At 34.5% G+C, this 60948-nt stretch overlaps 2 protein-coding genes and 1 long non-coding RNA gene across 4 annotated transcripts; 2 read left to right on the forward strand and 1 right to left on the reverse strand.

The window, feature by feature from the left end:
- The first annotated feature begins 23833 nt into the window (after positions 1–23833).
- LOC144564619 (uncharacterized) lies at positions 23834–26187 on the forward strand. 2 transcript variants are annotated; one of them, XR_013514671.1, is made up of 8 exons: positions 23834–24176; positions 24586–24627; positions 24718–24786; positions 24880–24950; positions 25030–25083; positions 25180–25257; positions 25579–25648; positions 25841–26187. It is a non-coding gene; the product is annotated as an uncharacterized LOC144564619 (long non-coding RNA). The 2 variants fall into 2 exon arrangements; XR_013514672.1 differs by lacking the exon at positions 25579–25648.
- A 1862-nt stretch (positions 26188–28049) lies between these two features.
- Positions 28050–38548, forward strand: LOC144564508 (putative LRR receptor-like protein kinase At1g51890). Its single transcript, XM_078314104.1, has 13 exons — positions 28050–28204; positions 32369–32912; positions 33283–33725; positions 34030–34168; positions 34255–34326; positions 34564–34635; positions 34715–34798; positions 35323–35462; positions 35937–36400; positions 36579–36705; positions 36809–36868; positions 37213–37402; positions 37973–38548. Exons 1-13 carry the CDS (start codon positions 28108–28110, stop codon positions 38442–38444), a joined length of 2904 nt encoding a protein of 967 aa, XP_078170230.1. The 5' UTR covers positions 28050–28107; the 3' UTR covers positions 38445–38548.
- A 960-nt stretch (positions 38549–39508) lies between these two features.
- Positions 39509–51159, reverse strand: LOC144564509 (uncharacterized). Its single transcript, XM_078314105.1, has 4 exons — positions 50498–51159; positions 50104–50116; positions 39772–40022; positions 39509–39680 (listed from the first exon to the last, which is right to left on the reverse strand). The coding sequence occupies exons 1-4, from the start codon at positions 51157–51159 to the stop codon at positions 39509–39511; spliced, it is 1098 nt and encodes a 365-aa protein (XP_078170231.1).
- Positions 51160–60948: the final 9789 nt, after the last annotated feature.

Consider the following 60948-nt stretch of genomic DNA (forward strand, 5'->3'; position numbering starts at 1 on the left):
GTTTCACAGTAAATAATTCGGACTGTCATGAATATTAAAGTACGAATTTAAAGCTGCCTCATAGAGATATATACTGCATGGTATATATATTTCCAAATTAAATTAATTGGCCCGTTTTTTAACAACTTAAATATTGATTTACCTCATAAGCTAACTACCGAACCTAGATCATTGATACAGGCTATGTCAATGATCGACCGAACCTATATATCTTATGAGGTATCCAAATTGTAGTATTTACGTACGGTGAAAGATCGTTTTCACAGTACGTAAATACTAAAATTTAGATTTTTATAAGGACTAAATTGTAGGTGAGGAATTTGGAAGAGAAGGGATATAACAATCCAAATCACATTTAAAAAAAAAGTAAAAAAACAAACAACATTTAAAACGATACATATTTTTTATATAAAATATCAAATGACATTTAGAATTGTATATATACAAAATGTATACACAATCCAATTAAGTACAGGAGTGATCACTTTGATTCTAGCTAAAGCTTTTGAGTAAAGCGATTATATATATATGATAGTTTTCCTGACCAAATTTTTTTATTTATAGAAATTATTTAAAAATAATATTGGATAATATATGAATTGGTTTGAGATTCTGATCTCATAGAAGTTGGTCATACGATCGCGATGAACCTTAATGGAACCGAATCAATATTTTTTTTCCTTCTATTGAATCATAATTTCTATGCAATTCATCCATTATCCTATATATGTTCTGAGTCCAGCGAAGAAGATGATGTAGACTTAATGAGTTTGTCAAGTTTGAAATTACGTTTGTAGTTGGCATGACATATTTAGTTCTTAATGAGTTTCACTAAGCTCACACAATTAGACTATAGCGGTCCATCATGGCATGCACCATATATATGCTCCTATCAAAGAATTAGAAAGGAGATCGAATTTATAAAAAAAATAAGCGTACTCGTGTTAGAGCTATTTCTAATTTTTCAGGATTTAATTAGATCTTTTATTTGATATATAGTCACTTGCATATAGAAATAAATTGGCAAGTTTTATTTGCCACAACAATCAACTATTATCATCATTTTTTGTTGTTGTTTTTTTCTTGTTTAATTATGTGAAGGTTTTCTTTTTCTTTTTATTTGCTGATGTCGCCTTAATATCTGCTTTCTTTGTATGTGATATTAGCAAGCATATGTTTTATGTAATAACTTACTCTACAAACTTGGTTCCCAACTCCTTGACCGGCTGTATGTACTAGTGATTATCTGTTAAGAATTCAGGGCCTGGAGCAACATGGCCATCCTAATGAGAGTAAGATGCTGTGAGCTAGCTATGTATGAGATGTACGATAAAACCAGATTCAACTGCTACCTATCTGTGGGAAAAAAAATTCAACTGAGATGACAAAACAAAAGAAAACATGAGATGGAACAGGCCACCTAAACCAAAAAAAAGACCAGGCCGTAATCTACTGGCAGTTGCGAAGAAAAGAAAAATAAGAGTTGACCACATTTTAATACGCCATATATCGATTGTAGTGTTGTCCATAATTGTTTTGTTGGTCATATTAATTTACATTTTCATTGTTCATAAATCAAATGGACATTTCTTTCAGATTTGTAACTGTCCTTTACAGTGATTTTCCTTATAAGAAAAACAAAACTTTTATTTCTTTTCAGTAACAATAAAGATCAAGACCTCATTGATTAATAAAAAATAGGTTACATGAGTGATGTATCAAATATAACAGAAAAAATAGCTTAAAATATTTGAGTCCTAGGTGCATAAACGAGTAAGTAATTAAAAGAAAAAAAATCTCTACCAAGTATTTCACAAAAAAAAAAAAAAAGGCGAAAGAAGTGAAATTAGGAAAAGAACGGTCAAACAAAATTAAAATAAGACGAAAATACGCAGAACGAAATTTCCCAATAGGATATGAGTATCAAAATTTAATAAATTGTTATAATTCATTTAAATAAAATAGAATAAAAATCCAACAAAAATTAACAAATATAAAATCAATATATTATATTATCCACAGTAGCATCAGCTGCTATCGACTTTGTTCTGCCGACTTTACAAAAATATTAATATATGAATATGACATAGGAATTTAATGAGACAAGGCCGCAAGGATGATTAATTTAATGTTGCATAAATTTAGTTCATTGATTTAATGCTATAGAAATTTAGAGCTGCAGAAATTTATTTGGAATTGAATGTGGCAGGGATTAGATGTGACAAATTATTAATGAGCGATCGAGTTGGAGCATGCTCATGCTCGCTCATTAAGTAAATGAGCGAGTTATGAACGACTCACGAGTTATGAGCAATTTACTCACCCCTATCTAGAATAGTCCAAACTTTCGGAGGCCCTATTCTTTTCTCAACCGCTGAAAATTTGGTCGATCTGAACATTTTTATTAATCTTCAGCTAAAGTGAATATATTTATTAATTTATATTTAATGTTGGATATTATAAAAAATCAGACAGTTTAGCTCCCACAAAATTTCTGCTCTTTCGTCCAGAAAAAGAAAAAAGAAAAGGTGATTCCAGCAACTCTAGCCGTCCCCCTTTCTCACCTCCTTTCCTCCTACCTCTTTTATCCTTTCTAGGTTTTTCGAGCAGAGTAGTTGATTAGAACCGAGAGCGCAGTATCATTAGAGCTCGGAGCATATATTCAGTAATCAAAGCATGACGGTGAGTCGACCGACCGTGAATAGTGCAGCAGTGAGTAGACCCCATCTCAATCGAAACACGATGAGGATAAGACAAAAGGTGATCCAATCATAGAGAGATGAAAAATGAGATATTAGAGTATTTAAGAATATAGATAAAGACAATAAAATGATTGGAGTTGTTTAGATAAATTGATGATAATAAAGTAATTTAAATCTAAAAATAGAAATGAAAGTTATTTGAGTCGTTGTAAATACATTTTTTAATTCGTAAAATGTTAGTAAACGATTAAAGTCATTAACGTTAAACAAAAAATTTCAGTAAAAATCGTCATAGAGACTAAATCCTTGCCGCATTGTTGGTAATTTGTTCACTGTATTTTCATTGCATCCTTATTTAATTGCTCCCACCAATACAGAAAACATTACTAACTACGATCAAAACACTAATCAAATTTTAATTTTGATAAAAAAAACAGTGTACAATTTACATTCTTTTTGCCAAATTTTTTTCCACCAAAACATATCATATACATTTTTTAAAGTAAAACTGTGCATACTTAGTTTTATATAATTTTTAAAGTAAAAGCACGTATAATTTAAAAAATAAAAAACTAATTGAAACCATAGAACTGAATTCAAATCAAATCTGCAATAGATTTAAATACCAAAAACATTAAATTAAATTTCAATAAACAATAAAGATAAACACAGGACATACCATACCAAAAATATTACATTTACCAATATAAACAACAATTACAATTACATCACATATTACATGGACAAAAAGATGAATTACATGAAATATTAACAAAAAATCTTAGATTTGAGCCTTTATACATTTACATTAATAATACCTAACAAAAAGTATGGTAACCAACAAAGATATTAAAAATTAGAATGAAAAAACTAAATCATAAACTTGAACTCAAGTTTTGAGGCTATTCCCTTTATATACTGCTCTCTCCCTTAAATATTCTAACGCTACCTCCAAATTAAGGACAAATTAAACTTCATAGTAGGAATAACGATCTCTTACTTGGCGGCCACTGCCAAAGGTTTAAAAAAAAAAAAAGGGAATTACGATCTTTTTTTTTTTTTTTTTTTGTGTACCCTTGTCCACCAAGAATTTACATCCAGTGCAATACCTGAGGTGCAATAAATAGATCTGGACCGTTCTTAATCCGGCACGAATCACAAAACGGACCCCTATGCATAGGCACCTGATTGAATACGGTCCAGCTGAGATTAATCTGAGCCGTTGATTTTCCATGCATTAGTAATAGGCAATAGAATTCAGTTTGACTAACACTTTGTATCAGGATTAGTAGAGTTGAACAAAGCTTGAAACTGCTGTGGAGCAACCAATGTATAGGCGTGATCAAATCGGTGATAGCAATCGAGTGCTTCGTGGCCCCATTTGAAACAGATTTGGCAAGTAGGCCTCTCTATTGTGTTCTGAGGTGAGAAATAGCCACCGGAGTTGCCACGGCCTCCCTCTATAGGAATTGCCACGCACTGGGCCTCCACGGCCCATGTAGGAATTTTGTGTTTACAACCAATGCACTATTTATAGAAAAACTAGTTACAATCATGCTACTAACAGAACATATGAATCTAACAAACTAATAGACTGTTTGTAATCCGAAAGGATGCCACTCTGCTGCTCTCCAAATAGGAGATTAGGACCCTGTTAGTTAAAATCTAACCATTGATTTTATTCGTGCACGAATCTCAACACAGATGAATGGTCGGATTTAGAATAACAGAGTCCTGCTCTCCTATTTGAAGAGCAGTGGAATTGGCTCCAATCCGAAATACTAATGCTGATACTAATACAAAGTGTTGACCTTCAATCAAACTGAATTCTATTACCTATTATAATTAGCCTTAGATAAGTGAGGGGATACAGACTACCAATGAGGGCAATGAGGAATTCACATCCCCTCAGGTTACCTGACTGAAAACAATTACAATTGAACGGTTCTTTTAGCTTGGCACGAATCTCAAAACGGACCCCTACAGTCTCCACAGGAACTGTATTGAGTCTGATCCGGTTGGAATTAATATGGACCATCAGTTTCAATTTACTTGAGTCAGGTACCTGGGAGGGTTCGGATCTGGCAATGAGGCCGTGCTCATTGGGCTTCTTATCTGATATATCAGCACTACTGCTCTATATAACTGTTGCGTGATCGGGCAATGAGTGAAGAGGTACAGTACCGACTCTGAATCAGCCACGAAATTAATCTGTTGTCTGCATAATTAGCGCTTAATAAAGAATTCGGCTAGTATGATATGAGTATATATAACAATAACTTAAAACCTATCGAATCCACTTAAAACGCTAATAAAGAGTTCGGCGAATAATTAGCGCTTAATAAATTCTGTTATTTCAATCTATATAGCACCAATTTAAAACTTATAGAATCAACTTCAAACGATCAATTCAAATTGTTCAAACTGATATATTGTAAGTGCATAATTAACACTTAATTGTTATAAAATAATAAAAGAGGAGGGTTCAAATGTCTCCATTTTTTGTGCCCCCATCATGTCTCCATTTTTAAAAGCTTAAATAACTCAAAGTTTAAAACTTAAATGTCAAAATAAAACCGTTAGATGTGATCTATGTTATTTTCTCTATGTGCCCATAAAAAATTATCACATTTTGAATTTTCTTTTATATGAATCAATAAGTTGAAATATGAACGTCTAGAAATTATCCACATTAGTATACATTTCTACAAGCTTAAGATGACAACCAAACAAAGTTGAAATATCATAATTTTTTACACGTGCATAGATAAAATGATATAGTTTATATCCAACGGTTTTATTTTGAATTTTAATATTTAAATTTTGAGTTATTAAAGTTTTTAAAAATAGAGGCATGATGGAGGCACAAAAAATAGAGACATTTGAACCCTCCTCGTAAGAAAATACCAACACATTATAAGTGCATAATTAGCACTTTTTTTTTTTTAGAAAAAAAAGGTTACTGATGCCCAAAGCTTTACCAGAAATAATTAGCGTTTAATTATTATACATCTTTTTTTCTTGGTTTCTTTTTATCTTATTTAACTAGAAATTAATGGATCTCTATTATTAGCAAACATAAACTATTTCGTAGTGCTTAACAAAATAATATAATATTCCAAGTTTTTCCTTTTTTTTTGCAACCTCTCTAGGTAATAAACAATACAACAAAGTGATGAGCATTGCTAATCAGTTGAATGTGCAATTAAAAACTTTATCTAAATGGCATAAACCTGCAGCTTATCCAAAAAAAAAACCAGCAGCACAGAAAATTCATCAAATAAATAATCATCAAGAACAATAAATGATAAAAATAATAATCACAAAAGGTACGAAATGGTTGACATTGAAAAATTCTTGAGAGAAACATTCTTGATAAATTAATGTACTCTCGTGTTGAAAAAAAAAAAGACAGGTTCAACTACAAGAATGGGATAGTATCCGCAAAAAATACTGTCGATATATATATACTCTTGTCGCTAATAGAAAAAATATTTTTATGTCGGTATACCAGAAAATTAATCACTTTTTACCCTCGCGGATACTATCCCATTCTTATAATTAATTCATGAAATTCAGACCCAATTTATCCTAACGTGAGTTTGCATCTATCTTAATAAAAATAAGAACAATGAAAATCAATAATGTTTCACATAATAAAATAAAATAAATCATGTGAGGATCAGTAACGTGAGTTTTCAAATCTCAAATGCTAATACTAATTTAATTTACCTATATATTTCAATATCAGCTAGTTAACAATGAAATTCAGTATATAATGAGGTTCAAATCTGTGTATTTCATAATAAATCCAAACGACCACATAAAATTAGAAGCAAAATTTGATATTGATAACAATAAACAATAAAATAAACTACAAACTAAGAACAACAACGTTGTTATTGCTATATATTAACGAAAATAATGTTATTATTATATATTATATATTGGTAAAAATATCACTATTTTTTTTATGAGCACATCACATCCTAAATTTGTTTTAATATTATTGTTATTATTGTTATTGTTATTGAAAAACTAAAAATATAAATAAATGACATTTTCATCACAAAAGAAATTAAAATGATGTTGACCATGTTTCTGAATTCCAAATTAATTCTCTGTTTTTTTTTTATATATTTCGTACCAACTTGTATTTATTTATTTTCTTCTGAAGTTTGACACCAAGCACCTGCGATCGATGCTAATATAATTTTATATCTATTTCGTATATTGCGTGCGGTGCTTGTGAACCGGTCGCATCCATGAACGAGATCGGTGTTTATTACACTTGTTTGTCGGAGTCGGCGATATTTATTACACCAGTTGAGTCTTGAGGGCCTGAGGGCTGAGTCAACATGGCCGGGGCGGCGTAACGAAAGAGAGAGAGAGGCTTTAGAGCCCTAAATAAGTAAATAGTCGTTTTGTACGTATCAGATTCGAAGGCTTTAATTCTATGGTTAAACATTTTAGGTGGAATATCATCTATATCCCTCAAGAATTTTGAAGTTATGTATTTTCTCCTTTATAATTCATAATATAATAGTTTTCCTTCAAAATTTAAAATACTCGCACATTGATCTATTTTATTGTCTTTTCTATTAAAATCATTTAAAATTAATAAAAGTACTATTAGCTTTCATTAAGAATAATAAAACAATATGTATCAGAAAAATATTAGTCTTCTAATTGATTAGTTTTTAGAGAAAATGAGTCATTTCTCTTGTTTTGACACACACAGTGACATTTAGGTAGAGTGTGCTATGCTCACAAAAGTGCCTGCTAAGTATAACTCCAAAATCTATCGAATTGGTTTCAAACAACAAATTCAAATCATTAAAACAGATATACCTATTTCTAACATACATAGCTACTGATACATATTACAAAAGCTATATAAAAGAAAGAAAAAAGAAGAAGAAGAAATCTTGTTTAGCTCCTGATTTTCTGGTTGATCTTCTTGTTAATCTTCATTTGGGCAAATCTATGTGCAAAAGAAAACTTTTGTTAGAATTTTAGTTAACAAAATTGCAACGTGAGCCAGTATTGTGTAAGGTTAGAACAAACAGTATTTTTCAACCTTAGAACAACCAGCATTTTCTGATATTTTTTTGTGTAGCTTCTGTTAGCTAGATTTGTACTTCTGGCTCTCCCAACATTTTTCTTTGTTCATTCTTCAACAAATTGAATAGCATGATCAATGAAAAACTAAATGTACCTTCAAAATTAAAGTACAAACTAGATCATCAGATCGATCAGCAATCGCCGCCTTATAATAATCAAATCAAGCACTTTCACAACAGTAGTCGGGGCATTGGCGGAGTCCATTCTCATTGCAATCGTTACAGATCCGAAACCGACCCCCTTTCTCGTAGTATCTGACAATGCAGAGGGAAGTGAGCCAGTACATAAATTTGTAAAGCGAAAGATAAAAAAGCAACGTGAGCCATGCAGTACTTATCAAGATTCTAATTGAAATCAATCAGTATAATGTGTTGGAGCTTAGACCAACAATCTAGAGTGAATATGAAACCATCTAAAGCGAGAATTGATCTCAAATAACAGAGATTTAAGTAAAAAATTAGAAAGAGAAACAAAAAAATGGAGACGAAAGGAACCTTCGCGATCAGGCTTGTGACAGCGCTTCATGAGGCATATGATCTCCTTTCGAACTCTCTCAGCGGATCTACCGCATCCATTGTCCTTGATGCCTTGGTGGAGTTGGAGAGATAAATTGAGGAAGACGGAGAAACGAGAAGTAATGAAGCGGGTTTAATTCAGGTTTGATCCAGCGATCTGTTAATCAAGCGTTCTGTTTAAAGAGAAGGGTAAACTTGGTATTTAGGAACAAAATATTCTCTCAGCTCTCAAAATCACAAAAATTGCTCTCAATATAGCACTCCCCTTTGAAAATACTTACCCCAGATTGGCTTAATACCTTTGCTCCGCCCACCATCAGTTCACATTTTTCTGGAACAACGAGATTTTCGCTGCTATTCATTACTGCCTGCAGACTTTCGCCCACAATACTCTCAGTTGGTTTTTTGTTAATGAATGCCCCTGCTTGCACTAAGGAATTGTATAGATTTGCAATCCATTCCTGAGCTGTTCTCGTCCAGTTTGAACCAGCACTGGAGAGAGCTCTTTCTTGTCCATTTGCTCTGTTTCCACCATGTCCTCTGTTTTGACAATTTTCCGGTGCACGTTTTTCCTGGTTTCTTGGTCCCCTTCCACCATGCCTTCCTCTACCCCTTCCTCTTCCTCCTCCATGGTGTGGAGGTGGACGATTATCACAGGTCACCCAACCATCCATTTCCACCCTAATATCCTTTTGATAGGGGTTAACACTAAGATTCAAATTGAAAGGTACTTGTCCAGCATCCTTAGTGGCCACCAAAATTGTCAGATATTCATAATTTCCATTTGAGAAATAAGGGGCAATTCTTAACGGATAACCAAAACCAGTTAGTAATTGATTGATATCAGCTCTGTTCCAATGCTGCAATGGATCTCCATAAACCCTTATGCGTGTTCTTGCATTCAAGGGATCAAATGCCATCTGCAATTGAGGAGAATAAGGATGAAGTTCAATGGTAATACCGTTACCTATGTTGAAGATAGCTCTGTCGATTGCTGCAGTTGCCATATCCTCGTTAGGGAAAATAAGGATAGCATCTCCAAAGTCTTCACTAATTGTAAAAACACGAAAATCTAATGGATCTGTATGAAACTGCCTTCCCATACAATTAGCCACTCTCTGTCTAAAATGAGGATCTGCCGCACCTGGTCCTGCAAAAATGAATGCTGATTGCAATAGAAACTGGTTTGCTGGGTTCAATTCTTCTCGCGAAGCGATATAGACATTCAGAACATTTGGCCTTCTTGCCCAAACATCCGCGGGTGCATTCATCGGCATTGTCAGCCAGTCCCTTGGTACTTCCATCTCACTGTTTTGGTTATTAGAGGTGGATTGTAGAACTTTTTGAACAGGAGAAGTTTTTTCAAGGGGAGGATTGTTAGCAGTTGTGATCTTCTTCTTTGCATCAGCTTGCCTTTTATAGGCATATCTTTTCTCTTGAGGACCTTTGAACTTCTCTGATAATAACTCTGGACAGTGTCGAATTATGTGTCCTTCTGTATTGCAATGAAGACACCTCCTTTGATTTTTGCAAACTATCTGTATATGACCTTTCATTAGACACCTGAAACACCTCCTTTGTTGCCTTAATTTTTCTGCATGTACTTGAAGAGGAGTCTGTTGATTTCTCCTAGATGGATTTGCTTGGGAAATCGCCCTTTTCTTTCTTCTAGTGACCAAAATTCACCCTTTAGAGTCTTCATTATTGCTTTGATTTCCAAGGTTTAGGCTTTTGAAATTTTCTTTTGAATTTCGAAGAGGCGCACTATTGACCTTCTCTCTTGCAATTGATTTGCTAAGGCGGTTGTTATCAAAAGGCACTTGATGTCCACCGGTTTTATTAATGCAAGAGATCTGAGAAGTTTGCTTATGACTCTGATTTTTATTCTTCTCTAGAACTTGTAGAACCGGGTGCTCTCCAATCAATAGCAGCCTGCTGTCTCTTACTCCTTCAATTTGTACGGTGGGTAGTAGGTATTCTCTTGATTGAAGATTGTCCTCTTCTAGCCCTTCCCGAGTCTTCTGTTCTTGCTTATTTTTGTTTTTCTCGTTTTCGCTACCTTGTTTTGGGTTTTCTACGGCTGATGTCATGGAGAGGTTCATTTGAGGTTTCTATAACCTTCGCAGTATGGATTGGGTGGAAGTGGATATTTTGTTTAAATGAGGGGTGGGGTTTTGGTTGTTTTCCGGTGGTGCTTTTCTTCTCTTTGCTGTGGTTCTCCCATATTTTGAGAAGTCTTCCCCAATGTCTCGTGGCGGTTCTTCCATTGCTTCATTGAAAACACTAGTACAAAAAACCCCTTCACCGACCCTTAATCACCGACTATTTTAAGCAAAGCATCAGTGTTGCTCACACTACACTGACTCTTTTATTAAATAACAGTCAGCGTTGTTGTTCAACACTGACGCTTTATAAACAGTCAGTGTTAAACACCAACACTGACTCTTTTGAAAAACAGTCAGTGTTGAGTACCAACACTGACTCTTTTGAAAAACAGTCAGTGTTGAGTACGAACACTGACTCTTTTGAAAAAGAGTCAGTGTTGGTACTCAACACTGACTCTTTTAAAAAACAGTCAGTGTTGGTACTCAACACTGACTCTTTTTCAAAAGAGTCAGTGTTCGTACTCAACACTGACTGTTTTTCAAAAGAGTCAGTGTTGGTACTCAACACTGACTCTTTTTAAAAACAGTCAGTGTTGAGTACCAACACTGACTCTTTGTAAAGCGTCAGTGTTGAGTAGCAATACTGACTCTTTAGAAACAGTCAGTGTTGGGTAGCAATATCAGCAGATGATGAAATTTATGATTTTTGTACAGCAAATAATATGAATAAATTCCAAAAAAAATATTTCCTACTTTTATACATAACTTGTGACCAAATAATGTTTGTAATTATCAATTTCATATAATTTCATCAATATTTGTTCAAACAAATTGAGCTAATAACTGTGGACCGTTCATTTTCTTATGAATAATCAACGGGTGATCTGCAATCAAATAATTCCTAATTTATTTTAAAATGATCATGTTAGTACCAGGAACCTTAAAAACAAAAAATAATTGGAGTTCCAACAATTGTAAGCTTCGATCCAATGTGTAATGTTTATAGCCTTACGATCTCGTTATATTCCGTCGCTTGGATGGATGTGTAAATGAACATCAAATTAGATAGCATTACATGCATGTTGCATATATGAATTTCGCATAAATTAAGGTGGGTTGTTCTAAATTCAATTTAATTCTAACTTCAAATTTTGCATAAAATTATTCTAATGTTGTGTATATATTTATTGCAGAAAAAATTGGATTCACCTCGAAGGGAAGCCAACAGTTGAAATTATGTTAAACACAAGCAAAACAGAGAGCATGCTAAAAGAATTACCATTCAAATTGGATTCACCCCAAATGTCGTCCGTGGGTCGATTGGAACCGTTTAAATTACTAGTACAATTGTTTAATTATTTAATTGTTTAAATTGTTTAAATTGATTAAGTAGTATGATCTTTCGTATAACATACTAAAAGAATTATATTAACATGAAATTTTGACTTTAATTATTAAGCTTTTTTATCGTATACAATATGGTTTTTATTTTACATAATAAATTTGTATTTATAAATCTGTCTAAATTTGTAAGATATTTAACAATTATGTATATTTTTCATATTTTTGTTTGTTTCATTTTCCATTCTAATTTACGTATAACATACTAAAGAAAATCACAGGTTATATGAAATGTGATTTCAACCGGGATTTTGTGTCCGTTGACAAATTTTAGAAGGGAATCTAATTAAGTAATTTGTGGATATTTTATAATACAATTAAGTCTTCCAAAATTTATAATATATTTTTAAACTTTGATTAGTTGTTAAGAAAGTTTGTACATAAATAAATAACATGATAATTTAATTTATGTTGAAGAAAATAAAAATATGTTAATTAGAAACTTAGAATTGTGTAACACATGCTCATGCAAACTTGGATCCGTTAACTAAGGGCTTAATACCCAACAACAAATATTCATGCATAAATAATAATGCAAACTAAGATCAAGAATTTTTTCAAATTTTTGTCTGGTGCGGAGGGAAATGAAATTTTGAGTTACAACTTCAGAAAATAAAATTCAGCAGCAAAAATCACCGACGGCTATAAAAAACAGTCAGTGTTGACATCTAACACTGACTGTTTTTTAAAAAACAGTCAGTAATAGCAGCCAACACTGACTATTTAAAAAAAAAAAGTCAGTGTTATATCTCAACACCGACTGTTTTGCATAGCCGTCGGTGATTTACATCCAACAGTGACTGTTTTGTATAGCCGTCGATGATTTACATCTGCTCTGAAAATTTCATTTCCCCGTCAATTTGCGCCATTTCCCTTCCTTTGTGTACAAAAATTTTCATTTCCCCCGCCCTCCTCTATCTCTCTTTTGCAAGCTTCTAAATAGCTAGCTATAGCGAAGCTATAGCGCCGCTATAGCGGTTTTGGACCCAGAAAGCTAAGCTACTGTAACATTCTCCTAAATTTCTTATAAAAATAAATATATATACTATGTTGTTTAATTATTTAGTTATATAATACAAATTATATTTAGAAGCTAATATGCATTAAAATGGATATAAAGGAATTTATGTAATAAAACATAAATATATATATATTACTAAAATTTTTTTATATATAATTAAAATGGTATATATATATTAGAATTAATTTTAGAAAGGATTGAGATGTATTAAAAATTTAATAAGAGGTTTCATGTGCAAAATAGCCATCCCTTGTAATTTCAACAAAATAGAGGGGCCTATTAGAAAAATTCCAAGTACATATCACCCAAACCTTTCTTCTTTCCTTGGGCATACCGAATTTCTGTGTGTGTGTTCGGTGGAGAGGTGTGTGTGGCCGAAACCATAGAGAAAGAGAGAAAGAGAGTGAAGTTTGAGCGATAGATCGAGCCGATCGTAGTTTCAAAATCAGAACGACGTTCTCTACTCGATTCTAATCTCTAAATTGGTATAAATTCTATCCTTTGATTTCTTGTAAACCCTTGAATTTCCTTTCTTTGAATTTTGGTTTGAAATTTCAGAATTTGTGTTGAATTGATTGAGTTTAATTCGATTATCGTATCGATTGCGATTATGTTGATTGAATTTTATCATTTGGACTTTGAAACTTGGAACTAGGGTTTTGGGATTTTGGATAATGGGAAATTAAATTGAATTGAGTATTGTGTAGCTCAATTAATCCATTTAGAACTGTTATACTGAACCCTTTGGAAATTATTGCAATCGACACCGATCGAATCGAGTTAAAACCTAAGTAGTCAAAAAAATCTGTGTATTGGTTGCGGGCCGCAAGACTTCTGTTACGGGCCGCAAGCAAAACCTGAAAATTTCCAGAGCCTCTGGATGAAAAACAGAGCATGTTGCGGGCCGCAATGGAAATTATGAAAAAAAAAACGCTGCTCTCGGTCTGGGGTTTCTGCGGGCCGCAATGGATCTGTTCCGGGCCGCAAGGAACACCCTGTTTAGCCCTAATTGAGTGTTTTAAACCCTAATTTTTGAAATTCTTGATCTAAACCTAATTAATATTAATAGTAGGTGTTGAATCGGTAAGGCGAGGTCTTTCGGGATCCTTCGAGACGTCTGAACCTTAGGCAGGTGTACGCTATACGCTAAGGTGCGGGATTTCTGGACTTGTCTGATGTTTTATTTTCAGAATTAAATTGCAATTCAATTGACATGTTGAATATTCTTGTTGTTGCATTATATGAATTGTGCATTGCATTGCATACCCTAATATTGTCGAACTCGAATTTCGGTAATCTGATTGACTTGCATATTGGTATTGATTACGTTTGTGTCGATCTATTATGATCTGATCTTAGATGAAAAGTCACCGGAATTGGAAATGAGAAAAATGGTATGTTATGGATCACCAATGTGTGACCAATTTGCAAAACCTGGTGCACGGGGTTTGAGAGGATTCTAAAGCTTTAGTCTACCGAGGCTCGCGTAAGTCCCCAAACCGGTTGGGGCAAGGGCAGTATGAAACGAATTGTGAATTGTAGGAATATGGGTGACTAGTGTGAAATGTCGTATGCATGATCCGATGTGATATGCGTTTGAATGGTCGGTTGAGATTATGATTCTTAAAGAATTTTCTGAATATGACTTGTAACTAGAAATTTAGGAAATGGTTAAGCCAAGCACTACCGATGGGTGTCATATACAGTTCAGTAGGGTGGCCTTCGGTAGGTGTCTGGAACCCTACCGTTGTCGACGGGTTTGTGGTACAGCTGGGTGGTACATCGGTAGTTGCTACCAGACTAATTAAAATAATTAAGCCTGATTGTTCTTTGATTTGAAATTCGATTTAATAACTCTTGTGTTGTAATTCATTCGATTATCTGCTGTCAGGTATGCATTTATGTTTATATAGTGTTATATATGTGCAATGTGTTGTTAATGATTTCATTTTGAAAATAAAGTTTGATTGCAAGTCCAGGGATTCATTTGTGGAAATTATCGCACTGAGAATTTATTCTCACGCCCGTTGGGTTATTCTTTTTCAGGATCTGGTGCGGCTGATCCGGGAGAGGCACGACAGCCGTAGGTCACCTTGCTACTTAGTTTGGTATGGTATTTGACTAGAGATGTACACATGCTTTTGATGTTATATATTCTCTATGTCATGAACCACTTTTGTACCCGTATGGAATACTGTTCGGTATGACATACTTATCTGTATTGTGTCTGACTTGTATGATATGGTATTTTATTAGAACATGTGATGTGTGTTCGATGTTGGGGTTATTATTTGGGAATATTTTGGGGACATGTTGTGATGTTGGATATTTTTGGGGTTATGTATGATGTGTACATGTGGGGTATTTTGGGATTATTTTGGATGTAAAAAAAAAATTAATTAAATTAATCGTAATTGCCTAGTAGGCATACGGGAAACCGTATGTTTACGGCAGGGTACCGGTCGCATTCCGTAGTTGGTGGCTACGGGGTGTGACAGGTCTCCCTTTGGTGGTATCAGAGCATGGTTAAGCCTACACCTGAACCAGTCTGGTAGGATACGTGAGAGGAATACGTAATATTGGGATCGTCGCGACTAGACGATATAACTCGTATAATAAGAATAGTATATAAAACTCTATAAATTAATTTTGTTTATACAGAAGCATGGACAGACGTCGAGGTAGAGGCAGACCTCGTAGAAGGAATCGCGAACCTAGTCCGGATGAACTTATTGAGCCGGCTGCTGATAGAGCTGAGGCTGGTCCTGCAGGAGTTGGTGGACCTGAGGAACCGGATAGGAACCAAGAGTTGGATGATCGCTTGATAGCAGCCTATGAGAGAGGTCGACAAGCGGCAGAAAGGCGAAATGTGGTACCGGAAGCACCGGTAGCTCAAGGAGGTGGACCTGAAGATTTCCGCAAGTTGTATGATTCGTTTATGCGATTAAACCCATCGCAGTTCGATGGCACCGGCGGGTACTCAGAAGCGGAGGAATGGTTAGAAAAGATGAATGCAAAGCTTGTATTGTGTCGAGCACCAGAAGAGGATATGGTAGAGTTGGTAGAACAACAGTTGGATGGAAATGCACGATTCTGGTGGAATGGGGCCCGACGGAACTATGTCGGGGAAAATGTTAAGATCCCGTGGGAATGGTTCGAATAGCAGTTTACTCGGAGGTTTCTAAGTAATATTCATCGAGAAGCTTTGCGAAGAAAATTTCTGGAGTTGAGGCAAAACGGGCGACCGGTAGCAGAGTACAACAATGAGTTCTTAGCCTTATCCAGGTATGCTACAGATGTGCAAAATGATCGAGCAAGGTATCACAGACAGTATTTGGATGGGTTGGACGGGAATATATCAATGATAGTTGATATTCCAATGGCTACGAAATTACAAGCCATGATGGATCATGCGGAACAAGTGGAGATGCACGCAAAAAGGAGGAAAGAACAATTTGCTGAAAGAAATGTGAAACAACGGGCTGATCAGAGTCGGCCGGTTGTGAGGTCAAGGGGAGGTTCGTCAGCCGTTAGACCCCCTCAGAGACAAGCTTTTACCCCTAGGCTACCTTATGGGCCAGCAGCTACTTCGGGATTTCGGCCTGGATTTCAGCCGAATTCTATGTGGTGCCGATCTTGTAATCAGGCGCACAATGAGATTGAGTGCAGACGCCGTACTGGAGTATGTTATTTATGCGGCAGCGCAGCTCATTGGGCAAATGAGTGCCCGAATGCTATGAGTAGGTTTCAGAGAGATAGCGGTGTGGGAGGATCCGCTAGTATGGGACGTGGTGGACCGTCGTTTCGTGGACGAGGCGGTTCTCAAGTAAGCGGGGGCAATACTAGCCGAGCAGGCAGCACCAATAGTACTGCTAGGATGGGTGGACGAGTGGCGGTACATGCTCTAGATGTAGCAGGAGATGTGCCTAACACTGAGAATGTGGCCCCGGAGGGTGAGGAAGACATTGGATATCAGACGGATGTGATGACAGGTATAATTTCTATCTCGGATCATGATACATACTGCTTGATAGATACAGGGTGCAGTCATTCTATCGTATCAAGAGCGTTAGTTGAGAAGTGTCGATGGCCCATTGAGATGAATAGCCAAGTGTTGAAAGTTCAAACTCCTTTCAGTTCCACCGACCAAACCATTATGATATGCCGAAACCGAAAAATTAGAATAGATGGAAGAGATTTTGAAGTGGACCTATTAGTGATGGAAATTGCCGGGTATGATGTGTTATTGGGGATGGATTGGTTAACTCGGCACGAAGCAACAATTGATTGTATACATCGCCGGGTTTATTTTTCAACCGCAAGAGGTATGTCATGTATACTCAATTGTAGAAAAATTGGAGGGTTGATACATTTTGTTTCGGCCGTAGAGATGAGGCGGCTGATAGAGTCCGGATGTACCGCTTACTTAGCGGCAGTAGTTTACGCTACCACGGAAGTTCCGACAATTAATACCATTCAGGTGGTACGTGAATTTGTAGATGTATTTCCGGATGAGATAACAGGGCTACCACCTGAACGGGAAATAGAATTTGGCATTGAGTTGATACCAGGAACAACACCGATTTCGAAAACTCCGTATCGAATGGCTCCAGCCGAATTGAAAGAACTCAAGGCACAGTTGGAAGACATGTTGGAACACGGGTTTATCAGACCTAGCACATCGCCATGGGGTGCTCCGGTGTTGTTTGTGAAAAAGAAGGACGGAACTTTGAGGTTATGCATTGACTATCGGGAGCTGAATAAGGTAACCGTGAAAAATAAATACCCGTTACCCCGTATTGATGATTTATTTGATCAGCTACAAGGCTCTTCAATTTATTCGAAGATTGATTTGCGGACCGGGTATCATCAGTTGAGAATCCGGCCGAGTGATGTAGACAAGACCGCATTCCGTACAAGGTACGGGCATTATGAGTACTTGGTCATGCCGTTTGGGCTAACAAATGCACCAGCAGCATTCATGGATTTGATGCACCGGGTATTTCATGACTTATTGGATTCAACGGTGGTGGTTTTCATTGATGACATATTAGTATATTTGAAGTCGAGGGAAGAACATGAGATACATTTACGCATGGTGTTACAAAGATTGAGAGAACATAAGTTGTTTGCGAAATTTTCGAAGTGTGAGTTTTGGTTGGAGAAAGTGGCGTTTCTTGGACATGTAATCTCGGGAGAAGGGTTAGCAGTGGATTCAGAAAAGATTCGAGCTGTGACAGAATGGAAAAGACCTGAGACAGTTACGGAGATTCGTAGCTTCCTGGGCTTGGCGGGATATTACAGGAGGTTTGTGCCTAGATTTTCGCAATTAGCCGCTCCACTTACAAGATTGTTGCATAAAGGCGTAAAATTTGATTGGGGTACTAAGCAAGATCAAAGTTTCCAAGAATTAAAGAATCGACTGGTATCCGCACCAGTGCTTACCATGCCGATAGCCGACAAAGAGTATACTGTTTTTACGGATGCATCCCGATCAGGACTCGGATGCGTATTGATGCAAGATGATCATGTAATTGCCTACGCATCTCGGCAGTTACGACCGCATGAGCAGAATTATCCGACACATGATTTGGAGTTAGCAGCGGTAATATTTGCGTTAAAAATTTGGCGGCATTACTTGTATGGAGTAAAATGCTGTATCTTTACTGATCATCAAAGCTTGAAGTATGTCTTTACACAAAAGGAATTAAATTTGAGACAAAGAAGGTGGTTAGAATTGATGAAAGACTATGACCTCGATATCCGGTATCACGCAGGAAAGGCAAATGTGGTAGCAGACGCACTAAGCAGAAAGAGTCAGGTAAACCTGGCATCTATCATTACAACCGAAACCCATCTATTAGAGGAAATGCGTAGAATGAATTTGTATGTTGGGGCTTCTCGAGAATTTGCGTTGGGGATAGCTAACAATAATATCGGAGATAGAACGGAGACAAGTACATCGGCAGTTGTGTCGGTGATTATGGCAGCAGTAGAGATCCGATCAGAGTTACAAGACCAAATTCGAGCAGAGCAACAGAATGACCCAAAATGCCAACATTTTCGAAGACATTATGAATCGAATGCAGATTCACCATTCCAAGTTCAAGCAGACGGAATTTTGAGATTTCATGACCGCATATGTGTTCCAAATAATGCTGAATTGAAAACTTTGATTCTGGCGGAAGCGCATGAGTCGGGGTACGCTATTCACCCCGGAGAAGTGAAAATGTATCAAGACTTGAAGAAATATTTTTGGTGGCCGAAGATGAAAAGAAATGTGCAGAGTTATGTTGAGAAGTGTCAGACGTGCCAGCAAGTCAAAGCCGACAGACGAACAAAGGCAGGATTACTGAGACCGTTAGAAATACCGCTCAAGAAGTTTGAATCAATCACGATGGATTTCGTGACCGGATTACCAAGGACCATTGGAAGATATGATGCTATATGGGTTATCGTGGACCGATTGACGAAAATAGCCCATTTTATTCCACTTCGGATTGAGACTTCCGGTAGAGAGTTAGCGGATTTGTTTCTGAAATATCAATTCAAGTATCACGGTTGTTCGAGGAATATCATTTCAGATCGCGACCCTCGGTTTACTTCACATTTTTGGGAAAGTTTTCAAGAGGCGATGGGTACTAAGTTGAGGTTTAGTACAGCACACCATCCGCAGACCGACGGACAATCTGAGCGAACTATTCAGACATTGGAAGATATGCTCAGATCTTGTGCATTGGAGTTTCGAGGTTCATGGATTGATCACCTATACTTAGTGGAATTTGCATACAACAACAGTTATCATTCAAGCATCGGTATGTCACCGCAAGAGGCGTTAACCGGACAGCAATGTCGTACTCCGCTTTGGTGGGGACCAGCGGGAACATATGTACCTACGGGACCTCAAATGTTAGAAGAAGTGGCTGCCAAAACGAAAGTGGTGTTAAGTCGGCTTAAATCGGCTCAAGATAGACAGAAGAAATATGCGGATATACATCGAAGACCGTTAGAATTTTCGGATGGAGATCACGTATGGCTACGAGTTTCACCTGTTAGAGGTGTGCATAGATTTGGTGTTTCGGGGAAGTTGAGTCCTCGATACATTGGACCGTTTCAGATTTTGAGGCGAGTTGGGCCGGTAGCTTATGAGTTAGCATTACCTCCGGCATTGGACCGGGTTCATCCGGTATTTCATGTATCGCAGTTACGCCAATATGTGCGCGACCCGTCACATTGCATCGATCATTCTAATCTACATGTACAAGATGATTTAACTTATCAAGAGGAACCGATGAAAATTCTGGACCGAAAGGAACAAAGGTTGCGAACGAAAGTGATCAAACTCGTGTTAGTCAAATGGGGTCGTCATTCAAATAAGGAAGCGACATGGGAGAGCGAGGAAAGCATACGAGCGAAGTATCCGGAGTTGTTCGACAATTCAGGTACGTAATCAAGTTCAGCGGACTGAACTTTATTTTAAGGGGGGGAGAAATGTAACATTCTCCTAAATTTCTTATAAAAATAAATATATATACTATGTTGTTTGATTATTTAGTTATATAATACAAATTATATTTAGAAGCTAATATGCATTAAAATGGATATAAAGGAATTTATGTAATAAAACATAAATATATATATATTACTAAAAATTTTATATATATAATTAAAATGGTATATATATATTAGAATTAATTTTAGAAAGGATTGAGATGTATTAAAAATTTAATAAGAGGTTTCATGTGCAAAATAGCCATCCCTTGTAATTTCAACAAAATAGAGGGGCCTATTAGAAAAATTCCAAGTACATATCACCCAAACCTTTCTTCTTTCCTTGGGCATACCGAATTTCTATGTGTGTGTTCGGTGGAGAGGTGTGTGTGGCCGAAACCATAGAGAAAGAGAGAAAGAGAGTGAAGTTTGAGCGATAGATCGAGCCGATCGTAGTTTCAAAATCAGAACGACGTTCTCTACTCGATTCTAATCTCTAAATTGGTATAAATTCTATCCTTTAATTTCTTGTAAACCCTTGAATTTCCTTTCTTTGAATTTTGGTTTGAAATTTCAGAATTTGTGTTGAATTGATTGAGTTTAATTCGATTATCGTATCGATTGCGATTATGTTGATTGAATTTTATCATTTGGACTTTGAAACTTGGAACTAGGGTTTTGGGATTTTGGATAATGGGAAATTAAATTGAATTGAGTATTGTGTAGCTCCATTAATCCATTTAGAACTGTTATACTGAACCCTTTGGAAATTATTGCAATCGACACCGATCGAATCGAGTTAAAACCTAAGTAGTCAAAAAAATCTGTGTATTGGTTGCGGGCCGCAAGACTTCTGTTACGGGCCGCAAGCAAAACCTGAAAATTTCCAGAGCCTCTGGATGAAAAACAGAGCATGTTGCGGGCCGCAATGGAAATTCTGAAAAAAAAACGCTGCTCTCGGTCTGGGGTTTCTGCGGGCCGCAATGGATCTGTTCCGGGCCGCAAGGAACACCCTGTTTAGCCCTAATTGAGTGTTTTAAACCCTAATTTTTGAAATTCTTGATCTAAACCTAATTAATATTAATAGTAGGTGTTGAATCGATAAGGCGAGGTCTTTCGGGATCCTTCGAGACGTCTGAACCTTAGGCAGGTGTACGCTATACGCTAAGGTGCGGGATTTCTGGACTTGTCTGATGTTTTATTTTCAGAATTAAATTGTAATTCAATTGACATGTTGAATATTCTTGTTGTTGCATTATATGAATTGTGCATTACATTGCATACCCTAATATTGTCGAACTCGAATTTCGGTAATCTGATTGACTTGCATATTGGTATTGATTACGTTTGTGTCGATCTATTATGATCTGATCTTAGATGAAAAGTCACCGGAATTGGAAATGAGAAAAATGGTATGTTATGGATCACCAATGTGTGACCAATTTGCAAAACCTGGTGCACGGGTTTTGAGAGGATTCTAAAGCTTTAGTCTACCGAGGCTCGCGTAAGTCCCCAAACCGGTTGGGGCAAGGGCAGTATGAAACGAATTGTGAATTGTAGGAATATGGGTGACTAGTGTGAAATGTCGTATGCATGATCCGATGTGATATGCGTTTGAATGGTCGGTTGAGATTATGATTCTTAAAGAATTTTCTGAATATGACTTGTAACTAGAAATTTAGGAAATGGTTAAGCCAAGCACTACCGATGGGTGTCATATACAGTTCAGTAGGATGGCTTTCGGTAGGTGTCTGGAACCCTACCGTTGTCGACGGGTTTGTGGTACAGCTGGGTGGTACATCGGTAGTTGCTACCAGACTGATTAAAATAATTAAGCCTGATTGTTCTTTGATTTGAAATTCGATTTAATAACTCTTGTGTTGTAATTCATTCGATTATCTGCTGTCAGGTATGCATTTATGTTTATATAGTGTTATATATGTGCAATGTGTTGTTAATGATTTCATTTTGAAAATAAAGTTTGATTGCAAGTCCAGGGATTCATTTGTGGAAATTATCGCACTGAGAATTTATTCTCACGCCCGTTGGGTTATTCTTTTTCAGGATCTGGTGCGGCTGATCCGGGAGAGGCACGACAGCCGTAGGTCACCTTGCTACTTAGTTTGGTATGGTATTTGACTAGAGATGTACACATGCTTTTGATGTTATATATTCTCTATGTCATGAACCACTTTTGTACCCGTATGGAATACTGTTCGGTATGACATACTTATCTGTATTGTGTCTGACTTGTATGATATGGTATTTTATTAGAACATGTGATGTGTGTTCGATGTTGGGGTTATTATTTGGGAATATTTTGGGGACATGTTGTGATGTTGGATATTTTTGGGGTTATGTATGATGTGTACATGTGGGGTATTTTGGGATTATTTTGGATGTAAAAAAAAAAATTAATTAAATTAATCGTAATTGCCTAGTAGGCATACGGGAAACCGTATGTTTACGGCAGGGTACCGGTCGCATTCCGTAGTTGGTGGCAACGGGGTGTGACAGCTACGGGCTAAAACTGCGCTAATCAAGCTACGACCGCTATAGCGCGTAGCGGAAATAGCGGCAATAGCGGTCCGTTATGCTACATGAGTTATGATTTTTCAAATTTTTTTTTCTGAAAGCATGATTTTACAATTTTAATGGGCTTTAATGTCTAGATTGGTTTTTTTTTTTTTACTTTATTAAGCTATATCAATACAATGGAACATGTGCGGGCTATACCGCTATATCAATTAAATTTTGTATCATGCATTAATATATGGTAGTGGTATATTTTGAATATGAAATATATCGATAGTTTTTGAATTAGGGATATTTTGAATGACAATTTGAACTTTGTATTGGTTTAATATGAATATTAGAATTTCTTAATTAATTTGATTTTTTTTTTCTTGATGAGACATTTTTACTAGAGTAGGGTTAAAATGCACCATTGTTTTTTGCCCCAACCATGCCCCATCTCTATATCTCCGTTTACAAAGTTCAAATAGTCGATCCAAACTGTTCATCTTGTTCTACATATTAAAATGTGCTTAGAGACCAAATTTTATATTTTTTGGAATTTTTTTACTATTTTTTTAGATAGGTACAAAATCACCGTTTTTGGATGGTCCAGATGTAGTGATTTTGTACCTATCTAAAAAAATAGTAAAAAAATTCCAAAAAGTATAAAATTTGGTCTCTAAGCACATTTTAATATGTAGAACAAGATGAACGGTTCGGATCGACTATTTGAACTTTGTAAACGGAGATATAGAGATGAGGCATAGTTGGGGCAAAAAACAATGGTGCATTTTAACCCTACTCTTTTTACTATTAGTAGAAATATAAAATATATTTTTTGAAATAAAAAATGCTATTTATAATAGCTTTCGCTATAGCTCCGCTATTCGCTAAAGCTTTTTTTTTTTGTCTCCCCGCTATACCGCTATAAACGCTATTTAGAAGCTTGCTCTTTTGTGAAAACTCTCTCTTGCTCCATCTCTCTCGCTCTCTTCAGATAGCCGCCAGACCGCACCATCCCTACCCATCTCTCTCGCTCTCTCGCATCAGATCGGCACCATCCCTGACGCACCATCTCTCTCTCGATATCTCACCAACACAGACCTATCAGATCGGCACCAGCACAGCATAGACGCGCTCCCATTCTCCTCCTCCTCCTCTTAGGCTACTCTCTCTGTCGCCGCCTCCGCCATCAGATCGCCTCTCTCCTCCGCCTCTTCACCCATCGGCGCCTCTCCTCCCATCCTAGCGCGTCCTCCACTCTCCACCGATTCTCTCCTCCGCCTCAGATCGGCATCAGGTAGGCCTTGTTGTTCTATTTGATCAAATCATTATTAGAGTTTAATCAATTATGGTTTGAGGCGTGAAATCCTTGTTCTTGCTTGTTTAATTGATGATTGAATCTCTTGTGTTGAAACCGTTGTTCTTGCTTTCGAATTGATGATTGAATCCTTTTACGGCTCTGGGTTGATTTCGAATCTGGTACTGGTACCAAATCGGTACCAGTGTGCTTTGGTACCAGTGTACTGGTACCAAATCTCTTCGTGAATAGTCCTAACACATAAAAATACCGAGGTCTAAGATTGCAATCAGTTTACATATATCTCTTTTTCTCTGATTTGGCAATCTATAACTGTGTACTGGTACCAAATCTATAACTTTGTTTTTGTTTTTTTGTCATTTTCTTTCTCTCTATTTTTTTGTAACAGGATGAAAGCAAGAGCAAAAAGGGTCTGGCTGAAATTTATGAGGTTTGTGACAACATCTTACAATATATATTAGCTTTCATCTAAAGAAAAAAGGGTTCACATTTCATTTATTTGGTTTCTCTGTATTTTCAGGAAGAATATGCACAAACAGCTATGCATGCTACAGCTCCTATATCTGTCTCAGATGAACTCAAAAAGGAGGTGCTTTATAAAATTTTGATTTACTGTTTACAAATCTATTAATTAAGTGGCTACTTTAGTGTCAAATGCTGATCTCTGATTTCCTTTTTAAAGGCTGAAATGCTATTAAAAAGATATGCTCGAAACTTGATGCTTTGTCGCATTTCCACTTTGCCCCTAAACCGGTATGCTTGCTTGAAATGGTTTTGCTCAGTTGCTATATCTCTCAAGAAAGTTCTTAGTGATATGTTATGTCATTTACAGGTAATAGAGGATATGTCGATACAAGCCAATGTTACGGCTCTTGCAATGGAAGAGGTACTTCATTTTTTTAAGCAATTTTCATTTGGTGCTCTGCAAAATCTCAGATATCATCACATATGGTTTAAAATCCGAAATGTCATCTATACTCAGTATAAAACGGAGGAAAGATAAAGGCATACAAAAACTTAGCCTTGCGACTTCACCCGAATATGAAACCCAGGAGACGAGGTACTTTATTTGATAACTGCACATACTTTATTTAAGTGGTTTTGCCAATTTTTAGAATTTTTAGAAATGCAGAACAGCACTTAACAGTGCTTGAAAGACAGGCAGATTTGGTAAATAAGCAGTTTTTGTATTTTGAGAATGTGAAAATTAAAAATGCTTAATAAATACTTAGAAAATCCTAAAAATATAAATTTTTTGGTCTAATTGTGTGTTTTGAAGTCCTTTATTTGACTATATCCTTGATTTTGTCATTTGGTCCCTGTAGCTGATTGTTCTATTCAGTTTTCTGATGCTGGTCATTTTGTTCATCTCTTGTACCAGTTGAGTGCCTCACTTGGTTCATTTGTTCTTTTGACTGGTACAACACCTGACATTGACTGGTACACATGTTGTAAGTCTGATTGTTATGCTAACAAGTCCCTTTTAATTTATTTACATCATTTTAGATATGACAGAGAGCTTTTAATTGTGAAAATCACTGTTTTTGAAGATAAAATTCATAAGCAAATGCTCTGTCAGTCTGAGATTATGCAAGATAGTCCTTGTCATTTCTTTTATTCTGACTAATTAAATACTTGTATAGGTATGCACTGTGAGAAAAGAATGTGACATTGATGACATCTTGAACTATAGAGCATGTGCAGAGAAACAGTTGCAGGTTCTCTCTGTCTTCAATTTTGGTGGAGGACCATTTAGTTTGTTGAGATAACATACAGTACCTGACATATTGTTTTATCTTAGGTGGGATTAAGAATGATGTGTAGGTTAGGTGTGCTTGGTTTTTTTTGGTGAATGAATCTATTATGTTGTGTGTTTTTTGATGAATGAATATATTATGTTGTCTAAATTATTTGTATGATACTTTGTTTAACATCAATAAATGTTAAATAGTAATATATGGCTAGCAAAAATATGGAGGCTAGCCCAAATATAAGCAGAATCATGTCGAAATTTTTATATCAACACTGACGGTTATAGAGCAAACAATGACTGTTTTTAATATCTATACTGACATTTTTAATATCAACACTGACTATTTTTAAAGAGTCACTGCTGAATTCTAATCACTGACTCTTTTTAAAAACAGTCGGTGTTGGTACTCAACACTGACTCTTTTTAAAAAGAGTCGGTGTTGGTACTCAACACTGACTGTTTTTAAAAAGAGTCAGTGTTGAATACCAACACTGACGCTTTAAAAACAGTCAGTGTTGGTATCCAACACTGATGCCCTAAAAACAGTCAGTGTTGGTTTCAACACTGACTCTTTTTAAAGAGTCAGTAAAAGGTCACCTTCACTGGCGCTGGCTTTACTGACGCCACTGTAACAGTCGGTGTAGGGGTATTTGAACAGTCAGTGAAGGGGTTTTTTGTACTAGTGAAATGTCGAATAAAGTCTTGACCTTCACTGATGTTTTGGTTCTAAGCCGTGCTGGCTGGGTCGCCCCTCCAATCGTCTCTGTTGCCTCTCCAATCGCCTGGATTTCAACCATCGCCGCTGTCATTCTGTCCGGGTTTAAATCTCTATACTTTTTCAATTTACATTTCACTTGTTATTTTAGTTAAGTTGAACTTCAACAATGACATATAGGTATTAGTTTAGGCTCAATTGAGCTTGCAAACTGATTTCTGGCCAAAAAAAATGATGTCTTCTTGAAACAGTATGAAAGTATGAAATCTGTGTTTTATTGGCCAAAAGTTCTACCAGTTAGGTGTTTGGTATTAGAAACTTGTAGAAAATGATGCATTAATTATATAATTGTTGGTTGTTATCTGAAAAACAATTTTTCTGAAACTTGTAGAAACAATTTTGCTCTCATTATTGACTAATACATGATCAATGTTGTTTTATCTCCTTTGTTAAATTTAATCACAACTTTGTGTCACGATTAACCTATAACAATACAAGTTTCACAGGTAATTAAATTTAACAAAGTATAAATTATAGTACAAAATCACATTTAAAGAAAATGATCAAAACAGACTTACAGAAAATGATAAAAATATTTCATTTTCCGTTGCAAAGCACGGACACTTGACTAGTAAATATATATGGTTGGAAATAATTGTTGTGAATTGACTAAGTTTTATGAAGTGTTCATGATTTAAGATATTGATGCATGAATATATTTAATTAACAAATGATTTATTAAAATATATTTCATGAATATATTTGTAATTTAGCAGCCATATAATTTTTCAATTGCATGGGTATATTTGGATGGGCACTAAATTTATTACATGGGAAGTTAATTGCAAGGGCTGCCAAAAATTAGCCCATACAAAAGAGGTTTGCGCACCCATGCAATTAATCAACTGCATAAGCTTTGGATTGATGCTAACCAAACTCTCTTAGTAAGCATAGCACACCCTAGATTTGCTCCATTTAGGTATACGGTTATCTGAGCGTCAGAAATAGAGAAATGACTCATTTCTCTTGGAAACCGATTGATTTTCGCTACATGTTTTTTTTTTATTAGTTATGTGATTAGTAGATACTTTATAAATTTAAAATGAGTTTTAATATAAAAGACAATACAATTTGTAAATTTGTGAATTTTTGAAATTTTGAAAGGTAAATATGATATTATTAATTTTAGAGGCGGGAAAACATAATTTAGAAGTTTTGAGGGGTATTTGTGAAATTCCCCCAACATTTAAAAGGTGAAACAACGATCAAATCCATCGAAAAATTAGGCGGTTTTGACCATGTTTCATTACGTCATAGACATTACCGTGCACCTTTCAATTTGGACTTTAAAAAATCAAATAAATATTCTTTAGACTTAGTTTAACAGTTGTGCCTTATAAAAAGAGTTTCTGTCCCCGTTGGCACTTCAGAGGAAAAGAAAAATGGAAGTCACCTCTAAAGGAATGAATTTATGGTTCTTAGTTCTTCTCGTAATATCTGTGTCTACTGTACGGGTAGATAGCCAGCCTGATTCTATGGGTAAGCTGAATCCAATGCTTCAAATTTACAATCACTTCATTCTCTATCTACGGTATGTTGTTTGTTAAATACATTTTTTTTTGGAACCTAATAATTGTACCCAAACAAAATTCCCGAGAATGTCCCCCAAGTGGTTTAACAGAAAAAACTTTCAATATTCTCTAACTTCTATTTTCAGCGCTAATATTTAAATATTTAAAGTTCTATGCAAGCATTGAAACCTCTATCTAAAATAATTTAAATTCTAAATTTTGATAATTTTAACTCCTAACTACTTTTGTCTTTAAGTTAAAAGAGGAAAGATTTCATTCACGCATTTTTTTTATTTTTCTCTAATTATTCTCGTCCATTTTTCTAATAATTGGTGATGAATTTTGGGAATCTAAAAATACGAACGTTTTTTACTATATTTTTTTCTTTCAAATGAGATCCATAAATAATAACTTTCGAGTTATATTTATGTCATTTTTTTAATTCTATTTAAATCTCTGTGATTTTCATTTTTTTTTGCTTTAAAACAAATTAAACCTCTGTTTACAAGCCTTCAAATCTTTTGTATAAACCTCATATACAAGCGTATAAACCTCATTAATAACACTTCAAATCTTTAGAATAAAGCATAGAAACCTCATGTACAAAGAATTTAAACCTTAACAATAAAATTTCAAAGTGTATAAACCTCAACAACAACACTGCATGTACAAATCTCATGTACAAAGCCTTGACAATTTTAATAGTTGTAGACTGAGATTTAAAAACTTGAAAATTTAAAGTGCTCATAAGTTTTACTTTAAAAACAAACAGATGACTTCAAAATTACTCAAAAATATTTCTTCATGGATCTTATTTGAAAGATAAAATCGAATATAAAACGTTTGTATTTTTAGATTCATAAAATTCATCACGGATCAACGGAAAAATGGATTAGAATGATCAGAGAAAAAATAAAAAAATAGTGGGTGAAAATAATCTTTTCTTTTTTGACTTGAAGACAAAAATAGTTAAGAGTTAAAATTATCTAAAAATGCTTTTAGATAGAGGTTAAAATTCTTGCGAATAATATTTTAAAATATTATAAATATAGCTTTATATATTTGAATATTAGCGTTAAAAATAAAAATTAAACAACATTGGAAGATTTTTTCTGTTAATCTACTTGGAGGACGCGCTCGGATATAACCAAAACATTTCTCCCTTTTTTTTGTTACTTTATCTCAAGAAAATGATATGTGCATAGAATTGTTGCTCGTTGGATCGCTTTTTATACTGTTTGCTGTTATCTGTCCCTCATCAGATGTCTTAATTTCTTGATTTGCTTAAATATTTGTGGACATAATATATAGAGAAAGTATCTCCATCTCCCAACCTTATGTTCCCCAACATCTTCCAATCTCCTCTTCCACTTCGATTTCTATTTTTAGAAGACTAAGAATTCGAAAAAAAAAAATTGGCTCTCTCCCATTTCGAATCCAATCTCCTCTTAGAAAGAAAAATCATCCCTCTCTCTTCTCACCACTCTTATCCTGGTCTCCTCTTACCTCTGCCTCCCACACTTTTGACAAATCCCCTCTCATCCGCGATATTGCTCAGATGATCTCTCCCAAACGATCTCAATCGCGCCACGCAGTTACTACCTCGTCGGTTTTATCTTCGCATATCCTATTGCTGCTGCCTTTCTGACCATCATTGGATTTTGCAATATGGCATGGCGGATATGCATATCGGTACGTATGGATAATTAAGGACAGACACAACAGCACGACTTGTAACACGTGTTGTGTCAGGTTTGTGTCTGTGCCGTGTTCTTAGAGGTGTTGTGTTCATTCTAGTGAAATTCAACACAGCACAACACAACACTTGTTTGGATACAGAGAAATATAAATAAATTTGACAATAAAGATGTAATAATCAGTAAAAATTCATGTATCCTAATATTTTTTTGTCACGGGTGCTGAAGTAAAAAAAAAATACAGTTATTTTTTTTCAGTCCAGCTCCCAAGTCTCTTTCCTGTCTCTCCTACGTTTGAAAAACTCGAAAAAACAAAGAAAAGAGAAAGGAAGAAGAAAAGCGATCATAATTAGCGCTTAATTATACATATGTTCTCTTGGTTTCTTTTTATTCTTATATAAGTAGAAATGGATCTCTATCAGAAAACATGACTATTTAATTCGTAGTATATACTTTAACACAACATTAAATAAAAAATTCTAAGTTTTTTTATTTCTTTTAATACAAACTGTCAATGTAATAAACAATACTATGATGATCAGTTGAATGTGCAATCAATGGCATAGTCAAACCTTCATCTTATCCATGAAAAAATTAATAAATAAATAAAATAAACAGAAACTTCGTCACAGAATGTTCACGAATAGTTGACTTTGAAACATTCTCGAGAGAAACATTCTTGATCAAATTAGATAAAATAATGCATTCTGGCGTTTGAAAAAAAATTATATATATAGGTACCTGAAATTCAGACCCAATTTATACCATATTATCCGAATTTTGTACTGAGATGGCTGAACTATATATAGACGATTCCTAATTAGGTTCCATCTAAATTAATAGATCGAATTACCTCCAAATAATATATAGTGATCGTCCTGGTTTCAAAGATCAGATGAAGTATATGATTCTGTCGAATTAGATCCGGACCGTTTAACTTTAAAAAAAATTGTACGAATTTTAAAACATATCGTACAATATTTAGATAGGCTTCGAAAGACATTGACTCGGTCATTGTCTGGGAATATTATATCCATACTCACGAAATTAGAGGACATTATCTTTTGATAAGGATGAAACAATAAATTACAACACAGAGGTTCGCGTGTGATGAATTTTATTTGAAAGAAAAAATCAAATAGAAGAAGATTGTAGTTTTAGATTTGCAAAATTTATTTACAAATTGGAGAAAAAAAAATAGATGAAAAGTATACACTACAAAAGACATACATTTTTCGCGAGAATAAAAAGTGACTTTTCGCGACGGAGTATCATCATAAACATGTCTTTTTTATTCATGATGGTACTTTTTGCTACGGAGTCATGTCATAAATGCATTTTTTTCTTTCGCGAAAAGTGTTTACTTTGTTGTTGTGATATTTCTTTTTTTTTTGGGCTTGGAGACAAATAGTAAGATAAAAAATTATCATTACTGAGAACTATTAATCCAGTCGGCGATGATTTTTTTAAATATGGTCTCATGTTGCTAACCTGCAGAAGAACCAAATATTTTTTTTAAATAAAGGCGGGTCAGCCCCCTTTTTCATTGTTTAAAAGATTGATTTAAAGGGAATAAAAAGTTATTACCTAATTTTATTCGGATCCGAATCCAAAAATAATGAATTCGGATATGAATATTATTGGATTTGAATCCGGATAATTTTTTGACGAATGCGAATGAGGATACAATTTTGAATACAAAACCGGGTACGGGTTCAAGATAATTACCAATATCCGCAATGTCACCTAAATCGGATCATCCGAATTGGACCCGCAAAATTTCAACCGCTTCCCACATAACATGATACTATATGGGCTATATATGGGCCGGCTGGAGATAGTTCACAAGTTCAATGTTCCCTTGCTTATATTATTTCCGAATTACATCCTTTTAATTACATTACGTAGTTAAAAAGTAAAAAAATATATCCAAATGTCGATGGCCCGAGGTATTCGGTTCCTTTTTTTATTTCTTAGTTACATTCTTTTTATTTACGGTATCAACATTATATTTATCCGAATTACATTTTTCTTTTTGAAGGAAACATTTTAAATTAATTACCAACACTATTTTTAATTATAAAAATTATATTTGTATTTGTATGATTCGTATGATTCATATGATATCCTATCCATATTTGTATTTGTTTAACATCCGATTCGTATTTGTATTGAGACTATATGTATTTGAATTCGTATTAAAAAATTATAATGGATAAGAATACGGATTGGTCATTAACTCACTATCCATCCTAACTGATCCTCTTACACCTCTATCTATCGGTTCCTACAGTGTGTTGGATTCCATATATATATATTTATGGATGATGTCTGACTTGTTCAATAATATTGTCAGTTGTGAAGCATGTGTTCGGTTTAATTTCTTCTTTTCTTTACAATTTTTTTTTTAATTTGTCATCACTTTCTCTTTACAGGTTTTATAAGCATTGATTGCGGACTTGCTGCAAATTCTACCATGCTTGATAGCCAGACCAAGTTGACTTACGTGTCTGATGATCAATTCATCGACACGGGAGTGAGCTACAATATCTCTTCAGAATACGCCACAAATGGCATATCCGAGAAATATCTAACAGTCAGAAGCTTTCCCAATGGAAGCCGAAATTGCTACACCTTAAGATCCTTAAAACTAAGATCAAAGTACCTTATAAGAGGATTATTCAAGTATGGAAACTATGATAAATTAAATAAGCTTCCAACCTTTGATATTCATTTGGGTGTCAATTATTGGTACACAATGAAAATACCCAATGCGAATGGTGCATTCTTCATTGAGATTATCACCACAACCACTTCTGACTACCTACAAGTTTGCCTTATTAATAAAAATCTCGGCACTCCTTTTATCTCTGCGCTAGAATTGAGGTCATTGACAACGAGCATTTATCCATGGACAAATTCTACACAATCATTGGTTTACTTCAGTAGGCGGAACTTAGGAGCAAGCGATCAACTAAGGTAAACATGCTAAATTATCTCAAAAAAAAATAACAAGTGTTTTATTTACAAATTTTTTAGTGGTTAAATATTGTTTGTTATCGGAATACATCTTAATTTTTAAGTTCATGCAACAAGCTAGTTAGAGAACTATGATATAATCTTAATACGATTTGGCTAATTGGAGATGGACAAACGGTACCAAACCTCTATGATTTAACTCGGTTAATTTTGTTCTCTACTAGGTCCAAACTCAAAAGAAAGTGCAAATGTACCAATATAAAATTAGAAAAGATGAGGCCAGGTGATAAAGATATTCAGTACTCAACCAGTATGTAATACATACGGCATCACTCTATTCTATCATTGCTTTGTTAAAAAACCAAATTAGGTACCCTGACGATCCATACGACCGGATTTGGCCGGCCTACACACAGACGACATGGAGAAATATCTCAACGAGCTCCAAAGTGGACCCAAACTCAGACTATGCAGTCCCCTCTCTTGTCATGCAAACTGCTGTCACTACTTTAAGCATTACAGAACCCCTTGAGCAATACTGGACCAGCAACAATACGACCACAACATTTGCTGTAATCCTTCACTACACAGAGATCCAGAACACTAGTAGAAAGTTCAATGTATTTGCTGAAGGTTTCCTACTAGATTCGAGCTATAAAACTGCTGCAGGATGGACATATAGTGACACAGGTGAAAATAATTATAATGTGTCCCTTAAGGCTACTTCAAGTTCAACTCTCCCACCTCTTTTGAATGCAATTGAGGTGCATATCATTACACCAGCCACTGGGATTACCACCAATAATGAAGATGGTATGTTTCATTATAGTTGTCTCATTCTATCTGTGTACTTCAAAGTATTATTTCATGCAATGAAATACACCCGCAAAAAGGAAGGCCTATTATTTAACTGAATAAATGAAAGTTTTTGCAAAGACACTATACCAAAAGTTTCCACTCCACTTATCTTTTCCAGAGTTAAGCTCTCCTTCCATTACTCTCAATAAAATATTTAATAATAAATTTTATTTCAAACTTTTATCTGAAGGACAAAACTAACTATAACTACTAACTTTGCTTAATTAACATGCCATAATGTGTTTTATTGCAATTGAAGTTGCTGCCATGAATACAATTAAAACGAACTACAAAGTAAACAAAGGTTGGAGTGGTGATCCTTGTGCTCCTAAAGAATTCTTGTGGCGTGGTGTCACTTGCACTTCTGATCCCACCAAAGCTCTCAGGATTACAACTTTGTGAGCATTTAAATACGTGATACATTTTACTTTTGGTAAAACAGAGAACGTACAAAAACTCTTGTCTAATAAGATGTCTTTTCCAGAAACCTATCATCAAGTGGACTGACAGGTCCCATAGTATCCTCTTTTGGAGATCTAAGCGCCCTCCAGTTATTGTATGTTTCTGTAAACTAAGACCAAATTATTTTCCTGAGACTGATGTTTTTGAATCTTCACTCAAATTGTATGTTTTTCTATAATCTTTGTGGAGCTATGACTGAAAATCGTATTATTTTCATTTTTTGTTACACAAATTGAATGTTTACTATTTCATTTCCTTTTTGGCACATCATGAATTCAGTTTTGTGTTCTCATGCTAACTTCAGCTATTGCTTGCTACCTTTATTTTTCAGGGATATATCCTATAATGACTTGTCTGGGGATCTTCCTATTTTCCTTGATCAATTATCTGCTCTTACATACCTGTATGTTTGCAATCTAACCTCTATTTTTATCAAGAACAAAGATATCACAAATTAGCTTATAATTTTATTGAAATTTCAGGGACATAACAGGAAATAAAAATATTTCAACTACCCTTCCTCCAGGTCTTCATAGTAAAAAACAGGATGGGAAGCTAATATTTAAGTACGTTTTATTGTTTTTAAGTGTTATTTTTTATAATTATTTGTTTCTACTATACATTAAAATAACAGGACTTTGTTATCCTGGAACTTCATTAATTATTTATTATAGCTCGTTAAAAATTATACTAAACATAAAAGGTAAGTACAGGTTGGACTACTGCACAAGGCATTATAATTACACTAATAAAAAAAACTATTTAATGTGAAAGAAAACATAATCATCCTCATCCCCCAGTTATATAAGTGCATATCATTTGGTCGAAAATTATCAAACTGCAATGCGATTATCACCAGAAATTTGGTCAAATGGCTTGTGTGTACTGAAGAGAATACACCAGATCTGGAGAAACGTTTGCGAAAGGACAAATAAATAGAGTCTATTTTTGTTAAATAAAAAACCCCCAAGAAGGGATATAACCGTACTGTCTCTACATCTCTTGATTCATTAGCAGTAATTACTCTTGCTAAGGACTAAGGTAAAATCTTAGCTCGATGCCTTCTTTTCAAATAATATTTTCTACTTAGGTTTGGAACGCCTCCTCCACCTCCACCTCCATCTCCGAAAAACAAAAGTCCAGTACTTATTATAGTGGTCGCTGTTGTTGTGGGGCTGCTTCTCATTGCTGCTATTATAACTGTGGTGGTGTGTTTGAGAAGGCGCAACTGTAAGTCTGCCTTTTCTTTGTTTTATTGCATGCCTTTCTAGATAAATAAAGTCACTGTTCTCCATTGGATTGTAATTTAGACAATGGGGTTCATTAATTGCATAGTGTTGAGGGCTCTTATTTGCTACATTTATCTAAATGTATAGGATTGTTTACAAGAAAAGACTGATATTTTGGATTTAAATCTGAAAATTCTAGGTAGTGCAAACCAATACCTGTTGGGATCTCTGTTTGAATCTAGTCATGTTAGGCTAAATAGAGTTCATTTCTTATTTTTGAAAGAAATACTTGCTGTGGTATACCTTCAGTAAAAACAGAAAGCTCATTTCTCTAGCATCTAAAACCTCTTTGTTATTTTCTGTCTTTAGTAGGAACGTCTTCAATTTTTTTTTATAATAATAAGATGCATAATGTATCTTTCTTTTTATCAATCAAAGGATGGAAAGACATAACTCTGATTATTTTATCTTACAGATAACCAATCAAACATCCCTGAAGCATATAATCACCAGCCAAACTATGCAAATACTCCAAGACAAAGTGAAACCCACGGAACAACCCCTGAAGCATATAATCACCAGAAAAACAATGCAAATACTCCAAGACAAATTGAAAACTATGGAACAACCCCTGAAGCATATAATCACCGGCCAAACTATGCAAATAGTCCGGAAGCAAACACTCCTTTTAATATTGCTGGCCAAAATTATGCAAACATATCTAGTCCAAATGAAAAAGGAGAAGGAATATTGGATCTTGATCAGAATCGTCGATTCAGTTACAATGATCTCATAAGAATTACTAAGCAGTTCCAGAATATTATTGGCACTGGAGGATTTGGAAATGTATATCTGGGGGCCCTGGAAAATGGAACTCAAGTTGCAGTGAAAATGCGCAACCACTCATCTTCACAAGGAGTCAAAGAGTTCTTGGCTGAGGTAACCATTTATCTTGCACATTTATACCTTAGCTCAAACAAAACCAAAAATTAGTTAATACTAGTTATATATATATGAACAGTTTGACATTTGATAAAGATTTAGATGTTGGTGAGGATAACAAAAACCATCTTGTGAAGGTTACTCAAACAAATACAATAACTTGCTCTATTTCCAGGCTCAAAATTTGGCAAGGGTCCATCACAGATATTTGGTGTCACTAATTGGCTATTGCATGGATGGAGATTGCATGGCACTTGTATATGAGTACATGCAAAAAGGGACTCTGCGAGATAAGCTCATGGGTGATTATTATCTATAACTCAAATATTTTCTCAAAACTGGGTTTATTAAACTATTTTCAACTCAAGTATTTCAATTTTAAGTTCTCAAATTTGTCAATTTCAGATAATGCAAGGCCTCTGAGTTGGAAACAACGGGTTCAAATTGCATATGAATCCGCACTTGGTACAACCTTTTTAATATCTAGAATTCTTAAGCATTTATTCCTCGTAGTATCCATAATTAACATGAAGTGCCTAGCTAGTAGAAAATAACTACAGTCAACCTAGGACCTAGGACCCTCCATAAATTTTGCAATATAGGGTTTATATGCTTGTAGGTTTTTAGCATACGCGACCAAAAATTTGAGACACCATGCCATGAATCCATTCAGCGATATCCCATGCAAATTGGAAAATATTTACATCATAGTTAAGTCAATTGAAATGTCATTTTCTTATTGCTAAAAGTGGGAAGAAAAAGTCAATTGAAATGTCATCATCTGAGTATACATCAATAAAACAATGAAGGGTTGGATTATTTGCACAAGGCGTGCAATCCGCCACTAATCCATAGAGACGTGAAGACTAGCAACATTCTTTTAAATGAAAATCTTGAGGCAAGGATCGCCGATTTTGGGCTCTCCAGGGCTTTTAACAATGCTGCAAGCAATCCTATTTCAACTGTAGTCGTCGGCACCCCAGGCTACCTGGATCCTGAGTAAGACCACTTTTCTTTTTTCCTTTCTTTTTCATGATTATTTCTTAATTAGTCATAGTTTATTATCCTCTGGTGATAAAAGACCTGTTTTTCTATGAAATATTCTTAGCAGTTGTATGCCAAGAATAATGACAAATGATATGATCAACTGATTATAGTAAAATAAAGGTTTAGGCTTTGTATACTGACAGAAATTGAAAAGAATTTCAGTTGGATGCCAAGTTTTGTTTACAGTAGCATAAAAATAGCCCGTGGTATGAAAATTGTGAAACTTAGAAATCTAGCACTATCGATGCAGTCTGCAGCGACTGAGCCGCTAGGATCTGTAGTGTGGCAGGCTTTCTGTTTACATTGTTCTGGTTTACACACCTTTCTTTAACTAATTTCTTGGCACTGAGCTGCTGCAATAAGTAATTGGGAACTTCTGCAGTCTTGAATGGCTGGACCCGCAGCAGCACGATAGTGCTAAAGTTTTAAATTTCATATTTTTAATACCATAGGTTAGATGTTTAAAATAAAACGGACCACTTTTATAAAAGATCAAAACTAAATAAATCAATGGAACTTTAGGTACTATTCCTCATTCCAGCTAAGTGAAAAGAGCGACGTGTTCAGCTTTGGAGTTGTTCTGTTAGAGCTCATTACAGGACAACCTTCTGTCATTGAAGGACCAGAGGGATTCCATCTGAAGAAATGGGTGATTCAAAAACTATCTAGAGGAGATATTGAAAGCATTGCAGACCAGAGAATGCATGGCCAGTATGACATAAATTCTGTTTGGAAGGTTACTGATCTGGCATGCAAGTGTACTGATGATAGCTCTGCTCCTAGGCCGACCATGAGTGCAGTAGTCATAGAACTCAAGGAAAGCCTCGATCTGGAAATCTCCACTGAGGGAATCCGTGGAAGGAGTACAACTTCTACCAACTCCAATAATTATGCAAGGAAAGACGGATATGGAAGTGATATTAGTCAGAACAGTGTTCTCGAGATGGCTAACAAGGTATGTGACATGACTGCAACAGGTCCCATAGCGAGATAATTTGCTTGTTTTTTTCGTTGGTTGATTTCTTTGTTGTATTTTGGGGAGTCACTTATGGATATGAATTAGCAGTTTTGTGTGACGTCAACAATGTTGGGTTGAATTATGTGTAATCACAATCTTATGTATGTATATATGTATGTTGAATATTTGTTGAATTATGGATGTATATGTATGTTGAATGTTAAATATTGTGTTTTTAGTATGTTTTAAACATTTAAAACATAGATAATATTTATTGAATTACGATGTTTATGTCTGTTGTATATTGAATTATTGATATATATGGCTATGATGCATTACAATGTATAGGTCCTCTTGTGTATTGAATAGTAAATCGTTGGATTACAAGTCCAATCAGTAGATCCAAACCTTTCAATATGATATTTATATTAAAATGTGCTAGGAGACCAAATTTTACATTTTTTCTGAAATTCTTCATTATTAATTTTTTGGATTATTTGCATGATGACAAGAGTTCAAGTACAAAATTTTGAACAAAATAGTTTGATTGAAATGAAAATACTTTTTTAGAACACACAATTATTCTTTTTTTTTTTTTTTGAAACATTGGTAGCAGCTACCAAATTGAACACACAATTATTCACAACAAAATAGTTCGTGTGACTAGGCACTGTTTTGTGTCGGATTGGAAATACTTGTTTTTTTTTTAAGGTTAGGTAGCAATTACTACCGACAGATTCATTGAAATAAAATAAAAAGTGCTATACATGAAATTACAAGGCCCCCCTCTAATTAATTACACACACCCAGTATTTTGAAATAAAGCTCTGGAATTACAATGCACAGAGGACAGCAATAAAAATTGAGAACGCCGAAGCACTGTTAATTCCTAGCAGACTGCCGTTGTTAGATGATAGCGAGCCACTGTTGTACCTGCGTGGTAGTGTCATACCGGAGTTGGTCAACGCTGTTGGCGTGTCCGCCAAACGTTCTCCTATTCCTCTCCCGCCATAAATTCCACACACCCGCTGCCCATGTTGCATCCCATTTAACGACTGCCACCGTATTAAGCGGTGCTCTGGTAGATAGCCATAAATCTATCACCGTGTGGTCCAGTCCAGTGATCCCTGTAATTGCCAAACGGTGAAGCAAGCCTCTCCAAAAAGTTCCTGCATAGGCGCAGTCGCAAAAAATGTGGTCTCTCGTCTCTTGGCTTCGATCTCCACATAATACGCAGCCATAAGCAATGTGGCACCCTCTATACTCCAAAACCTGTTGTGTTAGAATTTTATTTTGAATCATGAGCGACAGGAAGACCCTTACCTTATACGGAGCTTTGATTTTCCAAATCTTTTTATGTTACATGCACACCAATCCCGTGTTGTGCATAAGCCGGTAAGCGGAACTGGTTGAGAAGACACCACTCGTTGTCCAGTACCATAGCAGCTCGTTTCCGACTGCCCTTCTTACCGATATAGCAAACAGTGGCACCAGTTCTTGGAGCGATCGCATGAAGAAGGAGTCAACTGTTAGCGCTGATAACTGTGCGACCGTTTGGATACCGTACAAGAGATTCATTGTCTTGGCCCAGTGCCCGTTAGGTTCCTTTTCCAACTTCCAGAGCCATTTAGACAGTAATACTTAGACATGCTAGTAATTAAGAGGTACCCACCTGATTTTTGAACTTTTTAACTCCTTTTTTAATCAATAATTTCAATGAAATCGATGATTTTCTCTCATTTTAACCATTAAAAATAATATGTAATCAAGTTTAATTTGAATTTTGATGATTTAAAGCAATGCAATTAAACTTATTTTCTCAAAAAAAAAAAACTATGTAATATTAACAAAATTAAATCAATCTCAATTGGAGAATTCTCCTTAATCCACTCTCCAATAGCTCCAGAAAAAAAAAATGTAATTATCCTATAAATGAGAAAAAAGTTTTTTCACTTTTTCATTAAAAATCATATTAAATTTATATTCATAACAATATCTAAATTCAAAATAGAAATTAATAATATACTTGACTATTTATCAAGAACAAGGATAACAACTCATCCATTAAAACTATGATAAATATATAAAGAAATGGCAACATACAGTTCGATAGACAATCTAAGTAGCCAACAAGATTACCATTATTGTGGTAGAAAAAAAAAAACTTATGAACGTTTTTTCTAATGAAAAAAAAAACTTATGAACGTTTTTTCTAATGAAAAAACTTATGAACGTATTTTATATCAACATTTATATATCGATTTATTTATTTTATATGATTTTTCTAATGAAAAAAAAAACATACAGTTAATATCTTCAAATAAAAAATGGTCTTATGAACGTAATTAAAAAAAAAAAAAACTTACTACAATCTTTAGATGAAAGCTACCAACACAATGCAGAGGCCGATATGAAAAAACACAATAATGTGATGGAGCTTGATTTTCAGCTAGAAATGGTGAAAATGGAAGAGTGAATTGAAGAAGAAAAACTTGAGAAGGGAGAGAATTGAATACGCTTCAGAGAGTGTTAATTTTCAGCTAACATCTCTATGTCTTATATAGACATATTCTGTCGGTGCGTGCACAGAAACAAAAGGGTAAAAGTGTCATTAGAAATTATAACTTGTAATGATGTGAATTGTCGGTGCAAATGGATTGTATTGGAAAAAAAACATCAAGACCGAATGCTGTATTCGGTCTGGAGGCAATACCACACCATCCGCTGCAGGGAAAATTGTGAAAAAGGTGAAAAAACGGTTGAGAAGCACTCATGCTGGTTCTGCAAAAACTGATTTCTTAATTATGGTTTACAAAAAAAATCCCAAGTTTCAAGCCAGTTACTGCCCAGTACCCACTGCCAGTAGGTGGCCTCCAGGATATTGCGCCACGTGTCCCTCATGGACGCAAAAACACGACGGTGCATTTAACTGGTTTTGTTCTCCCTATATACAACGCCTCTCCACCCTCTCCTCTCTTCCTCGGTGCGTCAACATAAATTTGCATTTATTTTCCACTAAAAGAACAATTCTTTTTAAACCACCGTATATAACACATTACAGTTACAGGCTCCATATACCTAGGGGTGTCAATGGGTACGATACGGGTCGGGTGGAGACATTTTCATACCCATACCCATTAAAATTGACCTTACTCACACCCTACCCATACCCATTAAAAATTGATCTTACCCTATCCTACCCTTACCCGTTAATATTATCGGGTAACGAAAAGGTAGCGGGTGAATAACGGATAATACTAGTATAATAATTAGTTTTATTATATTTTACAAATTAAATATCAAAAACTCATTTATTTTAACACATATAATTGCATTTGTAATAAAAATAAAATAAATGTGCAATCAATTCCGACTAAATTATTTTTTAGAAAGTATAAAAATTCAAAAACGCGAATATACATTTAAGTGAGTTGGAAATTGAATTAAATATACATTTAAGTGAGTTGAAAATTGAATTGAATATATATTTGGATTTTATAATTACCCTATAGGGTAACGGGTACGAAATAGTCATTACCCATACCCTTACCCATTTATTTAACGCAAAAAATTCTTACCCATACTCATACCCAATAAACTAATGAAAAAAAAATATTACCCACACCCGCCTTATCGAATACAATACGGGTCGGGTAAATGACTAAAAAGGTACCATTGACACCCCTACATATACCATTACCACCGTTTATTTATTTTGATGGTTTATTTTATTTTTTAAGAAACTTTTATTTCCTATAATCACAATCGCTCAATTACCGGGTATTTAAATGAAAAGCCAGTCGTTCATCAGCTTTTAAAATTCAACCGTTTGATCTGGAATGAATGACTGAGATTTACGCTAAGAAGCACAATCCTTTTTCAATCCATTGGCTTAGCAATCCGATCTAACAAATGATGCCACTTGTCATGTAGGCATTCAATGTGTTTGCGGTGACGCAATTATTAGGGAACTCGGAAACTGGTGCCTTTAATTTATTGTCAGCAGTTACATTGACAGACGAGAAAGCTTCCATAATTATTTTCTACAATCATCTCTTCGTTTATTTTTATTTAAAATATATAAATATTGAGGAGAGTTCAAAACTTCAAATGCACCCAAATTTTTGTGCACCAAAATGTACTCTATCTTTTTTTTTTCATTTTCAAAGTCCGAATAGTCAATCCGAACAGTTAGATGCGATCTGTATATTAAGATGTGCTTGGAGACCAAATTTTATATATTTTGGAATTTTTTACTATTTATTAAGCCACTTTCAAAAATAGCTGATCCAATGGTCCAGAAATTGTAAAATCAGCGATTTTTAAAGTGGCTTAATAAATAGTAAAAAAATTTCAAAAAATGTAAAATTTGTTCTCCAAGCACATCTTAATATATAGATCGCATCTAACGGTTCGGATTGACTATTTGGACTTTAAAAACGGAGAAAAATAATTTGAAAGATAGATTGCATTTGAACCCTCATAAAAATTTAGCTTGAGTAAAATTTCCTCTCTTCTGTCACTACACCAAAATAGACTATTTGCAACAACTTATTGCAACGGTAAAAGAATTAGTAGCAATAAATTAAGGTTTTTGCAACGAAATTAATTTGTTGCAATAAATGTTAAATATTGCAACCAATTATTTTTTTTGCAACTAAATTAGATTGTTGCCCGAAAAATACTTTTTGCAACAAAATTATTTGATATGGCAACGGACATATATGTTGCAAAAAAAAAAAAAAAAATTCACGCGGGAAAATTCCCTCTGCGTCAAATAAGTTGCGCCAAAATTCACTTGGTTGAAAAATAAAGAAATATTATGTTATGGTAGTAAAGAGGTACATATTCCGGTAATAAGTTTCCTTCTAGATTTCTGTGAATTCATCTATTTCTGTGTCAAAAGTATTTCGGTGGATGTTATATGTGTTTCTATTTTTAATGGTGAATATAAATAGTTTGGCTCTAGAAATTGAATATAATTGAATGTAATAAAAATAATTAATAAATGACAGCAAAATATTTGGTACTTGACAAAGGGCACTTAAAAATATTCAAAACTTGCCAAAACATATAATAACATTCAACAGATAGCAACAAATCAGATATTATCAACTTTACATGCATCAATTAACTAAATAAATAACACAAGAACAACCACCAAGTAGCTATCTAAACTGACAACAATATCAGTTTTTGCAGAGAAGCCCCTAGAGTTGCAAAAATATCCTAGCACACAAAAGGGCATGAAGTAGCCAATCTAAAATAATAGCAGAATCAGAAAACATGAACAACATCATACAATAAAGCAAACAGACCCTATAAAAACAATAAAACAAACAAAAGTCTTGGCATCCACCACAGCAAAGAATCAGTACCAGTATCAATTGAAATGAGCCTTCATAGGTTGCAAATGCTACAAGTCTGTAATTTCAAGAAAAAAAGTGTCAAATAGTACCAAAAAGAATAGCTTGTAAATCAAACAAGAAAAAATAAGTAAGAGGAAAAAGACCTAGTATGGAGTCGTCATCAGAATAAATTAGGCCATAGCTGTCAGTATCACTTTCATTGTCACTAAAGCTTTGATTGACATCTCGAATGATACAAGCTACAGCATCCTCATCCACACTCACTCTTGCAATATCATCTCTAGTCCAATTCACAATATGTCACACCCCGGAACAGGGGGTCGCGCAGTTTTGTTTTAAAATGCGGTTTTGTTCATGCATGCGGAAGACCACTGCATACCGCATATGCGGTATGCGGACGCATATGCGGATTTATATATATATTGTTATGTTTATGTATGTGGGCCTGATTTTAGGAGTATGCGGGGGGTGGCAGGGGGGCGGCAGCCCGGAAAATTTTATTTCGGAGAAGTCAAATTTCATGAAAATCATTTAACCGACGGCCCAGATTAGTCAAATTATCATATGATTTGATTTAAAACAAGTTTGTTTCAAATCCGATTTAATTTGGCTAAGTTATACCCAAAACGGCATTTTTCAGAACCCATTGCGGCCCGCAATAGGGCTGTTGCGGCCCGCAACAAATTCCAAAATTTCCAGCCTCTGCAAATCGCCTCTGCCTCCATTCATTGCGGCCCGCAATGAATTTATTGCGGCCCGCAATGACCTGGTTGGATTTTAATCTGCGAATTTCCCTCTGTCTACTCTCATTGCAGCCCGCAATAGGGTTATTGCGGCCCGCAATAAGGGTACTGTTTTTCATTCCTTTGCCCATTTTCGTGAAATTTCACCCCGTTTTCAAACCCGATCAAATCCCCGTATAATTAAACAATTATTCCCCATTCACTAGAAATTTTAATGACATTTAACATACAATTTCAACATTTAAGTCATAACAACAATTTAAAACATACCGTTAGGATTTTATAACATAATACGGTTCGATAATAACCTATATATCAAAATAACTGACTACGGGTTCAACTACACATTCAAAATGGGCATAAAAGGGGTTTGGCATAACCTATTAGCCCGGCCTATACTCACGCGTCGAGCCCGAGTCCCACTTCACTCGCGTTTACCTGCACATTTCAATTCAAAGGGAAAAATTCCCCGAGGGGAGGGGGTGAGAAAAACCTGTCATCCGTTTTTCTCAGTGCGGAATTTAAAGGGCTACTGGATTTGTGAGAAATCCATCACCAGAACTAAATACACTAGCAAAAGGGTATCTATTTATTTATTCACCAATAATAATAAATGCACATGTACCGGGAATAGATTCAAACGGATTTCAATTCACAACTCATCAACATCAATCAACGAATTTCCAGAAAGATTTGGTTTCACAGATATAATATATATAAGTCTGGTTATGAGGTACAGATATCAACTATCGATCACCTTCGGCTTAACAGTTCTATTTTCTGGTTTCAAGTCATACAATCTCATCAATTCATTACTTAAAATATAAACGGGTATATTCCGCGAATATGCAACAGAATACCACTTTTCTCAAAAGAAATCACTGACACTTTCACTGAATCACTGAACCACAGTTCTACCTAAAATTACTCTGCACTTCCCTTACCCAACCGGTACTGGGTTCACTAGGGCCATTCTCCAGATGCGCATAAGGGTCCTGGATGAAAGTCTAGTAGCTAGCTAGACTTTCCACTATGATACACTGTTCACTTCACACAATCAATCCAAGTCATACTGTGGTTCCACTCACTTATTCAAAACGACAGATCAACAATCGATAAATCGTACCAACATGAGGATCATAACAGTTATACAATTCAATTACACTAATATCACAATTAATGCAATGCGGCAACAAATGCTTTCAATCAGAGATTCAACATGCTATGCACAGTTTATTTAAATCAAGAAATCAACATAAATATAATAATATGCACCGTTATTTAGTTCTACGAATAAACCCCAAAACAGATCCCGTGAACCCCCGCACCTGGTTACGTAGGGCACGTAGAGGGTCCGCGATCTCGCGACTCGGTAAGCTCGTCAATCCCGCTAGCCGTGCTCGTTAGGATCTATACATAAGTCAATTTATTAAATTCCGGCACTTTTACAATTTAAACCCTAATCAATTTTTTTGGGAAAATCCGTAAATTGGAAATTTGGTTGCACTTTGAAACACGGAATCAATCAATTTACACTATAGAAACAACAAAGGCACGGAATAATCAGTTTGGTACGATTCTACAGGTTTTCACCGAAACCCTAAAAACACGAAATCAAGAAATGAGAGAGAAATAGAAAGGGGAATTACCAATGGAACGGATGGATATGCGAGCTTTGAGCTCCTCTTCCTAAATCTCCGTTTTCGGGCAATACGGTCACCGGGGGAGGTTTTAGTGTTGTCTCTCTCTCACTCTCTCGTTGTCTTTCTCTCTTGGCGGAAACAAAGAAAGAAAAAGAGATTGGGATGGGGGCGCAGGAAAGGAAAGGAAGGAGGGAAAGAGGAAAGAATGACAAGGGCCCCCACTTGTAAGTGGTCTTTTTGCAAAATAAACCCTCCACTTGTTCGATATTGATTAAATGATTTATATAACACCTATTGCTCCTCTTTCTTAACACAATTAATCGTATAATTATTGTTCACCATCCACGTCACTAATTTCGTATATACGTATATATATATATTATTCGATTTAACCACTTATTATTTTAATTAAATCTGAATTTTAAAAGTTCACAGTGTTACACAATATCTCCAGCACCATCATCTCTATCGTCTCCCCTCTCCCCGGTTTGTGCTACATCTTTAGTAGGCATAGCATATAAATTTCTCGGTTTTGTTCTTACAACTGTACACCAGTTAGGTTTTTTTAGCATCCTTGGTGTAATAAACTTGTTGTGCCTGATTGCCTAAGATATAGGGTTCATTTTGGTAATAATGACGTGACACATCAATGTTCACATAACCATATTCATCTATTTTGTAGCTTCTACTCTTGTACCTGCCTTGCGGTTGCTTCTCAAACCAGTCACACTTGAACATAACTTCTTCTCTTTTCCCCGTGTACTCCAAAACAATAATTTTTCTAATTACACCGTACCAATCTACGGAGCCAGAGGATGCATCACTACTCACAACAACACCGCTATTTTGTGTAGTCAAATTTTCCTCGGCATCTTTCGTTCGGAATAAAAATCCATTGATTAAATACCATGGTTCAAAAAATCGGAATCGGAATTGGATTTTTGACCGCCGAGTCAGAATCGGATTAATCGACCGGAATCGGAAGAATCGGATCGGTAACTCGGGTATTTTTGGCAGAAGCCTTGTTTTGTAGCAAAAAAATAGGAAAAAATTGATAAAAATAATTTGTAAAAAAACTATGGTAATTAAATGTTATATTCCAAATTTTAAAACATGATTTAATTATTAAGTTGATCATTTCTCCTAATTAAAATTTTTATTAGATTAATGAACAATCAGATTTATTTGAGTAACATAAAATGAATCTAAAATTTAGAAATTTTAAATGAATCAAATTCGTACATTAAAAATTGGAGGTTAAAAACATAAGATAAAATATAGCACCATAAATAAAGTAAAATATAGCACCATAAATAAAGTATAAATATTCAGTAAATCTAAAATTCATTGCAATCGTGAAACTAAGAAAGGAAATAAATCAAATCATGTAAATAAATAAATAATTGAATTCTAATAACTAAATTAGGAATTATAAATTGATTTGGTAATTATATGTATATATACTACTCGAAATTTAATTAGTCGGATCTAAAAATCAAATTATAAACACGTAATAATACTCATACGACATTATAAATTGTTATGAATCTTCAATTCGAAATTTAGACGAAAACAAATTTTTAATAAATTAAATGAATACATATTAAGTTCTGGATTGCTTGGACCATTGGATTTAATCTCAACACGAATCTTGAACTCATCCTACACTTTGATTTTTGAATTGATTAAAAAGGAAGGGATTTAATTAAACCCATTTGAATAAAAATTTCGGGTCCGACACCTCCCGTTCGTGCAAATAATACTGGCCCCCTGCGCTATATTTTACCCTTCAGCTCTATATTTTGCGTGACTTGTTGAAAAATCAAAACCGTTCAAATAAGTTCTGCACGAATCACAAATTAACTGATTAATTACGATTGGAGAATTGGATCCAAATCTCAATATATACGAACTGAATTAAGATTGGAGAACTGAAGGATGAAATAAAGCAGTGCATATAGACTAGCTAGTAATAAAATAAAGGTTTTTAGTCACATACTTGTCAAAACTTTGAATTTTCTATTTTTTCATAAAAAAAATTGAAATATTTCATTTTCCTCGTTAAAACTAGAATAAATTGCCGGATACCATCCAAGCTTTCAAAATTGTCAATATATATAGGCCCATCAAAACAACTTATTTTTTCATTAAACTCAATATTAACCTTTTCTTCATTTAATATATATAACATGTTTCAAAATCTTTAGTGCCACAAAGAGTGTAGCTAGATCTTGTTTGATAATGCAATAAAATAAAGAGATAAAATGTGAACTCTTATATCATAAAAGAGTGATAATATATCTTATCTTTTTTACTTTATTTATGTGACTTTCTACGAAGATATCTTGATCATGTTTGGTAATGCAATAATAAAATGAAGAGAAAATAATTAATAGATATATATAACTTCTAATCATAAAAAAGTGATGATATTTCTTATCGTTTTACTCTATTTTTGTGACTTTCTGGAAAGATAACAAAATCATGTTTGGCAAGTGATAATAAAAATGAAGAGATAAAGAGATAATTCTTATCTCATAAAAGAATGATGACATTGTTTGTTTTTGTACATTGTTTTTCTTTCAAACATGGAGTCTTTGTATGATCCTTATTAATAACATTTCTTATGGTGTTTCTCTCACCATAATAGTCATTGATTTTTCATGTCTAAAAATTTTAACAATGATATGATAAATGACAAAATGGTTAAAAATAGAATAATATATGAAATACATCTCCATTCATATATTAAACACTTAGATGTCCTGATCCGCCAATGACTGTGATTAAAATATGAGACTTCAGATTGAATATCAACCCTCCAATCAAATAGTTTGCCATATTTTAATTCTATGTATCTTTTTTATATATGTTTTTTTTTATGTGTAGACGTCTAATACTTGAATTTTTTTTATATAGTTTGCCTTATTTTAATCAAGTAGTTTCCCTTATATGTTTTTCAGACACATACTCATTACACTTATTTGATTGTCAAATACTTGATTTTTCAGATTGATCATGATTTCTTTCTATTTTTTAAATATCATTTAATTTTTTTTGGATTAATTGATAATTGTATAGGAACATAGTAGGTTCTATAAAAAGTAATAAAATCTATTTTAAACAACCTTTCAATTTTTGGATTGTAGAATTTAAAGAACCTTTCAATAAAATGTAATAATTGATTGATAATTTTTGGATTGCAGAATTTAAACAACCGTTCAATTTTCATCTGACGCTCCGTAATAAATACCTTTAGACACATTTTATTATATATCATTTATAAATAACAGAAGGATACTATCGATTTTAAAAAAATATTATTGTATCTTCATATGTATAGAATTTACCTTGGAAACATATAATTCTTACATATTAAAAACTACAAAAAAGACGATGCATCATTTTTTTTTAATATCAAATTTATATGAATGAATGATGTCTAAAAGACACTTTTCTAAAACGTTTGGTAGACCTATAATAATTTCGTAAGTTAATTTTCTGATATTCGTAACATTTAAAATAACTAATTATCAAATTAAGTTTATTGGATGTTCATTTTTAAGCTAGAATACTAAAGTAAATTATTTTCACGAATCCACATACTTAATATATAAGAGATGTTTATTTTGTATGAGAATTTTTTTTTATTATCTGATAATATGTCTCCATTAATTGTAACGCATGGGTTCGATACCAGTAACATATTATATATATATCCCCAAGTTGCAATTAATGTTATTGCCAAATTAATTTACAAAATTAAAAATAACTAATTTAATTTTAAATTCGCAATAGTAAATATTAGATTTAATGCTCATTAATTAGTTTCTATACAGTGAAAGAAAGCATCATAATATTACCGTTATATATTTAAATAATGCAGATCTTGTAAAGTGCCATACCAACAGATTTTTTAGATAACTATTCCTTGAATTACCTGCATGCACCAGCTGTTAAAAGAAATAAAAGGAAAATGAAGGAAATCATCACTGCCAGATTAACCCAACCAACAAGCAGTCAGGTCATTTTGTTCATTAGCAATTACTTCAACACACAAGAACACAAAATAGAGAACAGCACACACAACTGATACATGAGACCTCGTCATGTACGAACGACGCCTCCTAAGACAACCATACTGATAGACACCCCCAAACTTCATCCCCGTAAAATCCCCCTCCCTTTAATTTCTCTTACCGCCGACCCAAAAACATCAAACCCTAAAATCTACTGGCCCATAATTCAGACTAAGTACCACACAACTCTTAACACATAGCATAAGAGCATGCATGCATTTGCAATTTGCATGCTTGCAGTTTGTCCCAGATTACTTGAAATTATCATAGTTAGAACTATCATGATGATTATCAAGGTTGCTCATAAGTGGCAGGGTATGTGGAGTGCTTGGTCCGTCGGTCCCACAATCGCCGTCTTCATGCACTCCTTGCCCTCTGTAGTACCCATCAGGCATCCCGTTTTCTCCAAAAAACACATACTGATGATGTGGGGGTGGCACCTGAGTTGCCCCTGGGTACGCATGCTGCGGCATGACATGTGCCATCATTGGACCAGTAGCCATCTGATGCCTTTGTTTCACGAGAGTGAGTGGTTCGCCACGGATCGAGCCCCGTTGGTCCCCTTCAAACTCACGGTACCTCGACAGGTACACAGACAGCGGCTCAAGGTAATCATCAAAGCCAAGCTTGCTCATGGCCCAGAGCACATCCTCAGCCGTGATGGTTTTGCGTTGCTCCCTTTGGCACCTGTCGTTGGCCTCACCGGTGACAAAGCTGATGTACTCCGATACACACTCCTGAATGGTCTCCTTCGCATCGTCAGATATCTTGGCATGAGGAGGGAGCACACGCCGCATGATCCGAATTACATTGGCTATCGGCATGAACCGATCTTGCTCCCGGATCCCCCCCTGGGCTTGGCCTTGGACTTCAGTCGGCATGGCCTGGTCACGCTCTGACGGGTTTGAGCAGTTCATACCAGCTTGATGTGACTTTGGTCGACACGGTGGTAATGGTATATGGAGTCTGTAATGTGTTATATATGGTGGTTTAAAATGAAGGGGGAATTTCACTTATACCCCTCAAAAACTTTAATTGGGTGCTCCACGTGGAAAATTGATTCTGTTTCAGATATACTGGGGTGTTGGTTTTACAAACTTTTGATTTGGTGTTTTGTGCTTCGTATTATTTATGAAAATATTTAGATTGTACATGGTGTGCAACCATGTAAAAAGCGTAGAAATACGAAGTTCTAACTGTATAAGGTATCTAATAACATTATATTTATAATTTTCATTGGTTCTTTATTATTCTGACACAAACCTGATTTTCAGTTTTTCTTTCTGATATTGAACTCATTGCTCGGGGGATCCGTGAAGAGTTGAAAACCTCAATCGGACAGTTTAATCTAAATCAGGTGTCTGTTTATGACTTGATCGAAGTGTCTGCTTGTAATATGAAGGATCGGATAGAATAGTGTCATTATTCACAGTAACAGTAACAGCATATATGTCTTGGGATTCGGTTTCAACAGTAGGAAACTTACAAATTTTTGACAGATTTGAATTGTTTATTTGAGATTAGATAGTTCGGATAGTACAAATATAACCGCGTTTATTTGAGATTAGATATCAAAAAGGGAAAATATAACCGCGTTTGATTTAAATCAAACAATTCAAATTACATGTAAATTCTTTCTATGAGAACTATGGCAGCGATAAGCAGGAACATAATATAAAGGGAACTAAGATCAGACATGCATACAAGAAAGCTCAAGGTTACTGAATTCAACTATATTCTATTTTTATGAGCATATTTTCCCTTTTTGATATCGTAGCCATTTGAATCAGATGATTATAAAGCATAATACATTGATTATCGTAACCGTGGCGACTGATGAACTCAACTATCCATTTTATAAATCTAAGATAAACAGAGCAAATTTCCAATACGTACTATCCTTTATATATATAATTGCATTTCAAAATTGTAATCATTACTTGCATGCGCATACATGTGACTTCTCTACATATATATATAGTATTCATTTTCTGTAGGTTTCATATTTTTAAATTTTAAATGCATTTCATCTTTCTGTATATATTTTAAAATTCCCAAATTCTTTTATTTTTAATTTAAATATATGTTTGATATATTGGCAATGTCACAGCATGTACATACCCTGTCAATGTGTAAGCAACAAATCGAAAATTAAAATTATTCGGTATTAAATTAAATTATATGCCTGATTTTTTGAAAGAAAATTAATATGTCTAATATTTTTTCTTATAATATAAGGAAGTAGTTTAAATATGTAAAAAAAAAAAGAGTTTAGAGGTACATGCTTGTTTACCTACCAAAGTACCAATCGCCACAAATAATTCCTCATCTTGGTTTTTTTTTTTTTGATAAAACCCTCGTCATGGTTTGACCGTCAATAACTTCAAGTGCCAAGTTTCAAGCCAGTTACTGCCCACTGCCAGTAGGTGGCCTCCAGGATATTGCGCCACGTGTCCCTCATGGACACGAAAACACGACGGTGCATTTAACTGGTTTTGTTCTCTCTATATACAACGCCTCTCCACCCTCTCCTCTCTTCCTCAGTGCGTCAACATAAATTTGCATTTATTTTCCACTAAAAGAACAATTCTTTTTAAACCACCGTATATAACACATTACAGTTACAGGCTCCATATACCATTACCACCGTTTATTTATTTTGATGGTTTATTTTATTTTTTAGGAAACTTTTATTTCCTTTAATCACAATCGCTCAATTACCGGGTATTTAAATGAAAAGCCAGTCGTTCAGAAGCTTTTAAAATTCAACCGTTCGATCTGGAATGAATGACTGAGATTTACGCTAAGAAGCACAATCCTTTTTGAATCCATGGCTTAGCAATCCGATCTAACAAATGATGCCACTTGTCATGTAGGCATTCAATGTGTTTGCGGTGACGCAATTATTAGGGAACTCGGAAACTGGTGCCTTTCATTTATTGTCAACAGTTTACATTGACAGACGAGAAAGCTTCCATAATTATTTTCTACAATCAACTCTTCGTTTATTTTTATTTAAAATATATAAAAATTTAGCTTGAGTCAAATTTCCTCTCTTCTGTGACCAGGCCATGTCGACTGAAGTCCAAGGCCAAGCCCAGGGGGGGATCCGGGAGCAAGATCGGTTCATGCCGATAGCCAATGTAATTCGGATCATGCGGCGTGTGCTCCCTCCTCACGCCAAGATATCTGACGATGCAAAGGAGACCATTCAGGAGTGTGTATCGGAGTACATCAGCTTTGTCACCGGTGAGGCCAACGACAGGTGCCAAAGGGAGCAACGCAAAACCATCACGGCTGAGGATGTGCTCTGGGCCATGAGCAAGCTTGGCTTTGATGATTACCTTGAGCCGCTGTCTGTGTATCTGTCGAGGTACCGTGAGTTTGAAGGGGACCAACGGGGCTCGATCCGTGGCGAACCACTCACTCTCATGAAACAAAGGCATCAGATGGCTACTGGTCCAATGATGGCACATGTCATGCCGCAACATGCGTACCCAGGGGCAACTCAGGTGCCACCGCCACATCATCAGTATGTGTTTTTTGGAGAAAATGGGATGCCTGATGGGTACTACAGAGGGCAAGGGGCGCATGAAGACGGCGATTGTGGGACCGACGAACCAAGCACTCCACATACCCTGCCACTTATGAGCAACCTTGATAATCATCATGATAGTTCTAACTATGATAATTTCAAGTAATAAGGAACAAACTGCAAGCATGCAAATTGGAAATGCATGCATGCTCTTATGCTATGTGTTAGAGTTGTGTGGTACTTGGTCTGAATTCTGGGCAAGTAGATTTTAGGGTTTGATGTTTTTGGGTCGGCGGTAAGAGAAATTAAAGGGAGAGGAGGATTTTACGGGGATGAAGTTTGGGGGTGTCTATCAGTATGGTTGTCTTAGGAGGCGTCGTTCGTACATGTCGAGGTCTCATGTATCAGTTGTGTGTGCTGTTCTCTCTATTTTGTGTTCTTGTGTGTTGAAGTAATTGCTGATGAACAAAATGACTTGACTGCTTGTTGGTTGGGTTTAATCTGTTAGTGATGATTTCCTTCATTTTCTTTTTATTTCTTTTAACAGCTGTTGCATGCCGGTAGTTCAAGAAATAGTTATATGAAAAAGTCTATTGGTATGGCACTTTAGAAGATCTGCATTATTTAAATATATAATGGTAATATTATGATGCTTTCTTTAACTATATAGAAACTAATTAATGAGCATTAAATCCAATATTTACTATTGCGAATTTAAAATTAAATTAGTTATTTTTAATTTTGTAAATTAATTTGGCAATAACATTAATTGCAACTTGGGATATATAATATGTTACTGGTATCGAACTCATGCATTACAATTAATGGAGACATATTATAAGATAATAAAAAAAATTCTCATACAAAATAAACATCTCTCTTATATTAAGTATGTAGATTTGTAAAAATAATTTACTTTAGTATTCTAGCTTAAAAATGAACATCAAATAAACTTAATCTGCTAATTAGTTATTTTAGACGTTACGAATATAAGAAAAATAACTTATGAAATTATTATAAGTCTATCAAACGTTTTGAAAAAAGTATCTTTTAGACATCATTCATTCATATAAATTTGATATTAAAAAAAATCATGCATCGTCTTTTTCGTAGTTTTAAATATGTAAGAATTATATGTTTCCAAGGTAAAATTCTATATATATGAAGATACAATAAGTTTTTTTTAAAATCGATAGTATCCTTTTGTGATTTATAAATGATACAAAAAATGTCTAAAGGTATTTATTACTGAGCGTCAGATTAAAATTGAACGGTTGTTTAAATTCTGCAATCCAAAAATTATCAATCAATTATTACATTTTATTGAAAAGTTTGTTTAAATTCTACACTCCAAAATTGAAAGGTTGTTTAAAATAGATTTTATTAATTTTTATAGAACCTACTAAGTTCCTATACAATTATCAATCAATCCGATCTAAAAAAATGATATTTAAAAAACAGAAAGAAATCATGATCAATCTGAAAAATCAAGTATTTGACAATCAAATAAGTGTGATGAGTATGTGTCTAAATAAATTTAGACATCTACACATAAAAAACATATATAAAAAAGATACATAGAATTAAAATAAAGCAAACTATTTTATTGGAGGGTTGATATTCACTCTCAAGTCTCATCTTTTAATCACAATTGTTGGTAGATCATGACATCTAAGTGCTTAATATATGAATGGAGGTGTATTTCATATATTATTGTATTTTTAACCATTTTGTCATTTATTAGATCATTGTTCAAATTTCAGACATGCAAAATCAATGACTAGAGCATCTCCAACAATGATTGCTTATGCTGATGTGTCAATTGTTTTTGTAATTGCTGGGTTGTATAGCTATTGCTTATTTAGCAATTGTTGGAAATAATTGCTTAATAAGAAATCATTTTCTAAAGATGAGTTGGCTAAATGTTTAATTCTTATTGGCCAAGTGTTTAATTCTCAATTGTTTGGTTGATTGTACCAATGTTAGGTGTGGATTGCTTAATTTCTAAAAAATTTATAATTGTTATTTAGCAATTAATTTCAATTGCCGGATTAATTGGAGATGCTCTAATGAGAGAATTGCCATAAGAAATATTATTAAGGATCATACAAAGACTCCATGTTTGAAAGAAAAACAATGTACAAGAACAAACAATATCATCATTTTTTATTGGATAAGATTTATCTCTTTATCTCTTCATTTTCGTTTCCACTTCCCAAACATGATTTAGTTATCTTTTCAGAAAGTCACAGAAATAGAATAAAACGATAAGAAATATCATCGCTTTTTTATGATTAGGAGTTATATCTATTAATTTTCTCATTATTGCATTACCAAACATGATCAAGATATCTTCGTAGAAAGTCACATAAATAAATAAAGTAAAAAAGATAAGATATATTATCACTCTTTTATGATATAAGAGTTCACATTTTATCTCTTTATTTTATTGCATTATCAAACATGATCTAGCTACATTGTTTGTGACACTAAAGATTTTGAAACCTGTTATATATATTAAACGAAGAAAAGGAATAGAAGAAAGAATATTGAGTTAAATACCTTGTTGTTTCATTCCAATCAAGGATTGTTCTAAACTAGGAACAAAATCCGCTCTTCTTGGAGAAAAGAGGACCCTCGTCTCTCTCTCTCTCTCCTATTTTTAGGGATGTCAATGACGCATGTTTATCCGTTTACTCTATCTGTATCATATTCGATAAGATGGGTATGGGTAATTTTTTTTCGTTAGATAAACGGGTATGGATACGGATAAAGATTATTTCATATCCATTGGGTAACGGGTAATTATATAAAATAAATTATATTATGATAAAACATATGCATTTTATTGAAAGACAAATATTATGCTAAATATTTCACTTTTTATTTGAATGTTTTGTTATTTATAACTAATTGAATTTGTCTAAAAAGATATTTGTGAATTTTTTTTTGCTCCATAAAAAACTATTAATTAGAATTTATTGCATATTTGTATTTTAATTTTATATTAGTAATTGTGATTGTATATGTATGACATGATAAGTTTTGATGGTTTGTTTGTAAAAATAATAAAACTATTATATTTGTATTATTTGTTATTCGTCCGTTACCGTTTCGTTACCCGTTAATCTTAATAGGTATGGGTAGGATAGAGTGACATATTCTTAATGGGTACGGGTAGAATATGAGTAAGATAAATTTTTAGTGAGTATGGATATGAAAATGATTCTATCCTATCCATATTGTACCCATTGACACCCCTACCTACTCTCTCTTTCTATTTCCTTTCTCTCTCTCTCCTTCTCTTTTTTCTCTCTCTCTCTAAAAAGAGGACCCTCCTTTTATTGTGCTTACGCCTGTAGAAACTAAACCTAGAGATTTACAAATGTAGACACAACGTTAAAAATGATATAATTGTAACTCTAAATCCTGCCTCTAATGTGCTGTCCATTGTAACTCTTCATATCCTGCCTCTAATTGTAACTCTTCACGCGTTAGAAATAACAAATGAGAAGAGGAATTGCAATTCTCTCGTAAAGAAAGGTGGGTCCGGATCCCCTAAAATAACCCAAATTTTGAGTCTGGATCCGAAGTTGGTAATGGATTTGTAATCCTAAAATTCATTCAAGGCCCGTTTGGTAATAAAACAATGTTCCTATTTTTCTAGGAATGAAAATTAAATCAAACACCGCCTATAATTTAAGCTTGTAAAAAGTTAAAAGTAATAAGAAATAGTCAAACACCGCCAAAAGGTCCAGTCTGACCCATCCAAGGTTTATTTACAAATTAATAACTTTCTGCTTGTACTGAAAGAAAATTTTCTCACTATTTTCATTTCAAATTCATATTATTATACGGACGTAATTAGAAAAACTTAAAAGCTTCTGAATTGGATATTCTATTCTAATTTCTAATCTAATGTATCAATTTATTTTTCAAATTTTGAGATGAGAAAATTTCATAATTATCAAGGGTTTTTTTTTTTAAAATCACTTCCTGGTTCTCATATTACAAAAATTATAAATTCTCATTTTCTCATTATTAATTTTAGAATTTCAAGTATATATCCAAAATTATTAATTTTATAATCTAACATGACCATTTTTATTTAATTTTAGAAAGGTTGAATTTCAAGTATATATCTAAAAATCTCATAATTATGTACTTCCCCCCTCTGAAGATGAGCAAATATTACAAATAGTATATATATGTTATTATTTAGGATTAATCAAAGAAAAACAAGTAGGAAAAGCTGTCTTTGGACTTTTATCTTGAAATGTTTGGTTTATTTCGTTGCAATATATTATCTCTAAATACTAAGTAGTCGACATGGTGTGCATTTATTAGGAAAATAAAAAACGAGAGAGTATAAGAATAAATTGGATATATAGAGATAAAAATTTGCTGACTCTCAATTATTAAATCGTGCTCTCAAAATAACATCACCCTATATTTTGGGATTGGTTGAAATTAGTAATTTATTTAGTGAAGAACTAATAATTGGCATAATATCAAAATTGATGATTTTAGCAAGCAATGTTAGGTTTTAGCTAGTAAAGTCGTATTTAATAATTTAACATAATTAATCGAATTAATAAAAATAGCGAGAACTCTATAAAATTATTATGTTCAATAATTGAAAAACTGGATTGAACAAAAAATTTAAGAACTCAAGGCAACCAAATATTCGACCAAGTACAATAATAAGCAGCAAAAAACAAAAAAACGATTATATATTGTCTTATGCGTGTGTCAAAAAAGTGCAAAAAAAGTATTGGTGAAGGATCTTGCTAACCTAAATAGAAGTAGTGTTACCTTAGGTGATATGAATTCCCGTTTCCTGGCTCAATCGTAAATTGACTCCTCAATCTGATGTTTTCACTTTTGATATCATACCACTTCACTACTGAACATGGCAAAAATCAAATTCATCCACAGCCTACAGATCGAGCGTGACCAAACCAGAAAAATATGATTGAATGGAATATAATTTTATAATTATTTGAACAATATTTATATTTTTGTAATTTATTTAGAAACAAAAATAATAACATAAGCAAATTTTTTAAAATAAATTTTGCAGAGCATGCTCCCGAGCCCCTTCGAGGATTGCAAAGTTTCTATATGGCATATTTAAAACACAGATCAATGATTGGTTAATTTAAGAAATGTGAAGCAGCCAGACTACACAATCAATGCAGTTTCTAATGAAAAAACAGGAGCAGAAGGCAAATGTAAGAGTTGGCATATGTTGTTTAATTAGCAATGATCATATAATTAATATTGTCTTTGTCGTTTATACCAGGCATGCAGCAGCTTGGGTGCTAGAGCTATTTTGATTGATTGTTTTGCATTGTCTAGACCTTACATATTATCAATTCTTTTAACTCCTATTACTTCCTGCACAAAATATAACCGCAAACACAAATATCATCAGCAACTACAAACTACTAGGGCTTCTATCATATCCAAAATTTAGCCCTTCTTTGATCAACTTAGCTAAACATGCATCCGCCTTATGTTAAACTGTTTAATTACTTGCTACTACATCTATATTAGAGGAATATGTTTTTATATAAACTAGTAACTTGTTGTTTCCTTTTAGACCCAAAAAACTTCTGAAACCCTCCTTCACAGCCAGCTTGGTATTACCTGTTCAATAAGAAATCATTGTTATTGTCATGAAAATCAGACTCTTATTAGTTTTAATTTTTGTGGTGCTTGAAAATATCACTCATTCCTGTGTAATCAAAAACTGACTGGGAATAAATCATAATATAATAATCCTAGGTGGGAATAAAATTAACACAACTGGCAGTAGTAACGATCCACGTACCACTGGATTTGTACAGTTCATGCGGTGGTATTGAATACAAGTCAGTAGGTAAATTTGTAACACTAAAATAACTTTGCAAAAACATCAATCACTAAAAGATTTAAGAAGGCAGACAATTTAGATCAACTAAACTAAGATTTTAACAAATTAAACAAAAAACTAAATTAGTACTCAATTAAACTTACTTGATATCAGATAGTTTTACCAGACTAGGCACAAACCAAGTCTCCACTAAATCAAAAGGGCAAGGCAACACCTCAGTTGTACCCTCTCCTATGTCGTATCTACAAAGATATTGTGTGGCTTCTAAGAAGTAAATGCAATTCCCTTTGAATCCAGCAAAATTACTCGCACAAAAAGATAACCCACGATAATTTTGCAAAAACAACATTTGGTCACCGATATCAGTGATTTTTACCCAACAAGGTTTTCCTTCACCATCACCGAAATAAAGATAGTATATATCAAAGAGCCATTGCTCAGCCTCATAATGTTGGAACAACCTTAGGATCTTTCCTTCTGACTCGACCATAACTGTGCGACCCTTTAGGACAGGGTTTGTGTCCTCTGGTGGTGCGACTTGATAAACCATTTTTTTTGTGGCAATATCAATAACATCCGTAATGCCAGTTTCTCTGTCGTTGCTGAAGTGTTGTCCCATATAAAATGCCTTACCATTGTAGCTGTTGCCAATCCGTTTTACATAGACCCAATCGTCTGCCTTAGGTCGCCTAAAAGCTATTATATTGTGTCGGCGAGGCCAGTTTGCTTGTCCTGATATAACCACAATATCGCCGCCTTCAATTGGATCTGGACCAATATAGTCTGGGCACCCATAGACACTAACCCAAGGAGCATAAATCTGATCATGACTAAGAGGATTAAGGAGATACATCTTCTGATTTCTCAAGTTAGAGGCAAGTAAGTAGCGGCATGAGGGGCCATTAAGCCTAGCACGACGAGAACCTGGACAGAAGATAGTATGAACTTTACCAGACGAGAGGCAGTAGAAGCGTATAATGGGGTTTCCACGGTATACATCAGAGTCTTGACGACGCTCTAGAAGCCAGGGGAGTTGTTGGGGAGGATCGGTGACTGGGGCCGACAACTGCCACATCTTACACACAGCACGGAAGCGTATGAAATCAGAGATATCGGGAAGTTTTTTGGAGAAGAGATGGAGAATTTCTTGTGGAAGTTCAGACCATTTTCTCTCATGGCTTGGGACGCCATTGGTACGGGTTAGTTCTCTTGTGGTAGAGCTTTTTGTCTTTCGCTTGGGCATCCTGATTTTTGTAGGAAACAAGTGTAGTTAGTACTAAACGGGGTTTCAGG

The sequence above is a fragment of the Carex rostrata genome, chromosome 13, assembly GCF_964058835.1.
Source record: "Carex rostrata chromosome 13, lpCarRost1.2, whole genome shotgun sequence".
NCBI lineage: Eukaryota > Viridiplantae > Streptophyta > Magnoliopsida > Poales > Cyperaceae > Carex > Carex rostrata.

Excerpts from the sequence above, each read along its gene's own strand:
- LOC144564508 (XM_078314104.1), top strand. The coding sequence starts at position 28,108 with ATGGAAGTCACCTCTAAAGGAATGAATTTATGGTTCTTAGTTCTTCTC. Across the intron at positions 34,327-34,563 it reads CTAAGCGCCCTCCAGTTATT|GGATATATCCTATAATGACT; the intron begins GTATGTTTCTGT and ends TTTATTTTTCAG. Across the intron at positions 36,401-36,578 it reads TCAAAGAGTTCTTGGCTGAG|GCTCAAAATTTGGCAAGGGT; the intron begins GTAACCATTTAT and ends CTCTATTTCCAG.
- LOC144564509 (XM_078314105.1), bottom strand. The coding sequence starts at position 51,159 with ATGAACTGCTCAAACCCGTCAGAGCGTGACCAGGCCATGCCGACTGAA. Across the intron at positions 39,681-39,771 it reads AACACGGGATTGGTGTGCAT|GTTTTGGAGTATAGAGGGTG; the intron begins GTAACATAAAAA and ends CTAACACAACAG.